At 44.0% G+C, this 72,089-nt stretch overlaps 1 protein-coding gene across 1 annotated transcript; it reads right to left on the reverse strand.

Moving 5' to 3' along the window:
- Window positions 1-11,868: 11,868 nt before the first annotated feature.
- On the reverse strand, window positions 11,869-50,925 carry LOC115136197 (PDZ and LIM domain protein 4-like). Its single transcript, XM_029671747.2, has 7 exons — window positions 50,644-50,925; window positions 37,404-37,555; window positions 25,062-25,149; window positions 18,862-19,124; window positions 18,380-18,555; window positions 14,071-14,224; window positions 11,869-13,354 (listed from the first exon to the last, which is right to left on the reverse strand). Exons 1-7 carry the CDS (start codon window positions 50,734-50,736, stop codon window positions 13,150-13,152), a joined length of 1,131 nt encoding a protein of 376 aa, XP_029527607.1. The 5' UTR covers window positions 50,737-50,925; the 3' UTR covers window positions 11,869-13,149.
- Between the last annotated feature and the right edge of the window lie 21,164 nt (window positions 50,926-72,089).

The following is a 72,089-nucleotide window of genomic DNA, read 5'->3' on the forward strand; positions in this document are numbered from 1 at the left end:
GGGCACTTCTAATGTAATTCTATAGCAGTCCCCATGAGTGACAGAACAATGAGCCAATCACAGCGCAACTAGAGAACATTACCGACCCCTACACTCCACATTTTCCGCTGGCTGGCCCACCACCACCACAGAAAGCACTGAGCTAGACTGAAACCCCTGCATTTTGGAGCTGCCTTACTCAAGAAAGCAAAAAAACAGACCATGAGGCTTTATTAACTCAATGATAATTATTATTATTTCTACATTGTTTGCAAACTGATATGTAACACGTATTAATGCCAAAATAACATGCAAAAGAGGCAACCCCAAAAAATAAATAAATATATACATGTACAGTACCAGTCAAAGGTTTGAACACACCTACTCATTCAAGGGTTTTTCTTTATTTGTACTATTTTCTACATTGTAGAATAATAATGAATACATCAAAACTAAGAAACAACACATATGGAATCATGTAGTAACTAAAAAAGTGTTAAATCAAAATATATTCTGGATTCTTCAAAATAGCCACAACGGAAACCCGAGAGGCAGCCCCCAAAGTTTTTTGGGGGAGGGCAGATGACGTGGGCGTTGGTGCTGAGGGGTGAGTCCGAGACCGAGGAGGACTTCTTGGACCGTTTGAGCGAGGAGTGGTTGGCAGTGGAGAGGGACGAAAGAGTTTGGAGGGGTTGGAGTCTGGAGCAAGACAGTCGCTTTGAGGAGCATGTGATTCTTCAGGCACCATGCTTTGCGGTTACACGTACTGTGTCTCTGGTAAGCATCCACAGCCCGATGCGCTCTGTGCCAGCTCCCCGCATTTGCCGTGCTAGTGTAATGGATGTGAAACGGCTAGCTAGTTAGCGGTGGTGTGCGCTAAATAGTGTTTCAATCGGTGACGTCACTTGCTCTGACCTTGAAGTAGTGTTTCCCCTTGCTCTGCAAGAGCCGCGGTCTCCGGTGCGTCTCTTCGGCCCAGGACATCCTGTGCCGGCTCTGCGCACTGTGTCTTCGGTGCGCCTTCACAACCCAGTGCGTCCTGTGCTAGCACCCCGCAGTTGCCGGGCTAGGGTAAGCATCCAGCCAGGACGAGTTCTGTGCCAGCTCTACGCACCCGGCCTCCAGTGATGATCCATGGCCCGAAGCCTCCAGTGACGATCCATGGCCCGGACCCTCCCCTATAGGTTCAGGTTTGCGTCCGAAGTCCGCACATTTGGGGGGGGGGGGGGGGGGTACTGTCACGCCCTGACCTTAGAGAGCCTTTTTTATTCTCTATTTGGTTAGGTCAGGGTGTGACTTGGGTGGGCAAATCTATGTTTCTATTTCCTTGTTGGCCTAGTATGGTTCCCAATCAGAGGCAGCTGTTTATCATTGTCTCTGATTGGGGATCATACTTAGGCAGTCCTTTTCCCACCTTCAGTTGTGGGATCTTGATTTTGTATTGCTACTGTGTAGCCTGCAGAACGGTATGTTCGTTTATATTTTGGTGTTTTTTGGTGTTCATCAAATAAAGTAAGATGTATGCTTACCACGCTGCACCTTGGTCTAATTCTTCTCTAAACGATCATAACAAATCTAAAATATATTTTGATTTGTTTAACACTTTTTTGGTTATGACATGATTCATAGTTGATGTCTTCGCTATTATTCTCCAATGTAGAAAATAATCCCCACAAAAAAATAACTTGAATGAGTAGGTGTCCAATCGTTTGACTGGTACTTTTCCTCTGCCCTACCTGCCCTGAATGACGGGTCGTCAATGAATGAATCCCCCAGAAACTGTTGATCTATAATCCCTGTTCTGCTGTTAATTTACTATGCATTGTATGATTGCAACATGGACACAAAACATTTCCATGTCTTCCAACCATGATACAGTATGTCAATATGTGAAAGCATTCTGTTCACTGTTTAGAGCCTTAGACCAGGCATCCCCTTAGAGCAGTTATGTGGTATATGGGTTTGGCTGCAGTAGCAGCTGCTCTGGACTGTGAGTTCTACCACTGTTTACAGAATTACAGCTCTCCTATCATGACTGCAGGAGCAGACCCCAGAGTCAGACCATATTGCTTGGTTGTCTGCCAGACAGGCCCAGACGATGCAGTCTCACTGTGGGGAGATTGATGGGAGAGACCGGCTTTTTTATGTACAACACGCACAATTTATTTTTAAATGTCCCCCCCACATCAAGACCCAAGGAAAACACCCCCCCCCCCCCCCCACCCCCTTGAAAATAGGATGAGTGATCCCTGCTGTGATCCCTGCTGCCAGAGATGTCTGACTCAGCACAGTTGAAGTGGGGGGCTTTTCATAATGTGGTCCATGAAAGAGAAGAGAAATGTATTCTGAATTCATCTAAATACTTGTGTGTAGAGCTGAGTAGCAGCTGTCTTTAGTGCAGATAGCACTGTGTGGTGACTAGATATTACTTTTTACATACTTGAAGATTCCCCCTTGGAGAGTCATCTCGACATGCAAATTGTAGCCTAGCTAACACAATGCTTGACCATCCAAATGGGGAAACATAGGCATGCCCTGATGTTGTTTTCATTTCATTGCACAGGACAAAATGACAGAGATGAATGAAATGTATGGATTTATGAACCATATCTTTAAAGGGGCAATCTGCCATTGCTACATACATTTTTGGACTTATAAATGAATGATACACCATTGATTCTTGAAGAATGTAACTTATAAATGCTGCGTGATCTTAGTTCAACTATAACACTCCATCAGAACCCAAAGCTTGTGTTACTTCAATGTTTGTAAACATTGTAAATGTAAACAAACACTGTATAGCCTCAAAACATGGTTCTGATGATAATGTTGAAATCATGGATGGTCAGTCCTTGCATCCACAACGCTGTCTATGAATTTGAGAGTGGTTACATTTCTCCAGGCCCATCCCTCAGCTTTTTTACCAAAACAGAGGCAGGGTTCCTACTTTGTTATTGTTTCAATAGAAGCATAGCGGAATGTCTTTACCACTGTAAGCAACAAGGCTACACAAACATCATTGGGAGAAGATGGGGTTGGAGGGGGGTGATGGTATAAGTAGCATATCATCATGTCTCTCAGCAATGCCCTTCCTGGGCAGGAAGTTGATTCGTAGCAGATATGAACATATGGCACCAGGATCATTGACGTACCACACACCACTACAGCGCCTACAAGGAGGAGGGGACTCTGGAGGCCCCAACCCAAAAAATAAATAACGTCTATTAGCTGTAAAACTGTAACAATTTCTCTCAGCACCATGGCAATATATCTAGAATAGCAGGAAATTAGTTTAATAATTCCAAATGATCTCAGCCTCATTTAAAAATGCTTAGAATTGCATGAGGTTAGTGATAAAACTGCACAATATTATCTCTGCCCCATGGCAATGTGTGTAGAATTGCAGGAAAATAGCTTTAAAACAGCAACATTTTCACTCAGTCTTCTGGCAAATGTGTAGAACTAGCTGTCCCCCCCCCCAAAAAAAAAACATGAGGGAAAAAAAGCCCTTGCTCTGACCTTGAGGGCGCCCCACGGAACTGTGGTACGCCAAATTATTAAAGAAGTAAAGGAAAAAAGATCTAGAGCTATTAGAACCGCCAGTGTATGGAACACCTGCAGTAACAGCTGGAGCTGGGCTAGGTGCTCCTCAAGGGTCTGTATTGGGTTGCATGCCAGGAGTGTGGAGCAGTAAGCACCTCAAGGACATCAATCAATAGAGACTGTCTGTGTTTGGATCCCAGCAGCATGTCTGGATCCCTGCCTCTATTCTCTGGTTCTAGTTCTACTCATCCAGCCACCTCGTTATTACCCCTCAGAGGATCATGGCATCCTCTCAACTGGAGTGCCATGATTTGTGCCATCTTCACAGTAACAACTCATTGTTTCAACACTCTTTCTCTCTCGCTCAATGTTCAAACTTTCAGCCTCCTAGGGCTGCAAGTCTCATTTTGCCATTAGCTGGTAATGAGTTAATGCTTTCTAACAACATAATATACAGACTTGGTTTAACTCATGCTGTCTTTAGGAAACCTTTAGGAAACCTGGCTATTATGTCATATTAACTCAGCTATAATTACACCACCCATGTCATTTCAGAGAGTAGCACACTGGATGAGAAGTATCGAGGGTTTTTGGTGTTCTGGATGTACGTCCAGGAGGTTCTTTTCTTTTCATCATCTTCATATTGTGGTCAGTATTTTAGTGGCTGACAAAAGGGGAAGAGAAAGCAAAACGCAAGTCATACAAGAACGAATAATGATGTGTGCAAAATCATATGGAAGCTGTATACATTCCACATAAAAAGACTATGATCATTCTTACCAGTAGTGTGCAGAAGAAAATATGTTTGGAAATCTCATGAATATACATTTTTAGCATGGTAAATTAGATTTACTCTTCAAGTACGCCTGATAAGTTGGAATTTGTCCAATTATTTGATGCTTGGAGAACAACGTCACCTGGGTCTAAATGACAAAGGCAGACATTTTCTTTGTCTTCCCTCTCTCTTCAAGATCAAAAGGCACTCCCTGCTGTATTTAGTCCAGACTTGACCCCCCCCACAGATGATTGAATCATGGCTATATAATATATGCCATTTAGGAGACGCTTTTATCCAAAGCAACTTACAGTCATGCGTGCATACATTTTACGTATGGGTGACCCCAGCTGGAATTGAACCCACAACCCTTGGAGTTGAAAGTGCTATGCTCTACCGACTGAGCCACACAAGACCATTTTATGAAGTTGAGGCCAAGTTGTTGAGGAAAAGGAAGCCTTGTCTCTTTCTCACAGTGGCAGAGGGGCACTCCCACGAGTGACCTGTTTGTCTCACTGCCCGCTGGTATGGCACTTTTCATGCGGTTGCTATGGACACTACTAAAACATGTTGCCAGCTGCTCTAAGAGAGAAAGGGAGAGGGAAAGAGAGAGAGGAGGGGTAGGGGCAGAGTGTATCAATGTGAAAGAAACAGAAAGAGGGAGGAGAAGCAAGGAAGGAGAGCGAGCAAGAGAGCAGCTCCTGTGAGCAGCTCCTATTGTTCCTTAGAGGGGATCTCCGGCGTTACAGCCTACTCCGGCCTGATGTTTGGGACAGCTGAGCTGGTCTTTCCTGTTTCCTGTCTGCATCAGTCACTTATCCTCAGACACTCGGCTGGAATTTAGGGAAAACATCCGATAACAATAATGACCAAAAAACACCAAAAGAAAGTCTGCCCTGATAGCTGTGTTTTTGTTTTTCAGAGGTTAGTAGAAGTATGTATGCTATACTTTAATGTGCATGTTCAACCAGGGAATCAGGTTGCAGTCACCGATAATGTACAACTTTGATATCAAATTATTACATTGCTCTAATTACAGTGAAATATATACATATATATATATATTTATTCATATATATATGTTTATATTTATATACATATACAAATATATACATATACAAATATATATATATATTAACACCCTTTTGGTTATTACATGATTCCATATGTGTTGTTTCATAGTTTTGATGTCTTCACTATATATATATATATATATATATATAGAGAGAGAGAGAGAGAGAGAGAGAGAGTAGAGAAGCAGTCAAAAGGTGACACATCTACTCATTGAAGGTATTTTCTTTATTTTTACTATTTTCTACATTGTAGAATAATAGTGAAGACATCAAAACTATGAAATAACACATGGAACCATGTAGTAACCAAAAAGGTGTTAAACCAAAATATGTTTTATATTTTAGATTATTCAAAGTAGCCACCCTTTGCCTTAATGACAGCTATGTGTGCCTTGAATTCTAAATAAATCACAGACAGTGTCACCAGCAAAGCATCCCCACACCATCACACCTCCTCCTCCTGCTTCACTGTGGGAACCACACATGCAGAGATCATCCGTTCACCTACTCTGGATCTCACAAAGACACAGCGTTTGGAACCAAATATCTCATCAGACCAAAGGACAGATTTCCACCGGTCTAATGTCCATTGCTCGTGTTTCTTGGCCCAAGCAAATCTCTTCTTTTTGGTGCTCTTTAGTAGTGGTTTCTTTTCAGCAATTCGACCATGAAGGCCTGATTCACACAGTCTCTTCTGAACAGTTGATGTTGAGACGTGTCTGTTACTTGAACTCTGTGAAGCATTTACTTGGGTTGCAATTTTTGAGGCTGGTAACTGTAATTACCTCTGCTGCAGAGGATAAGTTAACTCTGGGTCTTCCTTTCCTGTGGCTGTCCTCATGAGAGCCAGTTTCATCATAGCGCTTGATGGTTTTTGCGACTGCACTTGAAGAAACGTTCAAAGTTCTTGGAATGTTCCAGATTGACTGACCTTCATATCTTAAAGTAATGATGGACTGTCGTTTCTCTTTGCTTATTTGAGCTGTTCTTGCCATAATATGGACTTGGTCTTTTCCCAAATAGGACTGTCTTCTGTATACCACCCCCACCTTGTCACAACACAACTGATTGTCTCAAACGCATTAAGGAAAGAAATTCCACAAATTAACTTTTAACAAGACACACCTGTTAATTGAAATGCATTCCAGGTGACTACCTCATGAAGCTGGCTGCACTCTTTCCTCTGGTCATTTTTTTTTTATATCCCAATGCCCCAGGGCAGTGATTGGGGACACTGCCCTGTGTAGGGTGCTGTCTTTCGGATGGGACGTTAAACGGGTGTCCTAACTCTCTGGGGTCATTAAAGATCCCATGGCACTTATCGTAAGAGTAGGGGTGTTAACCCCGGTGTCCTGGCTAAAATCCCAATCTGGCCCTCAAACCATCACGATCACCTAATAATCCCCAGTTTACAATTGGCTCCCTCCTCTCCCCTGTAACTATTCCCCAGGTCGTTGCTGCAAATGAGAACGTGTTCTCAGTCAACTTACCTGGTAAAATAATGGATAAATTAAAACATTTTTAAAAATTCTACAATGTAGAAAATAGTAAAAATAAAGAAAAACCCTTGAATGAGTAGGTGTCCAAACGTTTGATTGATGCTGTATATGTGAATATTTTGGATATACTGTATGTTTGAGGGCTCTTGGATGATGTTTTACTTTATCTAAGCAGTCAAATCACAGATTGGAAATGGAGTGGAATTAATTATTAGAATGGGATTTTTGGGGCGAAAGGTACTCCAAAGGAGAGGTTGTGTCTGGTGTCATCCCATTTGACACATTTCCTCGTCTTTTAGCCATGTTTGGTGGGGCTGACATGTTTATCAAACCTAATGCCATCTGTTTGGTTTTCATATCCAGTTTTATGTACACAACTCTAAGAAGGTAGAGATTTAGTGTATTGCATGGGTCTATAACCACATATCTCAAAGATGGATCTCAGCCACTATCAGACCTTGGCTGCTCACACTGGATGTAAACAAACTCCTAAGGATAGATTCCCTCTGTGTCATATTAACTACAGGGCAATGGATGCTCAATGTGCCCTCAACAATACCAAAATACATGTGCATTCATGCTTTTTCCACTGATGGACAGCCTTTCTTTATATTCTTATTCAATAGTAATGTAGTTTCCTTTCCCAAGAGTTGGGGGGAGGTCAAGGTCACTCTTTATTCTCAATCTCATTCTCACGAGTCTAAGAGCACAGCTCCTCCCAACAAGAACTAGCTAAACATTTGGATGATCATTATGGCTTTCTTTCCCAGAATCCTCCCAAACAAAACTGCTTTCAACTTTCAGGGCACAAATCTCTGTAATACAGGGGGTTGAATAAACAAAACCAAACAAAACACACAAGATGGGGCATGATGCTCCTCTAGCCTTGCTATTCTTGCGTTCTCACATTTCACAATAATGCAATCTAAACTTAAGTCTTATTTGCAAATGGTGCAAGGATCAAACTTCTCAAGTATTGTCGTAGTGACAGGCATATCGGAATGGAATTGGTTTGCATCTCAGAAATGTCCTCTGATACTGAACATAGAAAGAGTTTCTCTATAACCTCTATCATTCAATACATTTTTCCATATATTCAATATTGTTTTCCATATTTCAAGTTCAGCTGCATCTTTCAAGCTGCAATGTTCCAAAGGTGGATAGGGAATAACTGACATGCCCATTTTTAGTACCCTAGTATGTAGAGTGCTTAACCCCAGGTTTTACAGGCACCCATCCAATAAGATACTACAAATCACAGCTGTCAGAAACAACAGGTTGGTACCGTATGGAAGGGGAGGACAGGAATGCACTGAAGAAAGGCGAGATGGAATGAGTGAGTGAACGATTGAGTGAGGCCTGGTTTTAGAAACTAATTGGAACCAAGCCCAAATGACAGTGGGCTCCATAAGTACAATGGGGTGACAGGCATCCTCCACATCAAGTGAATGAGCTGCATTCCTATCTGATCCTGTTGATGAATTACACCATGGGAACGTGCATGTGGAGGGAGAGGAACCACACAGCCAATGTTTTCCAGATACAGCACGTTTATCTTCCTCCGAGCTTTAAAAGTAAAGATGGATTTGTTTAGACCTTAGAAGTTAGAACTCTCAAGCTGAATGGATCTAAGGCCAATACGACCTGATTCAGTGACAATTAGATTTTATATATATATGCCTCACAGAAGCCCGGCGTTTGTCATGTTTTGGGGGGTTTGAAGCTCTCCCAAAAGACTCCTCACATCGTGTTTATTCTGATGGACAGATAACTAGCTGATGCCGAAGCAGGGACATTGGCCACATTACATAAGACAGACTGTTACGGAGACATGAAGTGTTTAGCTTCAGCATAGCTCAGTGTTTACAGCAGAACCAAAATTAGTTTAAATACTGGAGCTCACAAGTCTTTCCATGGAGTTTCCAAGTACTCTCTTTGCGTCTCTCTCTCGCTCGCTCTCCCTCTGTTATGTCGAGTAACTTCAGTATTACATATGGTATTTGTGCCTCTGGTATCTACTGTATTATCAAACTACACTCCATTTTAATGTACAGTGACCTGAATTATTGGCAACCTATATGAACAAAAAAGGATGTTACACTCAACATATGAATCTAACTTCTAACGTCAATAAATAAGTTTATTCAAAAACATGCATGTCAATTATTGGCACCCCTAGACATTCCTATGAATAAAATCTTATTGATGTTTATTCCGATTAAGATTAAAAAATACAAAGTTCATCTGAGTCTTTGGGAACTCTTAAGTGGTCATCCATGGCTTCCTGTTTCACTGAAGTATAAATATGAGGTGACACCAGGCTAAACTCAGTCATCCATCAACATAGGAGAGGCCAGAGAACACACGAAAGAAATGAGAAAAGGTTGTTGACCTTCACAAATCAGGTAATGGCTATAAAAAATGAGCTAGCTACACCCCTGAAAATACCCATCACTATTAGGGTAATAATTAAGAAATGTAAAACTGGAGCTCTGATGAACCTGCCTGAAAGAGGACGCAACGGTATTTTGCCTCCACGCCACCTCCATGACAAGTTATTTGGAAGGGTTGCCAGATGAAAGCCTCTGCTGTCACTAAAACAGACTTTAGCACCTGGAATTTGCTAATGTCACTGGAACTTTGATTGGAACCAGGTTATGGTCTGTTTTTGGAAACAAACACCAGAGGTGGGTTTGGAGTAGACAGAAAGATGGTCATGCAGAAAAGTACCTCATCCCCACTGTGAAGTATGGTGGTTTATCTTTGTTGTGGGGCTGTTTTACTTCCAATGGCCTTGGGAACCTTGTCAGGATACATGTCATCATGGACTCCCAAGTACCAGGAGATTTTAGGCCAAAATCTGTCTGCCTCTGCCAGGTGGCTAAAACTGGGTTGTCATTAAATCTTCCAGCAGCATACCACCCTGCATACCACTGCTGGCTTGCTTCTGAAGCTAAGCAGGGTTGGTCCTGGTCAATTCCTGGATGGGAGACCAGATGCTGCTGGAAGTGGTGTTGGAGGGCCAGTAGGAGGCACTCTTTCCTCTGGTCTAAAAAAATATCCCAATGCCCCAGGGCAGTGATTGGGGACACTGCCTTGTGTAGGGTGCCGTCTTTCGGCTGGGACGTTAAACGGGTGTCCTGACTCTCGGAGGTCATTAAAGATCCCATGGCACTTATCGTAAGAGTAGGGGTGTTAACTCTGGTGTCCTGGCTAAATTCCCAATCTGGCCCTCAAACCATCACGGTCACCTAATAATCCCCAGTTTACAATTGGCTCATTCATCCCCCTCTCCCCTGTAACTATTCCCCAGGTTGGTGCTGCAAATGAGAACGTGTTCTCAGTCAACTTACTTGGTAAAATAGCAGATAAATAAAATGATCCAAAGCATACCTCCAAATCCACACAAAGATGGTTCACTGACCATAGAATCAAGCCCCAGTCTCCTGACCTAAACCCCATTAAAAACCTGTGGAATGAGCTGAAGAGGATAGTCCACAAGCGTGGACCTGGGATTCTGGAGGTTCTGTATGGAGGAATGGACTCAAATCCCTTCCTATGTGTTCTCCCACTTCAAACATTCTAGGAGACGACCCAGAGTGGTTTTCTTGGCAAAGGGGTGTGTTCTCCCACTTCAAACATTCTTGGAGACGACCCAGAGTGGCCATCTTGGCAAAGGGAGGGTGCAAAGTACTACATGCAGGGGTGCCAATAAAATACCAATTATTTTTCTGTGAACAATTTTAACTTAAAGGTTGGAGTCATACAGTATGATATTGAGTGTGAGATCAAGCTGATAAACTGACATTTTTTCAGACTTTCTTTAATCATATTTACCTAGGATGCCAATAATTCACAAGGGCACTGTACATGCAAATATATTAATGAAGAGTAAAGCATTCTAACCTAATGGTGAGAGATTTCAGCTGCTGTGAAAGTATAAGGGGGAGCTAAGTCTGAAGTCTATCATGTTATCCATGCATGATGAAAGTATGAGAGACGAGCATCCTAGATGCAATGTTCCTTGCTGCTGCTGTTTGGTGAGTGACTTGTGATTAACAGCATAACATGCCACCAATGTGGAAAATATTACACACTGTCTTTTAAGGAGTGTTCAAAGCCTTGGAATCAAGTCACCAACTGTTGGCCATGTTGCTAAACCACATCACTGTGCTATTAACATACTTAATTAAAACCAACCAACTTCCCTCTTCCCTTCTCTGCCTCCTCGTGCATCTCTCTGTCTCACTCCCTCCCGCTCTCTGCACCCATTGTGGTTTTGAACGCGTTAATACGGCATGAAGACATATTTAATGGGGTATGAAGGACTCCCCCGCCTTACGTTACAGATTATAGTAAACCACTGAATCTCAGCCATACATCTGTATGGTAAACTTGACATTTGTTCTTAAACAACCCCCAAGCTTCTCATGTTCTATCAAGTGATCCAAAATGTCCTCAAACATTTTGTGGGAGGAAAATCAAACATTCACCATACAATAAATGATTACTTTAATGTTGTGTAGGTTTTTGATCCCACCATTTAGAACATTATTCAAAATGGCAGTTGTGTTAAAAGTCTAGCACTAAAGTGTGCTTGTGACAAATTAAAAACCATTGAGTACTTGTTCTCACAACCCATAAACACGTAAGAGACAATGTTATGAAAACATGAAACCTGTTTTGTGGCACTGGAATTTCAAACAAATACAGGGTCTCTAGGAAGTGGATGTCTCTGGATCAGTCAACTTCTGTGCATCCCAAATGGCACCAAAGCAGTGCACTATGTAGGGCATAGTGTGTAATTTGGGGGACAAGCCTCAATTCCAAGTTGGAGGTTAAAATACATGCTGTTGGGTAAAGTGCCTTGTCAGGGACAGAACTTCACAAATTGGAACCCTTGCTATTTTTATGCTGTGTTTCCACAGGCAAGTTCAACTACAATTCTCAAGTCCACATTATATACAGCCTGTAAAACAATACATAGCTGAATCATGAGTATGATTTGATTTATTTCTCACTTTATTATATCTTAAAAAACAAATAGAAGAAACCAGAGTGAAATGTGTCTACAAAACAATAAGTTAAACACGAGGGGATTCTGTGACTCCACACGGTAAGCATTTAAAAAGGACAGACATGTGAAGGCAGTGACTAGTTAAGTTTGTTAGACATGAAACAAATATGTACAATTAGAATTTAAAAACACCAAAATCATTTCACATAATTTACAAACTACTGTCCTAGTTGGCATTCCAGTAGCTAAACGTTAGGGTCATGATGGATATTGAATAACAAGCACTTTAAGAACGAGTTAAAATACAATTAAAACTTGTTTTTTTAAAGAATCAAATATTTTACAAATAGCACTTTTCATCCAACTACTGTTTGCTGTCCCTCAGGCTGCATGATTCTGTACAGGTCCACAATCCTCATCCTACAATTTCAGGGGAAGAGACTGTTGCAAGCATGAATACTTTTGTCATTTCCAAAAGCACATAAATGCCCTCCCTGGACATGTAGAAGTCTGATTAAGTCAGTGGACTTGGCTGTGATATATATCAAACAAGAAAACAATATACACTTTCAAATACCGGCTCTCAGCCAACAAGCACTGTCTGTTTCTACAAAATGTGCCAAAGAACCTAAATAGATGGATTATTCCCGCATGTTCCTAGATTCACGGGTTAGATCCTAGAGTCGTTGTTTTCCATGTCCTTGTCTTGGGACTCTACTCCCCACAGCTTTTTAAACACTGCAACAGTGGAGATACAAAAGGCTTTCTCTTGTGGCACTGGAATGTATTTCACCAGCTGTAATAAAGCTGGTGTTCTTTAACTGTAGTAACCGTGTGAGAAGCAGTAAAAGTTCAATTCCATTCTCAGTCAGGTGCTTGACCCTAATTCCATTAACTGCATTTTAGTCAGCAGGGTTAAAAATAGAAAACCACCCCCAGATGTGAGATGTCGTTCTGTTGAATATTGCTTATGTTTTAACAAGATCTAAAAGTGCTCTTGACAAAGAAAAGCCCTCCATTTTTTTTGTACTCAGCAGGAGTAAAAATGTAAGGTCTGTCAGAAAAAATGAATAGCATGCTGTACATTATGTGATAAAGAGCTAGAGAGAGACTAGAAACCTCTGGACACCACTCTCCCACTCTAACTGACATGATCTTTTCCATCAATAGCTTGGACATGTTGCGCATTGGATTGGAAAACCTTGCTGCCTTCTGGGAGCTGTGGATAAGACTGGGGGGGGGTGTGTTTAAAGCCTGACCAGCTTAGACCAGTTCAACCTTGGAATTGGGGTAGACTGCAACCACGTCATATCCCTCAGGAGGCTGGACACGGGCCATGGCGTGGGTCTCACAGTACAGGTTCTCCTCAATGAAGAAGTAGCCCCTCTGCTTGAGGTTCAGGCCGCAGTCATCACACATGAAGCACTCTGTGTGGTACAGTTTGTCTCTGGCCTTCACGATGGTGCCCCTATACAGACCATGTTATTAGTCAATCAATCAAATGCATTTCATAAAGCCCTTTTTACATCAGCAGTTGTCACAAAGTGCATACGTTAGTAAAATGTTAAAGATCATTTTTATAATTATTGAGAAGCAATTAAGAGCTATTTGAATATCATACATTTTCTTAAGTACATCCCTGTTTATTCAAGTTACAAGTATGCCATTCATGGATGTGAGCATTTGCATAACCAATAAGGACTAAATAGCTTCAAAAACAGCCATAACTTTGGTTGAATCTGAACGTCCCCTGTATCCAGCCCTTTATCCTACCCACTACTGCTATAAAAGTAGGTTCATTCTTTAGTGCCCTGCCTAAAACCCAGTGTAAACGCTCTATACAACAGATCCATTGTGCTAAGCCTCCACAACAGTCTTGTTCAAATGACATCACTGTTTATCCATGGTGCTTGAGCAGTGTGGGGATTACCAGCACATCTGTGTTACTGAGGAGGAGAGGGTGTGGTGCAGAGGTTGAATTATTAAAAAAGTGATATATGAACATCTTATAAGCTTGGACCCGTTGGAGCAGGACTAAACTGTGTCACAAATGGCACCCTGTCCCCTATGCAGTATCTGGTCAAAAGTAGCACACCATAGGCCTAGAGGGAAAAAGGTGCAATTTGGGGACGCACACCTAGTCTACCGTATCGTTGTCATCTTTTCGGTTTTATAATGACTCACACTATGCCGTTGCCACAGCGCGTGCACTGGGGGAGTTTCTGTAGGCCAGGCATGGGGCCCATGGGACCAGGAATGGGGCTGCCCAATTTAGGGACTGGGGATTGAACTGGGGACCTTAGGCTTCTCACTCCAGACCTGTCAGTGGGGGACACACCTGTGGACAAAGAAAACACCTCAGTTAAGACCAGCAGAGTTCCAGGTAATGCACGAGGCTACCGGGGCGAAGGTAATGCACGAGGCTACCGGGGCGAAGGTAATGTTCCATTTAATGTATGAGGTTACGGGGTGAAGGTAATGCATGGGGTTACAGGATGAAGGTAATGTATGAGGCTACAGGGTGAAGGTAATGTTCCAGGTCATGTACTGTATAAGGCTACGTGGTGAAGTTTCACCTAGGACCAGATCTAGGATCAGCTTCCCCTCCCCTGATCCTAACCTGGACTATTAGTTGGGGAAAATGACAAATTTACCCATGATCAGTCTAGGGGCAACTTCACCCTACACCAGTATGAGCTCAGAAAGCAGTGCTCAGCTCTGAGTGAAAAGATGACAAAGAATTAAGGGTGTTCACACTTGGCTCAGGGAGACACCAAGGTCAGCTCCCATCCACCACAGAGACATAACTCCTCAGCTATCACTTCACTCCCTTTGTGCGTTACCCTCAGAGGGCATGGCAGGGGTACAGTCACAGGGCCAGAGCAGCACTTACACTGCTAGCCTCTACTTCTTTCTTCCCCATCTCTTAATTTGCTCTCTCTATACCTCTCTACCTGTGCCCCCCTCCTCCACATACCAGGGATGCCAGGACCTGACACACAGCAGGAACACAACAATTAGGAGATGAAATAAGCAGTTGCCTGGCAGAGCAAACATTCCACATTAAGGAGCAGACCATCACACCAGAGTGCTACAATCACACTCCCCCTGAACCACGGAGTGATGAGGTGCCAACATGGCCCATTAACCCAGAATGCCCCTGGCATGGCCTACCCACCATACTGGTGAAGTACCTGGTACTTGACAAAGAAGTTTCCATCACTTCACTAATGCTCTGTGACCATTTGAGGTTTGAGTAATAACAGAGTCTATTTTTGCCATAATAATTGGTCTATTACGCATCTAGTCATCATTACACTCAAATTCTAGTCAGAAGTTCTCATGGGATGCTCACAAGTGAGAGGGAGGTTCAATCATAGGACTTGTACAGAGCCACTATGCAGCGCTAGCGTCATTTGACAGATACACTTCATGTCTCAGACAATCGTCTTATTATGCAGAGCTGCCCCCGTGATACTCCCATCCATAAACTCCATAGGAGAGGATGGAACATACAGATGGTAGGATCTTAATTTGATCACTCTTGTTACTGAGAATATTCATGCTAGTGTAATATTAACAGTATGGCACTTTACATAGGTTATTAGCTGGCCAAAAGTAGGCTAACCACTGATCAAGCAACATTATGGACTAAAAGTCCAAATCCTGTTGCAGCAGGATTATTTTGCTGTGACAATATAGGTCAAAATAAGATGCTATATCTGTAGGAATGACATCTACTAAGAAGTCTTTATAAATAAAGTTCATAGCCTGTGATCCCCCCCAACTTGTAGATCCGGTGTCTGGAGTTTCCACCTATTTATCTTAGTTATTAGAGCAGCTTTTTAGAACCAGATCATGGCTACCCGCAGTGGCTAATGGGAGTAACATTCCTAGATAAACAAACTAAATAAAACATTATGTAACCCAGTCTATATTTCTTATTTTGAACAAACTCAAAAGGGTTACACTCCTACACAGGGGATTGGCAGAGACTTCAGAGTTGACTTGTTTATTTTTCAACTACAGGCGGTACAGTGTGTGCCACATCTGCATCCTCAAAAGCAAAGTAAATAAATGATCACTTCCCGCCTATATCTGACTATTATGTGTCACTGTAAAGTAGTGGATTTTTCAGTGATTGCTATAGCCAGGGATTTCACTCTAATAATAAACCGAATCCATCATGCCATCGTCTCCACCAACAACCCTGTCTGACAACACAGATGGTAAGATCCGAGCCTGTTGGGCTCAAGCATAACAGACCAACTCGTTTGTTCTCCCTTGAAATCCCAGGGATGCCGACATTTTCAAAAGCGGAACGTTTTATTTTGAAAAGGATGAGGATGACAATATCACACGCAGTCAAACGCTCCTCTCGGTCTTAACATCAACGCTGAGCTGGAAAAGAGTATAAAATCCTTCAGAACAAAACAAGGATTTCCAGACCGAGAGCAACAAACACAGAGCTTCAAGGTGTCAGCATCTTACCAGAAGCTTAACCCAGTGTCAATTACGCCTTTTGTGGTCGTGAAAAACAAACAAACATTTAAAACCCTGCTGCAGTTGAATCATCCTGGTGCAATTTAATCAAATTCTGTTGAAACCATAGACTTCTCTTCCTTAAACTCCTGTAACACCTGCAAGTGATTAGCGACAAATTCAAAGAATAACAAGGCCTGCAGTTCATCCAAAACCTTCTCAGGGAGCTCCAACAGACAGGATGCCAGGTTCCTAGGGATTATCTGGTCTGTTTGGGTTCTCCTTGAGGAGCTAGAGCATGGCCATGATGGAAGAAGCTGATCCTAAAACATCACATGACTCCTAAGGACTTCAGAGAGCCTAGCCTACTTCTTGGAATGTGAATAGTTAAAAAAACACCAGGAAGTCATTTCTCAGGTTGTTATGCAATAAACTTCACACAGTCCTGTGTCTGGAAATAAATCACACACTACACTTCCAACGGAAACGATTTAGCTCAAATATACAAACATATCTAAATGTACATAAACAATCATGAGTATACAGAACATGCACAGAGTACCAGTCAAAAGTCTGGTTTCACCTACTCATTCAAGGGTTTTTCTTTATTTTTACTATTTTCTAGATTGTAGAATAGTGAAGACACTAATACTATGAAGTAACACATATTGAATCATGCAGTAACCAAAACAAAGTGTTAAAAAGCATTATTGTATATTTGAGTAGCCACCCTTTGCCTTGATGATAGCTTTGCACACTTGGTATTCGGTCAACCAGCTTCATGGGGTAGTCACCTGGAATGCATTTCAATTAACAGGTGTCTCTTGTTAAAAGTTACACTGTGGTCCATATTATGGCAAGAACAGCTCAAATAAGCAATGAGAAATGAAAGCCCACTTTAAGACATGAATGTCAGTCAATGCAGAAAATGTCAAGAACTTTGAAAGGGTTTTCAAGTGCAGTCTCAAAAAAACACCAAGCGCTATGATGAAACTGGCTCTCATGAGGACCGCCACAGGAAAGGAAGACCCAGCGCTACCTCTGCTTCAGAGGAAAAGTTCATTAGAGTTACCAGCCTCAGAAATTGCAGCCCAAATAAATGCTTCACAGAGTTCAAGTAACAGACATATCTCAACATCAACTGTTCAGAGGAGACTGAGAATCAGGCCTTCATGGTCGAATTTCTGCAAAGAAAACACTACTAAAAAGAAATATTTGCTTGGGCCAAGAAACACGAACAATGGACATTAGACCGGTGGAAATCGGTCCTTTGGTCTGATGAGTTATTTGGTTTCAAACACTGTCTTTGTGAGACGCAGAATAGGTGAACGGATGATCTCCGCATGTGTGGTTCCCACAGTGAAGCATGGAGGTGGTGGTGTGTTGGTGCTTTGCTGGTGACACTTAAGAATTCAAGGCACACTTAACCAGCATGGCTACCACAGCATTCTGCAGCGATACACCATCCCATCGGGTGTGCGCTTAGTCCCACTATCTGTTTTTCAACAGGACAATGACCCAAAACACACCTCCAGGCTGTGTAAAGGCTATTTGACCAAGAAGGAGAGTTATGGAGTGCTGCATCAGATGACCCGGCCTCCACAATCAGCCGACCTCAACACAATTGAGATGGGTTGTGATGAGTTGGACCGCAGAGTGAAGGAAAAGCAGCCAACAAATTCTCAGCATTTGTGGGAACTCCTTCAAGACTGTTGGAAAAGCATTCCAGGTAAAGCTGGTTGAGAGAATGCAAAGCTGTCACCAAGGCAAAGGGTGGCTACTTTGAAAAATCTCAAATTTAATTTAGTTTGACACTTTGGTTACTACATGATTCCATAGTTTTGATGTCGTCACTATTATTCTACAATGTAGAAAGTAGTACAGATAAAGAAGGCATTCGAGGGAGAGACCCATATACACACACATTTATAAATAAATAAACTATAGGGTGAATGACATGTACAAACCGCTAAATAAATGGACAGTCATATAGAGCCACAAATGAGGGTACCTCCATCCTCTGCCTCCAGTATGCCCTGTAGGTATTTGAAGGAGCCGGACTGTTTGGGTGCGGAGGCTGGCTCCTCTGGGTCCTGCAGCATCTTATACACGTCTGACTCTGTGGTGACTTCAAAACTAGGACCGTTCCCATTACGTCCCAGAGGAGAATGCGTCGGAGGCTCAGGACTGAAAGAGATAAAAAATTAAGTTGTTTTTAGTCTGAATTCAGTGTGATCAACAGCTTCTTGACTGAAAGGCCTCCACTAAATGTTGCATTGTCTTTAGATTTCATTCGTAAATGCAGTGACATTACTTATTTTTAGGGTAAAAAGAAAATGCAGTTTAACAAAGTAAAAATCCCAGAAGATACTGTAACATTAACAAGTTATACAACACTTCATACGTGGTCTTCACATTGACATGGTGAATATACCATGATCTCTTGAAACTACTGCAGAGGTTTTCCACTCCTCCATGGCCACCATGCCTCACCTGTGTGGGGAGCTCAGGCTCAGGCTGCCCATTTGTTTTGGCAAGACCCTGTCTCTGTCTCCATTGCTGCCATTGTTGTGTGCGTACAGGCCGGCTGGGTTGTTGTACTGCATGTTGTTGAGCTGCTTGGAGTTGCCGTTGTTGAGGTGCGGTGGCTCAGAGATGTAGGAGGGTTTTCGGCTGTATCCACTGCCGTTGTGACCGCTGCTGTAGCCACTGATGTATCCACCGGTGATTGGTCCAGTGCTGATTGGTCGGAAATTCTGGAGAAGGAAAGAGCAGAGGAGCCATTAAGAAAAGTATGGTTGTTTCCAATGCACTTCTATATCTGTCATAGTCTGTTTGTTCGTCACCTAACATTTATGGGAACATGAATTACATCATCTCCAAGGCATGAAGGTGACTGTTGGCACAGAGGTCAAAACATTTAGCAAGGACCTGCACAAACTATACAATGACGTAACCAAATACTTCAACGTTTACTTCTACAAACTACACTAATAATCTACAGTGTAGTGGGTGCTACATGTGTGTTCATCTCTCCAAGCTACAGATTGCAATCTTTTGTTGATGTTATCACTTTTCTAACGGTTGATTTTAGTGGCATGACTGTCAAACAAGAGACAGTGACTTAATGGCTGTTGTAGGGGGCACACAATCATAAATCATAAATCCTCTGTAAATATGTCAAATGCAGTGACTTGTTTAAATGGTTGTGCAAGACATAGTTGTCATCCCACACAGCCAGCCAAGGCCGTTGATTAACGCATGCGTGTGTGTTGAGTGGTGGGTGAATTCACTGGTTGGGCCCAGGAAACAGAGGTTCAGACTCTCCGGGCAGGCAGCAGGATCCCTGTCTGTCATCTCAGCAGATGTGGCCTGGTCCTTGTTCCCTGGCTGGCCCGAACCACCCACGCATAGGCCATTTCTAAATCCCCTCTGCCGAGCCCTAGACACCATACCCAACCCCAAGCTGTGTTTCAAACCCTGGGCTTGGGCCATATAGCCAGCCCTCTCCCCAGCCCAGACAAGTAGGTCCTAGAGGGGCTGACAAGGAGAGGACCACAAGACCATCAGAGCAGAGGGTGAGTGTAGCTGTATCTGAGCCAGCAGTCCAACCCCTCCCCCGTCCGCCACCACTGCCTGCCCCCCCCAACCCCTCCACCACCGCTCCCCAGCCCCTCACCCTCTCATTACAATGATAACCGTCAGTAATTGTACCAGGAAGCCTTTCATTTTCTGGTCTTGGCAACAAAGTACAAGAGGGGAAGAAAAATAAGAAGAGTGCATTGTATTACGAAGTGTTCCTGCAGTGACATGACAGTAAACTTGGCCTTTTAAGACTTCTTTAATCTGTGTGAACATGACGTGTGGATGGATTCCAGCGCCTCCCTCAGACAGTTACAATAGAAGCCACAGGGCCCTGAGCGAGCTCACCAAGAGGGAGAAGCCACAGGGCCCTGAGCGAGCTCACCAAGAGGGAGAAGCCACAGGGCCCTGAGCGAGCTCACCAAGCTCACCAAGAGGGAGAAGCCACAGGGCCCTGAGCGAGCTCACCAAGAGGGAGAAGCCACAGGGCCCTGAGCGAGCTCACCAAGAGGGAGAAGCCACAGGGCCCTGAGCGAGCTCACCAAGAGGGAGAAGCCACAGGGCCCTGAGCGAGCTCACCAAGAGGGAGAAGCTCACCAAGAGGGAGAAGCCAGCAGGGGGAGAAGCCACAGGCCCTGAGCTCACCAAGAGGGAGAAGCCACAGGGCCCTGAGCTCACCAAGAGGGAGAAGCCACAGGGCCCTGACCTCACCAAGAGGGAGAAGCCACAGGGCCTGAGCGAGCTCACCAAGAGGGAGAAGCCCCCCTGAGCGAGCTCACCAAGAGGGAGAAGCCACAGGGCCACAGGGCCCAGGGCCCTGAGCGAGCTCACCAAGAGGGAGAAGCCACAGGGCCCTGAGCGAGCTCACCAAGAGGGAGAAGCCACAGGGCCCTGAGCGAGCTCACCAAGAGGGAGAAGCCACAGGGCCCTGAGCCACAGGGCCCTGAGCGAGCTCACCAAGAGGGAGAAGCCACAGGGCCCTGAGCGAGCTCACCAAGAGGGAGAAGCCACAGGGCCCTGAGCGAGCTCACCAAGAGGGAGAAGCCACAGGGCCCTGAGCGAGCTCACCAAGAGGGAGAAGCTGAGCAGCTCACCAAGAGGGAGAAGCCACAGGGCCCTGAGCGAACTCACCAAGAGGGAGAAGCCACAGGGCCCTGAGCGAACTCACCAAGAGGGAGAAGCCACAGGGCCCTGAGCGAGCTCACCAAGAGGGAAAAGCGACAGGGCTGCTGAAATGCTTGGCAAACACTTTGGCTACACCAAACCCTCATGAGAGTGAGTGCAGATAACGTCAGTGATTATTTACTGTATTCAAGCATGTTAAATGAACAAACATGTTTGGATGTTGCCTGTTTAGTGGCAATTTTCACATTAACCGATGGAGCTCGGGAGACCAAGAGAGTAAAGTCTGCTTCAGATCCCTGGCACACATGTTTATGTCTGTTGAATGCCCGAGACCACTCTAGAGACCACTAGTTGGAAGACTAATATGCAGTTATATGGCCTCGTGTCTGCAGCAAAAAGATACGAGTGGATGGCAGATTTATAAAAAGGCAGCACATCTGGTACATCGCTTTTAAAAGTGCCAGGTTGGTAACATTTAGGACCTGTAAGTGCTTTTAAGTTGCTCTTAGGTATGGAAGTAACCATTACTTTCATTAAATAAATCACAGTAAGCAGACTGTCCCATTAAACTGATTTATCGTACCTATGCCGGTCTGTAATGGGGATTTTAAAACGGCACAAAATAGTTAATGGAGATCGTGCCAACTGGTGACACGCCTTCCACAGAGTGTGTGCTTTGTTAAATCATAACTAAAATCACCAGATAACATCACCTAGTAACCTTATCTTGTTATTTAAACCAACACAATCAAAACTAATGTTGCTATAGTACAACCAGGCACTCTTTCAGTCGCTCACATACAGTTCAGTTCCTACATGGGAAAAAGTGAAATCCCCTTCAATCCAGCTCAGAAACACTGGAGAGAAAAGCAGCAAGTATTTATGAGAAGCAGTTCTGTCTGCTCAGAAATTCTGTCAGTCATCAGATTTCACTGACCTGTTTTACAATAGTGAATAAGCATGGCTCTTGGTTCTGGGTGACTGGCTACTGAGCCTGTGTGACTAGGCAGGGGGGTTATGCCTTTCAGAATGGGGACTGTTTAGACAGAACCACAGGACTCCTGGGAGAGAAAAAAAACTGACTTAAAGCTACATGTATTATAGTAATAAGGACTCAGAAAGGAGGGGGACGAGATATTTACTGCTGTTACCCAAGTCGACACTGCAGAGTTTGGTCAGGGAGAGGTATAGAGACCAGGAAGGGGAGGAAGAGGACCCTTATTCAAATCATATTCCTGCTTAACAGTTTCCCCCTCATACTACACCTCCCCATGGTAATTATGCTTTTCACATAGCGCTCCGCATTGCTAACCAACCACAAGCGAGCTCTTTATTACCCCTGTTCCTATCCCAGAGGTAGCACAGGGACAGTGTCTCCAGAGCTGGCTGGCTGTAGGCAGCCTGTTAGACAAACAACGGGCTCTTTATTACCCCTGTTCCTATCCCAGAGGTAGCACAGGGACAGTGTCTCCAGAGCTGGCTGGCTGTAGGCAGCCTGTTAGACAAACAACGGGATCTTTATTACCCCTGTTCCTATCCCAGATGCAGCACAGGGACAGTGTCTCCAGAGCTGGCTGGCTGTAGGCAGCCTGTTAGACAAACAACGGGCTCTTTATTACCCCTGTTCCTATCCCAGAGGTAGCACAGGGACAGTGTCTCCAGAGCTGGCTGGCTGTAGGCAGCCTGTTAGACAAACAACGGGCTCTTTATTACCCCTGTTCCTATCCCAGAGGTAGCACAGGGACAGTGTCTCCAGAGCTGGCTGGCTGTAGGCAGCCTGTTAGACAAACAACGGGCTAGCTAGCGCGCCATTCTCTGATCTCCATGACCCCATCCGCTCCCCAGTGCGCTGACAGGGGGAGAGGGACTTCTTGGTCAACCCAAATACAGATTGACATCTCTGGGGATTACCAGCTGATTAGTTATTACTTCACCCATTACTGGAAACAACTAAATATGTGGGGTCACAAGTTTACGATCTGAAGGCCTGGATGAATGTGGTGCAGTGAATGTGAACTCTCAATGGCACTGTGTTGTATTTTGAGGAAAACTGTCATAATTGAACATGTTTGACAGAGGTAGAGTATGTATGGAACAGCGCACTAAACCCCTATAGAAAGATCCTATAAGTACATCACAATTAGACAGTATTGTCAGTTCTCAAATGCTAGGAGGGAGAATTCTCTCCCTCTTGCCAATGCAGCTTGAGAATGGAACCATCGTGATGCAAGTCCCATTGTTTCCACATTCTAAAGGTCCATAGTTTCCAAGCCCACTGCAAAAGCCACAATTGTGATTCCAATGAGTCTGAGGATAACAATGCAGAGCAATAGAGGCATGCGGTTGGCCACCTGTAGACCTACTTCATCACACTGTAGACCACAGGCATAAGTCCCCATTTATTCTAGCAATGCTGTCAAAATGAGTCATACTTTTTCTGATAATCTTACAAAACTCTTGTCTGTTGATGAGTAAGACGAGTTCATGGAAATACTACATTTTCCTCCTGTTTCCCCACAAATAGTTTTCGTTTCAAAGCTGTTCAGGCTCAGATCCAAAAATGCAGTCATTCAACTTTGAGAATATCCCATGTTCTCCTTGTTCAAGGAAACACCACCGTGTCACTTCCGGCTAGCTAGAATTCCCAGATGCTAGTTTGGAATTTCCAATGACTTCAGCTGCTGGTAGAGAGTTCACGTGTGGTGCCTAATATGTCTGGAAAACACAATCAGCATTGTTCAATGCCGGTAACCTCTTTCAAGGTATATTACACTAGCTTGGAGCAGGAAATAACCTGGGTCATTCATTTAGCCTAACTCAAGGGACCAACCATTTCCCTCCCCCTGAAGCAAATGAGCCAAAATGGTACTCACTTTGCTGTTTTTAGTTCAACTTTAACTCTATTAAAAGGAGACCAGAGTCTTTCAGTAGAGAGTGGATACAAGGTTTCCAAACCTCCCTCTAACTTTTCCAGGAGATAGAGAGTACAGCCTTCTCTGATTACAAACACAGAGGTACTGCTAGCATGCATGTCTGTTTATATACAAAGTTTGAGTTGATTGCTCCCCCTCGTTCAGGTCTGGTATTTCCTCGTATTAATCAAGACAGGACTTCAGCTCGTGTTGAGATGGTGAAATCCAAAAAGAGGTCCTAATCCCCAGGTCCCCTTCTCAGGAAAACTTAAGTCTCCTTGGATTGCCTCAAGGCTGAAATTGGGTGGTCCTTCACCTTGTTCATCACTAGGCAGATTTATATCTTATTGCTACCATGCTTGCAAAAATAGGATATCAACCATGTACCCCAAGACCATCTGAAATATTTAGAGTTGGGATCAGTGGCTTTGACTTAGTAATGGATGTCACACATTAAATCAATAAAATGTCAATATTTCTGAAGACAAATCCCCAAGAATAAAAGACTAAATGTAAACTCAGGTTCAGCTACATAGACAAAAACATCGCTGTCCCATTCACCTACAGCGATATTAATTAAAGAATTTACTTGCTATGTATTGAAGCTTTCTTTCATTAAAAAATGTCCACCAGCCTGCCTACTGATGTGGAAGTCAATACAGGCATCAGTCTGCTGTATATAGTTTCAACCTTCAATTGATGACCGATGCTTTTCATTTCAGGCCTTTGTGTGACCATTCAGCCCAGTCGACAGGGATTTCCCCACTGAAGCGACATGGGAAAACGACCAACATGACAACCAATGCCCACAATTAAAGAGGAATGGTCATTTCTCAGATTTCCCAGCCACAATACACGCATTGTCTGCTAGTTCTGCATCACTCTGGTCAGTGTCGGAAAACTCTGAAAAGTTCAACGGCAAGGGCTTGGCTTGCTTGAGTACGCATTTGGCAGATAATTGGGCCTCAATTTGTTTCAAAACAATTTCAATACTTTCCAACTGACAGAGGAACTCTAAATCAATGAGTTTATCAGTAGATTATCTGTATAATCTTATACAAGTGCAGCTCATACCTGTGGGGACTCAGACTCCAACGTAGCCATGAATGGACTGGTCTTGCCATCTTCAATAACAGTTGGAGACCAGAGTTTGTCTTCACACCTGAAAAACAATACCCAGGAAAGAGAGCTACGTTAGTCATTGTTTATCTATAAAAACACTCAGAGGCTTTTAAAGAGGTCATATCTGCGCCAATCAATGTGTTTACAGGTTATTTGCTCACAGCAGTCACTAAGAAGATGCTCTTAAAATAACATTTCTGGATATGATTGTTAGCGTGGAATAAAAAAGGGATGAAACTCAGGACACGTACACCATAACACAGTTAACAAAAAAAGATGACTTGAACATTCATATTAAATACCACTAACCACTGCTGAATATAAGTGGCATACGCCATGGGATGAGATTGTGCACTGCCCTCCAAAAAATAATTTCACAGTAGCAAGTGGCATGAGTCTTTGTTTGGCAGGCATAATACTGGCAGCTAAAGGTGACCACATTCCAGTACACTAATGATAGTCATCTCTACAGCAGATCAGCAAAACTATGCCATGAACTCAGTACATCTTGTTATTAGATTAGCGCAACATGTTAAGACAGTCATCCAGGTGGACAGAAACAATAGGATGGAAAGGCTTAAATAAGGATAGTCTGCTCTGTGTCCGGTGATATTGAATGAAGGACAATGGGGTTTATTGTACAAAGTGATTTTTTCCTATCATGGCTAGGCCCATTTATGTACTAAATACAGAATATGTTGGTATACTGTACGTTTGTCCTGTTTTAAAAATGCAATAGGCTGCTCTACATGCCCTGTGCTACACGTCCCAGACAGAATTGCATCAGACAGATTTAGAACTTCCCATAAAACCACATGGTAATAAAAAGGTGAAATCCAAATTGGCATCGCATTATACAGCATTTAACGGCACACTTGAGGGGGTAGTGAAAGACTTGAGGGAGTAGTGAAAGACTTGAGGGAGTAGTGAGTCATGCTTTTTAGAATTCCTGAACCATTTTCCAAACATGTCAGGGGTGCCATTGCTTGACTATTTGCTGTTATGTGGGCAGCTTCCAAAAGGCCAATGTCATGTCATCACACCAGCCCCAGCGAGGGAGCAGAGGGCAGTGTGCGTATGTAGAGGAACAAAGATGATTTTCCCTCCACTCAGTAAGTCAGACAGCTATTCATTCACACCTACGTACATAGACGCAGGCAGGCCTCTGGGGCAGGAGAAAACAATGATTCCTCGGAGTTCTCCACTGGTGTGAACTTCACAACTGGAGGATGAGGTCACTCGATTCAGCTGGCATGGCTGCGGCCACATGAGGCAATGCCTCAAAAATGAGCACAGAGGTGTTCGTATCAAGGCTGCTTTATGGGCAAGTGTTTGATGGATGAGCTGCAGACTGCGTGGGATGATCTGACCTTCCCACTACTTATATCAAGACTTTATATCCCAGGATGTTTCCTTGGATACATATGAACACTATTGAGCAAGTCAATTGGCGGCAAACGAATTGACATTTGCTTAAATACAAAAGAACCATAGAACATGGTAAAAAAAAGCCGTGAGGAGGACCAAAGACGTACGAGTGGAAACAGAGGCAGAGGCCGATGGAGAGGCAGACAATATGATACACACCAATAGGCCAGGCACAATGGAACATATTGTTTTCAGTGATCTAGTTTAGCGTGTGCTCCAATAGAGTCAGCGTTTGAGGGATTAGTGGAGAAACTGTCTGCAAGGGATCCGAGCTGTGCAGAGCGCCAACAGCCTTCTACGCTCTCCTCACTGGCTTCCAGTGCGAATAACCCAAAAGGGAGACATGTACTGTATAGGGAAGACCTTCAGAGCCTGATTCCATGGCTGAACTAACTGTATTGGGTCTGAGCCTTCTCCATCTCCCCTTGCTCATAAATGAGTGTACAGTTGAAGTCAGACGTTTACATACATTTAGGTTGGAGACATTAAAAAACGTTTTTTTCAACCACTCCACAAATTTCTTTTAAAAAACTATAGTTTTGGCAAGTCAGTTATGACATCTACTTTGTGCAGGCATGTCATTTTCCAACAATTGTTTACAGACAGATTATTAAACTGTATCACAATTCCAGTGGGTCAGAAGTTTACATACACTAAGTTGACTGTGCCTTTAAAAAGCTTGGAAAATTCACAAAATGTCATGGCTTTAGAAGCTTCTGATAGGCTAATTGACATCATTCGAGTCAATTGGAGGTGTACCTGTGGAAGTATTTCAAGGCCTACCTTCAAACTCAGTGCCTCTGCTTGACATGAGAAAATCAAAAGAAATCCACCAAGACCTCAGAAAAAAAATTGTAGACCTGCACAAGTCTGGTTTATCCCTGGGAGCAATTTCCAAATGCCTGAAGGTACCACGTTCATCTGTACAAACAATAGTATGCAAGTATAAACACCATGGGACCACGTAGCAGTCATACCGCTCAGGAAGGAGACACGTTCTGTCTCCTAGAGATTAACGTACTTTGGTGCAAAAAGTGCAAATCAATCCCAGAACAAGAGCAAAGGACCTTGTGAAGATGCTGGAGGAAACAGGTACAAAAGTATCTATATCCACAGTAAAAATGAGTCCTATATCTACAAGCAAGGAAGAAGCCACTGCTCCAAAACCAACATAAAAAAGCCAGACTATGGTTTGCAACCGCATTTCAAATCAAATCAAATTTTATTTGTCACATACACATGGTTAGCAGATGTTAATGCGAGTGTAGCAAAATGCTTGTGCTTCAAGTTCCAACAATGCAGTAATAACCAACAAGTAATCTAACTAACAATTCCAAAACTACCGTCTTATACACAGTGTAAGGGGATAAAGAATATGTACATAAGGATATATGAATGAGTGATGGTACAGAGCAGCATAGGCAAGATACAGTAGATGGTATCGAGTACAGTATATACATATGAGATGAGTATGTAAACAAAGTGGCATAGTTAAAGTGGCTAGTGATACATGTATTACATAAGGATGCAGTCGATGATAGAGTACAGTATATACGTATGCATATGAGATGAATAATGTAGGGTAAGTAACATTATATAAGGTAGCATTGTTTAAAGTGGCTAGTGATATATTTACATCATTTCCCATCAATTCCCATTATTAAAGTGGCTGGAGTTGAGTCAGTGTGTTGGCAGCAGCCACTCAATGTTAGTGGTAGCTGTTTAACAGTCTGATGGCCTTGAGATAGAAGCTGTTTTCAGTCTCTCGGTCCCAGCTTTGATGCACCTGTACTGACCTCGCCTTCTGGATGATAGCGGGGTGAACAGGCAGTGGCTCGGGTGGTTGATGTCCTTGATGATCTTTATGGCCTTCCTGTAACATCGGGTGGTGTAGGTGTCCTGGAGGGCAGGTAGTTTGCCCCCGGTGATGCGTTGTGCACACCTCACTACCCTCTGGAGCCTTACGGTTGAGGGCGGAGCAGTTGCCGTACCAGGCGGTGATACAGCCCGCCAGGATGCTCTCGATTGTGCATCTGTAGAAGTTTGAGTGCTTTTGGTGACAAGCCGAATTTCTTCAGCCTCCTGAGGTTGAAGAGGCGCTGCTGCGCCTTCTTCACGATGCTGTCTGTGTGAGTTGACCAATTCAGTTTGTCTGTGATGTGTATGCCGAGGAACTTAAAACTTGCTACCCTCTCCACTACTGTTCCATCGATGTGGATAGGGGGTGTTCCCTCTGCTGTTTCCTGAAGTCCACAATCATCTCCTTAGTTTTGTTGACGTTGAGTGTGAGGTTATTTTCCTGACACCACACTCAGAGGGCCCTCACCTCCCTGTAGGCAGTCTCGTCGTTGTTGGTAATCAAGCCTACCACTGTTGTGTCGTCCGCAAACTTGATGATTGAGTTGGAGGCGTGCATGGCCACGCAGTCGTGGGTGAACAGAGAGTACAGGAGAGGGCTCAGAACGCACCCTTGTGGGGCCCCAGTGTTGAGGATCAGCGGGTTGGAGATGTTGTTGCCTACCCTCACCACCTGGGGGCGGCCCGTCAGGAAGTCCAGTACCCAGTTGCACAGGGCGGGGTCGAGACCCAGGGTCTCGTGCTTGATGACGAGCTTGGAGGGTACTATGGTGTTGAATGCCAAGCTGTAGTCGATGAACAGCATTCTCACATAGGTATTCCTCTTGTCCAGATGGGTTAGGGCAGTGTGCAGTGTGGTTGAGATTGCATCGTCTGTGGACCTATTTGGGCGGTAAGCAAATTGGAGTGGGTCTAGGGTGTCAGGTAGGGTGGAAGTGATATGGTCCTTGACTAGTCTCTCAAAGGACTTCATGATGACGGAAGTGAGTGCTACGGGGCGGTAGTCGTTTAGCTCAGTTACCTTAGCTTTCTTGGGAACAGGAACAATGGTGGCCCTCTTGAAGCATGTGGGAACAGCAGACTGGTATAGGGATTGATTGAATATGTCCGTAAACACACCGGCCAGCTGGTCTGCGCATGCTCCGAGGGCGCGGCTGGTGATGCCGTCTGGGCCTGCAGCCTTGCGAGGGTTAACACGTTTAAATGTCTTACTCACCTGGGCTGCAGTGAAGGAGAGTCCGCATGTTTTCGTTGCAGGCCGTGTCAGTGGCACTGTATTGTCCTCAAAGCGGGCAAAAAAGTTATTTAGTCTGCCTGGGAGCAAGACATCCTGGTCCGTGACTGGGCTGGATTTCTCCTTGTAGTCCGTGATTGACTGTAGACCCTGCCACATGCCTCGTGTCTGAGCCGTTGAATTGAGATTCTACTTTGTCTCTGTACTGACGCTTAGCTTGTTTGATAGCCTTGCGGAGGGAATAGCTGCACTGTTTGTATTCGGTCATGTTACCAGTCACCTTGCCCTCATTAAAAGCAGTGGTTTGCGCTTTCAGTTTCACGCGAATGCTGCCATCAATCCACGGTTTCTGGTTAGGGAATGTTTTAATCGTTGCTATGGGAACGACATCTTCACCGCACGTTCTAATGAACTCGCACACCGAATCAGCGTATTCGTCAATATTGTTATCTGACGCAATACGAAACATATCCCAGTCCACGTGATGGAAGCAGTCTTGGAGTGTGGAGTCAGCTTGGTCGGACCAGCGTTGGACAGACCTCAGCGTGGGAGCCTCTTGTTTTAGTTTCTGTCTGTAGGCAGGGATCAACAAAATGGAGTCGTGGTCAGCTTTTCCGAAAGGAGGGCGGGGCAGGGCCTTATATGTGTCGCGGAAGTTAGAGTAACAATGATCCAAGGTTTTTCCACCCCTGGTTGCGCAATCGATATGCTGATAAAATTTAGGGAGTCTTGTTTTCAGATTAGCCTTGTTAAAATCTCCAGCTACAATGAATGCAGCCTCCGGATAAATGGATTCCAGTTTGCAAAGAGTCAAATAAAGTTTGTTCAGAGCCATCGATGTGTCTGCTTGGGGGGGGATATATACGGCTGTGATTATAATCGAAGAGAATTCTCTTGGTAGATAATGCGGTCTACATTTGATTGTGAGGGATTCTAAATCAGGTGAACAGAAGGATTTGAGTTCCTGTATGTTTCTTTCATCACACCATGTCTCGTTAGCCATAAGGCATACGCCCCCGCCCCTCTTCTTACCAGAAAGATGTTTGTTTCTGTCGGGGCGATGCGTGGAGAAACCCGCTGGCTGCACCGCCTCGGATAGAGTCTCTCCATTTGGGGACAAAGATAGTACTTTTTGGATACATTTTCTCTGGTCTGATGAAACAAATATAGAAATGTTTTGACATAAAGACCATTGTTATGTTTGGAGGAAAAAGGGAGAGGCTTGCAAAACGAAGAACACAATCCCAACCGTGAAGCACAGGGGTGGCAGCATCATGTTGTGGGGATGCTTTGCTGCAGGAGGGACAGGTGCACTTCACAAAATAGATGGCATCATGAGGCAGGAAAATTAAGTGGATATATTGAAGCAACATCTCAAGACATCAGTGTTAAAGCTTGGTCACAAATTGGTCTTCCAAATGGACAATGCCCCAAGCATACTTCCAAAGTTGTGGCAAAATGGCTTAAGGACAACAAAGTCAAGGTATTGGAGTGGCCATCACAAAGCCCTGACCTCAATCCTATAGACATTTTGTGGGCAGATCTGAAAAAACGTGTGCGAGCAAAGAGATCCCAACTTATTGTGGGAAGCTTGTGGAAGGCTACTCGAAACGTTTGACCCAAGTTTAAATTGTTTAAGGCAATGCTATCAAATACTAATTGAGTGTACGCAAACTTCTGACCCACTAGGAATGTGATGAAAGATATAAAATATGAAATAAATCACTACTATTATTTCACATTCTTATTATTTTACATTCTTAAAATAAAGTGGTGATCCTAACTGACCTAAATGTCTTCACTCACTGTATAGACTTTGTTTTGTTTATTCCCTGTGTAACTCGGTGTTGTTGTATGTGTCGAATTGCTATGCTTTTTCTTGGCCAGGTCGCAGTTGCAAATGAGAACTTGTTCTCAACTAGCCTACCTGGTTAAATAAAGGTGGAATGAAATAAAATAAAAAATGATATTTTTTGCCTTCCTGTGACTCCAGGTGCTGTAGGTGTCCTGGAGGGCATATAGTTTGCCCCCGGTGATGTATTGTGCAGACCACACCACCATCTGGAGAGCCCTGCGGTTGTGGGCAGTGCAGTTGCCATACCAGGCGGTGATACAGCTCGACATGATGCTCTCGATTGTGCAGCTGTAAAAAAGTTAGTGAGGGTTTTTGGTGACAAGCCACATTATTTGAGCCTCCTGAGGTTGAAGAGGTGATGTTGCACCTTCTTCACCACACTGTCTGTGTGCGTGGACTATCAGTTTGTCAGTGATATGTACACCAAGGAACCGCTGCCCAGTCGATGTGGATAGAGGGGTGCTCCCTTTGCTGTTTCCTGAAGTCCACGATCATCTCTTTTGTTTAGCTGACATTGGGGTTATTTTTCCTGACACCACACTCTGGGAGCCCTCACTACCACTGTTGTGTCATCTGCAAACTTGATGATCGAGTTGGAGGCCTGCATGGCCACGCTGTCGTGGGTGAACAGGGAGTACAGGAGAGGGCTGAGAACACACCCTTGTGGGGCCCTGTGTTGAGGATCAGCGTAGTGGAGATGTTTTCTACCTTCACCACCTGGGGGCGGCCCATCAAGATTCCTGATTTTGAAGACAAATCAAATGGCAGCAGCAGGGCTGGAGTCTCCCCTCCTGACCACCGGCTCACTTGATGCAGCATTTTCAACCGCAACATCAGTGCCCTGGGATAACTTTTCCCCTCTTTGGCTGTCCCCTCCCTCCTTATCAGGAGTACTGCGCGTCAAATCCCTGTACCATTCATAATTCCACAGCTTTGACTCACTGTCCAGGCAGTCAGACCAGGACAACTGTGGCAAAACTTCCACTCCCGCTTTGTTTTGCTCTCACCCTGTCTCTGTACCCCTCTCAGCCCCCCCCCACCCCACTGGTCTCATGACTTCATTAGTTGAGAGGTGAGATGCACCACAGCTGGACCGTGTCTTCATTGAGGCTCAAGATATACAGTGCAGCTAAGGGAGACATGACATGTTTCAATACGGCCCTGACCTGCCAGGTTTCTGTCCGCCCGAAGCGGACGCCACAGTGAACTTGGAGCAGGGCCTGTTTAGGGTTGGCCAGTCTCCCTGCGAGACACACCTTTAGATCAGGCTGCCAGAAATGCCAAACTAGCAGAGCCATTTTACCTCACAGCGCAGTGCTGAGGGAGCATATCAGGGGCTGGAAATGAAGCAAGGGGGTTGGATGGGTTCTCTACTGAAGCTGGGCCAGGGTTCACGATAGTGTGTTTAAACAACGCATCTTTCCTACAAACCAGCCAAAGACGTAACATGCGTTTCCCAAAACACTACGCAGAAAGAACGGTCGCTAAGTGAGTCTTAGAATGTGTCGATACTGATATTTTATTTAACTAGGCAAGTCAGTTAAGAAGAAATTCTTATTTACAATGACAGCCTACCAAAGGGCCTCTTGCAAGGACAGGGGCCTAGGATTTAAAAAGATATATATAATAAATACAATATAAATATAGGACAAAACACAGAGACAACACTACATTAAGCAATACCAAAGACAACATAGCAAGGCAGCAAAACATGACACTGCATGGTAGCAACACAACATAACAATATGTGATCTTTCGAAAAGCTTTCTCCATTCAAATCTGTCCTTCACAATAGTGACGGATCAGCTCCTAGAGAGATATTACCACCTACGGCTGCAAATATTGAGGTGGCTTATTTTAAATATAGATTTGGCACATCATTGCGCAAATGTTAGGCTACAGATCATGAAATATGTTGAGACGAATTAGACAGCCGACAATTAGCAAAATAACTCAATTTATTGAACATGAAATACATTTCAATCATATTGAGATGTACCTAAAGGTTACCCTTTATATTTGAATGCAGTCATCTTGGTTTTCATTTGTATCTTTTTCTACGTTGCTTGTTTGTCTCAATTGCAAAGACATTAGCAACTGTGTGGTCAACTTTGTTCTGGAGTCAGACAGACGGCTACACCATGCGATGCGATTCTATGTTTAATTGAGATGTGACTTTATACACAGGAGGGCAACAAAAAAAACTATACATCAAATCCTCTCCTGCGAGTGGTGAGGCAGGTGTTCGATTACGAGCGTTTTCAATTGAAACGTTAACGGTGGTTTTGGAAACAGCGCAGCGATTTAACGATGCGCCTATGAAGGTCCCAACAATGAACTTAGCCTTAAGTTGCTGTTGGGAAACCGGGCCCTGGCGTGTCTTCCTCCACCTTTCTCTTTCCTTCCAACTGCTGTGTGACTAATGTCTTTTCCAAAAACAGCTGCTCTTCCAAGCCCAGTTATGAACTGCATAGATTTCTTTGACTTGCTTTCATGAGGCTCTCTGGTTAGCTACTAAGGGCTTCTTCTAGGAAGGCTCTTTAAAAACAGGTTATGAAAAAAAATTGTCATGAAAGTAATGAATTCAGAGGTATAACTTAGACTTTCTTGTACTTAAATGCTTCAAGCTTCACTGCAACCAATGTCATTTTGGTTCACAAGCAGAGATGCATGCTGATATATTTATCCAATGGCAGCACCAGAAAATTACAGGCCTCTCCAGCCTCACAGTGAGTCCTTTATAGCAGAGTCTTTTAATGAGGGCTTGGTCTGTTGTTCTCAAAAATATTATTTTCTGGGTCAACTTGTCCTCCGCCTCTTCTGGTCATTCCAAACAAAAATACATCTACAAGTTCAACACTTCTGTCTCCCCAGGAAACATAACCCAAGTCATAGACATTCTCTCTGCTACCACATGGCAAGCAGTACCAGAGCACCAAGTATGGGACCAAAAAGGCTGTTTAACTTCTAACCCCAAGCGATAAGACTGCTAAACAATTAACCAAATGGCTACCCAAATTATTTGCATTGAGCCCTTTATTTTTATTTTTTTACTGACTATGCACACTGACTGGACTATAACCACACAAGCAATCGTCACATACGCTGCTGCTACTCTGTTCATTGTCCATCTTGATTGCCTAGTCACGTTTACCCCTACCTACATGTAGTGCTTTCAAAAAGTACACACACAATGTCAAAGTGGAATTGTGTTTTTCTATATTTTTACTAATTAAAAGCTGAAATGTCTGGAGTCAATAAGTATTCATAAGAGCGTCTGCTAAATGACTTAAATGTAAATGTAAATGTATTCAACCCCTTCGTTATGGCAAGCATAAATAAGTTCAGCAGTAAGAATATGTTTAAGTCCTAAGTTACATGGACTGTGCAGAAATAGTATTTTAAATGATTTTTGAATTACTACCTCATCTCTGTACCCCACACATACAGATAATTGTAAGGTACCACAGTAAAGTACAAAAGACTGGGGACAGTCACTACTGGTAGATGGGTAAAAAAATGATTGAATATCCCTTTGAGGGTGAACATTAATAACACCTTCCTAACACCCTCAGTTGCCAGAGTGGAAGGAAACCACTCAGGGATTTCACAATGAGGCCAATGGTGACTGAGAACAGTTCAAGTTTAATGGCTGTGAGATAACTAGAGATGGCTCAACATTGTAGTTACTCCACAATACTAACCTAATTGACAGAGTGAAAAGGAAGCCTGTACAGAATAAGCAGTATAAATAATTTCAGGCATTGTACATATTACCTCAACTACCTCGTACCCCTGCACATTAACTCAGTACCGGTACTCCTTGTATATAGTGTCATTGTTGCTATTTTACAATGATAATATTTCCTTTTTATTTATCAACATTCTTACTTTTTAACTCTGCATTGTTGGGAAAAGGCCAATACAGTAAAAAGCATTTCACGGTAAAGTCAACAGTGGTTGTAGTCAGCACATATGACAAATACTTTTGATTTTGACATGCAACACAACATTCCTGTTGTCAAGAAATCAATAAAGTATTATTATTATTATTATTATCCATATTAAGCCCTCCAAAATCTCCCCTCCCTTGTGCTTACTGTAAGTGTGAAAGGAATGTACCTTCTGAGGTTTCAAATGCAGGTCAAATATGTAACACACATTACATAAAGTGAGGGACTTGAAGTGCCCTATATCCTCTGGGTTTAAGAGAGAAATCCAATGCTAAACTACACTATACATGCAGTCAATGTAATCGAATTTCCAGTCATACACAAGCACAAATCTGCCCTGTAAAGTAACATTCTTATACCCACGTGGATTTTCCCCGCCTCCCCATTCCACCAGCTCCATACCTAGCACTGAATGCTAGCAGCTCATTTCAGCTGGGGCTGGAGAAAAGGGTGCATAGGTATCGGTGCAACACATCATCCAGAGTCAGCAGCTCAGGCCAACAGAAATTACTCAATGGTGTAGTGAAAAAGGTCACATGCCAGTAGATACCGGGGCGTCGTGCTGCTGTGTTCACCATACCGTCATGTGACCTGCCTTTTGGATGTTCTCATTAAGTCGTGGAGAATAGAAAAGATGGATGAATGTGAAACAGCATTCACTTATTTGGTTCTGCAGGAGAGGTTGGATGGCATTTCATCTCTAACCTCCAGTTATCGTTTCCCTAATCATTTGCTCATGCTCCTGACTGATTGAAAAGAGCATGCATTTGATGGAGTAGAGGCTAACAAAATAAAGTTAATATTTTTGATTGATATTGCTTTTGATGAAATATGTCAGAGCCAAGATTCATTTAAAAGCATTAAAGTACATTTATGTGAACTCGACATAGGAAAGCTCACCTTGTGTCTTTCTACAGCAATGGGCCGTTCAGTTCACACTCGAGATCGCACTGAACTCAACCTTGAGTATCCTTAAATAAATTTACAACTCCTATGTGGATATAGCACTTAATGCTCAGTCTGACAAATGGACTGTTTCTCAGAGGCCGGAGCATTTCGGGGAAAGCACATTTCTAGATACACACAAACGGAAAGTGGAAAGTTTCTTCTGACAGGATAAAACATTGAGCTCAAACAACTCCATGACTCCTGCTCATCTGATGGATCAGGTTACCCATGGATGTGGAATTTAGGCTGATTCTCCTTTCCATTTCATGTGCAAAGTCTGTCCAGGCTGAAGTGTATTACAATTATGTGCCTACTCTTCACTTTACTACTCAGGACATGTTCAACCTGGATCTGTTGTTATCCCAAACCGCAGTAGCCAGCTACTCTTCTCATCTGGGAATTTCAAACACTCCATTGGGAAGATGGAAAAAGTAAAAAAATAAATCTTCCACTGCTTTGTCCCCATTTCTGAGTTCTCTGTTCCAAATGGCTGTTTAGCCTGACCATTCTCTTTGGATTAGAGAATTAGAGAACTATATTGCATTACAACATGTAGCTCCTGTTCTCCCCAACACCAAATAACTTGTCGCAAATGTTGCTGAACTAAGAATGATGCATTGGTGTAAGCAGTGGAAAGAGCCGTTTCACCCATCATGGGCTGAACAAACAAAATCAATCCAACGGTCCATTTCAGAGGCCATGCTGTGCCACAATGTGTATGCCTAATGAATGTGATGCAAGAGTGCTCTGTGAGGGTAGAGAATTGATCACTGACTGGCTTCCTTGTGACTGAAAAGAACAGTACATGGCTGCGTGGGACAATTCAAGCTAATGCATTGCGTCATTCATTCCAATCAGACCTCTTGTCAATGCTGGCTGGTTTCCTCTCTAAAAACAACTTTAGGAGACAATCATTTGGGAGGTCAGTATAGCGTCTGAAGGGTGCGCCCCCAAATAGCACCCTATCCCCTATATTTTGACCAGAGCTATGTAGGTGGTAGGGTGCCATGTAGACTTACCTGCTGACGGCAAGTGTGAGCTCCCCCATGCAGGCCTTGATCCTGTTCTGGGCCTCCATGTGGGTCATGGTCTCTGTGCTGTCGCCATTGATGGCCAGGATGGTGTCCCCAGGACACAGGTCCCCCTGTGCTGCCTTACTGTCCGGTGTTACCTAACCACCAAACAAAGATATATTATTTTGTGTATTAGGGTGGAAGTGCCACACCCAGCCAAAATGCAATAATACTGACAGTCTAGTCAGGTTGTCATGCTACCCACCCTAGGCCTATATGTTTACATATCCTAACGCAAGCGGCAGTGAGTGACACAGCAAAATGAGCAGGCAGCCACTTAAATCGTTATTGTTAAGACTTGGTAGTTTGAACTCTGGAATCAACTTGTTGTCAAATTGTGAAATGAGTATCAAGGCAATGATAGCCACCATTATTATATGACAAGCAGGTTCTAAAACAATGCAATTCAACAGTGGAAGACAAAATGTGCCTCACTACCTAAATAAAATAAAATCATATCACTCAAATCTACAGGATGTCAACAGTAGTCCACCCAAATCCCTGTATGATGTACTACTAGGACTCATAAGGCTCTGGTCAAAAGTGGTGCACTATATAGGGAATAGTTTATTTTAAAGACGCACCCAGCCAATGAGTGCTGTCCATTTGAACAACGGCCCTCTAACGAGACCTGTCTAACACTGAAATACAGTGCAGGTTCCTCTCTATGGTCCTCACTCAAGATATATTAAGCTCCTGTGGACATTTGTCTGGACCCCAGAGGGAGGAGGTTTCACCGCCTTCCTCCGAGTACATTTCCCCTTCAGACACTAATTACCCCCCTCCATCGCCCATCTTTTTCCATGCCTCCATTACCGGACATCTCGATTTGGCAGACAGAGGTCAAATGAAACCAAGCATCACAACAGTCCATCCCCCCATATAACTAGACCAGCCATAGGAGGGTGCAGTTTTTGTTTGCACCAAAAGAAAAGTAGTGAAAGAAAACCATACAGATGAAAAACAGTGTGTAGGTGAGGTTGGAAGAACAAAAGGGCTGATATGAAAACCACACCACAAATAAAATCATTTTCAATTACAATTGTACATGATATACTCAGTATACAAGCGGGGTGGCCATCAATACCCTTTCTCTATGACACATGGATGAGTGTTTTACCTCCTGTGACATGAACTTTGTTGGACCGAACCCTAACCAATCCAATCCATACTTCAAGCAGAGTGAAGATGTTTGTTAAATGTCAGACGTGTCAGTATTCTGTAATCAATTTCTTTATGTGCTTGCACAGCTCTCACTTCATAAAAGAGCAATCGCAACTTGATCTCAATATGGCATATTACTCTGAATGCTGTCTGCAAGTTACAATAGGATAGATTATCATTGGGACCAATGGTTGGAACACAATTGTGTTAAAATAATATTATGACACAGCCCATTATAAATAAAATGGCAGCCGGCAGTTTAATAATCTAAGAACAATGTTAATGTTCTTGGGAAACCCTGATCTATAGCACTTCACAATATCTATGGAGAAAAAGTGATTCCACAGCAGGAGAGCAGGCCAGCACACTGAGCAGTGCTTTGAGAGGAAATGCATATAAATTCATGGCCCATGAAAAACTAATAGCAGAGACAAGAGTTTCAGTGTGGAATGCCTAATTTACAGCCTCTGACTCCCCTCTCGGTCACAGGCTGTCCCAGTTCCGGTTAAACTTAAGGGTCACTGCCATGGGGTCTGACTGCGCCTGAGAAAACAGAGGTGTATTGTGAATGATGTGGCTGTGTCACGGTGCAGGAGGTTGTGTTGTTATTGTAGAGGGACAAAGACCAGGGTCAGGGCATGAATGGCCATCCATAGGAGACTCACTCATGCTCTCACACCAAGCCTCCACAACAGGCCTTTAATTATCCAGAACACACGCTCTGATGCATTTACACAAACTCCCAACGATACACACTATACTGACGCTATTAGTAAAACCAGCAGTCCCTGTTTAAATGTATGGAGGGTGTTTGGTGAAAGGTTCAGACTCCAGATGCCTTCTTAGGCATATTTTATGAAAATCGATTGCATGTATATTCAGTGCATTCCTTGAGCAATCTAAAAACATTGAGTCACTCTAGAATGTGGTCCCTTCACACAATGAGACACAGTTAATAAGTAACACATTCAGTCAGATAACAGTTATCATATTACATTTTAATGTCACAAAGGCCATGGGACCTGCCAAAGACTGAGCTCGTCCCCCAACGTACAGTAAGTGTTTGCTTGGAAACAGCAGGATCAACAGTGCTTGGTGAGGTGTGAAATAAGGCAGGGTCAAAGTATTGTTTAGTGTCATCATTGTGTGCCACAGTACAGCAGTATTCAACTGAACAGTTTTGCCCTGTGGGCCTGACTGACAACTAGGTAAGGTAACAGAAAGGCTCACATGGTGAAACACAGGAATGATGTTGGCAACCAGACAAACAACTGTTTGCTTGTTGATGGAGACGCTTACGGAAAAGCATTACTTGCTACTTACATTATTCCCAATGCCGTTTGATTGTCGCACTCTTACAAAGGAGTTGAAACGAGCCAATGCCATAAACAATGGAACAGCTTATGAGTAAATACACTGGCTCTCTAATGAGATGGCAAAGCCAGGGAGAGAGCTCCTGAACTTCAATACCGCCAAGGGGGGGATGTCGTCGCCTACTATGCTGCGTACATGACCATGGCGTCAGTCATTGAGTAATGCTCTGATTCCAATCGGTGTAGCTAAATGTCTGTTCATTACAAATGAGTCCACTCCTTGCAGTGCAGTCCATTGACCAATATCCATTATTTTATTTGTGACTCTTTACTGAGTATGTGCTAGAATTGTATAACTGAATTTTGTCATTTGTACGACGGTAATTGAAACCATGTTGAATGCCTCAAGTGCTGGAAATGGCTGCAGGAAAATATTGGCAGACAAAAAGTAAGTAAATCTAATTTGGCTGTAAGCCACATGGCTCTTAAGTATGCAGCACAGAGACAGGATGCTTAGGGGCACAGAGACAATAGCGGGGTTGGAATACTCATACTAACCATACTATTTGTGACGTGAATTGAGTATATAGTACACTTATTGGTCATAGGCATATAGTTAGTATGTCAAAAGTTTCCGGATGTCGTACTAAATTCGCCAAAATATGAAGTAAACACACAGAGGACACTATTTCCGTACTTTAGGGCCCATAAGGCAATTCTTTAGGAAATAGGCGTTGCTTTACATTGCTTTCAGATTTGAAGAAAATATGCAGCTGAAGTACAATGAGAGCAGATACAAATTCATTGCTTTAATTATGACAAATAAGAAAATGTTGAGCAATGTAATAAAGTAATGACTTCTCAAATAAGTCACCTTGCAAGATATGTTGGCTGACAATTTCTTAGCTACGATGTCCTTACGAACTGCATATCATTACAGCAGTATGATTACAGCAGTATGTACCGGTATGTTTGTCGCTAGCTACCTAACATTAGTTGCCTAACGTTACTTATACAAAAAAACATGCAAGTATATTAACTATAGGCTAACTACTAGAGGTCGACCGATTATGATTTTTCAACGCCGATACAGATTGGAGGACCAAAAAAAAGCCGATAGATTAAATTGGCCGATATTTGAAATAATTACAACAATACTGAATGAACAACAAACTTATTTTAACTTAATATAATGGATTTTATTTATGCATTTACTCTCAAATAATGAAACATGCTCAATTTGGTTTAATAATGCAAAAAAAACAGTTGGAGAAGAAAGTAAAAGTGCACCATGTAAAAAAGCTAACGTTTATGTTCCTTGCTCAGAACATATGAAAGCTGGTGCTCCAATATTCCCAGTTCTTCAATATTCCCAGTAAAGAAGTAGCAATTATAGGAAATATGACGCGTCGACCATTTCTCTCTATACCATTTGCATTTCATATACCTTTGACTATTGGATGTTCTAATAGGCACTTTAGTATTGCCAGCCTAATCTCAGGAGTTGATAGGCTAGAAGTCATAAACAGCGCTGTGATCAAGCATTGCTAAGAGCTGCTGGCAAACGCAGTAAAGTTTGAATGAATGCTTGCGAGCCTGCTGCCTACCACCACTCAGACTGCTCTAACAATTCAGACTTAATTATAATACAATAAACACAGAAATTCAAGCCTTGTCATTAATATGGTCAAATATGGAAACTATCGTTTTGAAAACAAAACGTTTATTCTTTCAGTGAAATACAGAACTGTTCCATATTTTATCAAACGGGTGGCAGTCTTCTCTAAATATTGCTGTTACATTGCACAACCTTCAATGTTATGTCATAATTATGTACAATTCTGTCAAATTAGTTCGCAACGAGCCAGGCGGGACAAACCGTTGCATATACCCTGACTCTGCGTGCAATGAAACGCAAGAGAACTGACAATTTCCCTAGTTAATATTGCATGCTAACATGCATTTCTTTTAACGAAATATGCAGTTTTTTTATATACACTTATGTATTAAAAAAATATATATATATTTCACCTTTATTTAACCAGGTAGCTAGTTGAGAACAAATTCTCATTTGCAACTGCGACCTGGCCAAGATAAAGCGTAGCAATGACACATACAACAACACAGAGTTACACATGGAATAAACAAAACATACAGTCAATAATACAGTAGAACAAAAGAAAACAAAAAGTCTATATACAGTGAGTACAAATTAGGTAAGTTAAGGAAATAAATAGGCCATGGTGGCGAAGTAATTACAATATAGCAATTAAAACACTGGAATGGTAGATCGGCAGAAGATGAATGTGCAGGTAGAGATACTGGGGTGCAAAGGAGCAAAATAAATAAATATATAGCAGTATGGGGATGAGGTAGGTAGATAGATGGGCTGTTTACAGATAGGCTAAGTACAGGTGCAGTGATCTGTAAACTGCTCTGACAGCTGGTGCTTAAAGCTAGTGAGGGAGATGTGAGTATCCAGCTTCAGAGATATTTGCAATTCGTTCCAGTCATGGGTAGCAGATAAGGAAGGAAAGACAACCAAAGGAGGAATTGGCTTTGGGGGTGACCAGTGAGATATACCTGCTGGAGCGCGTGCTACAAGTGGGTGCTGCTATGGTGACCAGTGAGCTGAGATAAGGCGGGCTTTACCTAGCAGAGACTTGTAGATAACCTGTAGCCAGTGGGTTTGGCGATGAGTATGAAGCGAGGGCCAACCAACGAGAGCGTACAGGTCGCAATGGTGGGTAGTGTATGGGGCTTTGGTGACAAAACGGATGGCACTGTGATAGACTGCATCCAGTTTGTTGAGTAGAGTGTTGGAGGCTATTTTATAGATGACATCACCGAAGTCGAGGATCGATAGGATGATCAGTTTTACGAGGGTATGTTTGGCAGCATGAGTGAAGGATGCTTTGTTATATAGGAAGCCAATTCTAGATTTAATTTTGGATTGGAGATGCTTAGTGTGAGTCTGGAAGGAGAGTTTCCAGTCTAACCAGACACCCAGGTATTTGTAGTTGTCCACGTATTCTAAGTCAGAGCCGTCCAGAGTAGTGATGCTGGACGGGGCAGCGATCGATTGAAAAGCATGCATTTAGTTTTACTTGCGTTTAAGAGCAATTGGAGGCCACGGAAGGAGAGTTGTATGGCATTAAAGCTCGTCTGGAGGTTAGTTAACAGTGTCCAAGGAGGGGCCAGAAGTATACAGAATGGTGTCGTCTGCGTAGAGGTGGATCAGAGAATCACCAGCAGCAAGAGCAACATCATTGATGTATACAGAAAAGAGAGCCGGCCCGAGAATTGAACCCTGTGGCACACCCATAGAGACTGTCAGAGGTCCAGACAACAGGCCCTCTGATTTGACACACTGAACTCTATCAGAGAAGTCGTTGGTAAACCAGGCGAGGCAATCATTTGAGAAACCAAGGCTGTCGAGTCTGCCAATAAGAATGTTGTGATTGACAGAGTCGAAAGCCTTGGCCACGTCGATGAATACGGCTGCACAGTAATATCTCTTATCGATGGCGGTTATGATGTCGTTTAGAACCTTGAGCGTGGCTGAGGTGCACCCAATCTTTGGGAATCTCTGACGATACGAAAGAGAGGTTGAACAGGCTAGTAATTGGGGTTGCAACAATTTCGGCAGATAATGTTAGAAAGAGGGTCCAGATTGTCTAGCCAGGCTGATTTGTAGGGGTCCAGATTTTGCAGCTCTTTCAGAACATTGGCTATCTGGATTTGGGTAAAGGAGAAATGGTGGGGGCTTTGGCGGGTTGCTGTGGAGGGTGCCGGGCAGTTGACCGGGGTAGGGGTAGCCATGTGGAAAGCATGGCCAGCCGTAGAGAAATGCTTATTGAAATTCTCAATTATAGTGGATTTATCGGTGGTGACAATGTTTCCTAGCCTTAGAGCAGTGGGCAGCTGGGAGGAGGTGCTCTAATTCTCCATGGACTTTACAGTGTCCCAGAACTTTTTTGAGTTCGTACTACAGGATGGAAATTTCTGTTTGAAAAAGCTTGCCGTAGCTTTTCGAACTGCCTGTGTATATTTGTTCCTAACTTCCCTGAAAAGTTGCATATCACGGGGGCTATCCGATGCTAATGCAGAACGCCACAGGATGTTTTTGTGCTGGTCAAGGGCAGACAGGTCTGGAGTGAACCAAGGACTATATCTATTCCTAGTTCTACATTTTTTGAGAGGGTCATGCTTATTTAAGGAAGGTACTTCTAAAGAATAGCCAGGCATCATCTACTGATGGGATGAGGTCAATGTCATTCCAGGATACCCCGGCCAGGTCGATTAGAAAGGCCTGCTCGCAGAAGTGTTTCAGGTAGCGTTTGACAGTGATGAGGGGCGGTCGTTTGGTCGCAGACCCATTACGGATGCAGGCAATGAGGCAGTGATCGCTGAGATCTTGATTGAAAACAGCAGAGGAGTATTTGGAGGGCGAATTAGTTAGGATGACATCTAGGAGGGTGCCCGTGTTTACTGATTTGGAGTTGTACCAGGTAGGTTCATTGATAATTTGTGTGCGATTGAGGGCATCAAGCTTAGTTTGTAGGATGGCCGGGGTGTTAAGCATGTCCCAGTTTAGGTCACCTAGTAGCACGAGCTATTGATTTTAAGAAAGCCAAAAAATGTTTATGGTTAGGTACTTTCGTGCAACGATTGTGCTTTTTTCGCCAATGCGCCTTTGTTAAATCATTACCCATTTGGCGAAGTAGGCTGTGATTCGATGATAAATCAACAGACACTGCATTGATTATATGCAGCACAGGACAAGCTAGTTAACCTACTAATATCAAACTATGTGTAGTTAACTAGTGATTAGGGGCGGCAGGGTAGCCTAGTGGTTAGAGCGTTGGACTAGTAACCGAAAGGTTGCAAGTTCAAACCCCCGAGCTGACAAGGTACAAATCTGTCGTTCTGGCAGTTAACCCACTGTTCCTAGGCCGTCATTGAAAATAAGAATTTGTTCTTAACTGACCTGCCTAGTAAAATAAAGGTCAAATAAAATTTAGAAAAATTATGTGAAGATTGATTGTTTTTTTTATAAGATAAGTTTAATGCTAGCTAGCAACTTACATTGGCTCCTTGCTGCACTCTCGTAACAGGTGGTCAGCTTGCCACGCAGTTTCCTCGTGGAACGCAATGTAATCGGCAATGCCGATTACTGATTGTTATGACAACTTTACATCGGCCATGCCGATTAAATCGGTCGACCTCTAACTACCCAACATTTATTGACTTGATTATTCCCGTCATTCTTAGCGTAGCTAAATGGTAAAGTCGTTTTGCGTTCTCAATGGACATTCGGTTGCTTTTGTAAATTCACTCCAGGTATCTACTCCGATTTCAGAGCACTCTCAGAGCACAGAATAATGAAATAATGAGTGCGCAACACCCATTGAATATGGCCAGTGTCAGTAAACGTAAGCAAAAAAGCATAATTAAATGGTTGCCAGCAGCACAGTCACCAACGCTCTGGATAACCAGCTCTGCTAGGGTGAGTAAAATAGTCAGTAGTCTCATTTGTGTCTGGAAGAAGCTAGCAAGCCAGCCAACATTCACTTGGGTGCTTGGCTGATGTTAAAAGGTCAGAACACTCAAAATCAACCCTACTCCTCGGCCCGAGCGTCCAAGGTGCGCTCCAAGAGCAAAAAGCTCAATTTACAAAACGGACAATCTGACAACGCTCTGAATTTGAGCATACTCTGGCACTCGACTGAATTGAACACACCCAAACTAGTCATTTGTTATAGCTAGCTAGCGGTTGCATAGCAACAAAGTCAACTTCCAGTAGACAGGCAAAGAGCTAGTACACTCAACTGAAAGTATACTGTTAGTTTACAGTATACTAAAATGACACTGTATACTACATACTTAATGAATATATACTATATGTTTGTATGGGCATTCAAACACAGCTAATGTGTTCAGCACCATGGTGTTAGGGAAAACAATCATAAAACAGCAAGTGAACAAGAAAGGCCTATGAATCAAATTTAGGAAGAACCAGGAGAAGGAAAAATAATGATTTACTGCCTGGTAGATACATCCTTATCTCTTAAAATAACTTAGAACTTCAGAGGAAATGAAAATTAAACAGAGTTCAAATGTCGGTGAAGTAAACCTCGCCTTACATTTGAAAGGAGGAAACTTAGACATTACGATTCAAGTACAGGAGACTCCAGCTTTATCTACTCAGAGACAATACATCTCTGATAAAGAGTAAAAGTTCGTTGTCACAGTCAGTAGAGAAAATACACAAGACAATGGTTTGTAAAGGCTTGATATGTATAGACCTTATGAACTGGATCTGACCTTGGCATCAGTGTGTAGGTCCACAACAACTGTATAGCCTACCTAGCGAATAAAAGTTTCCAAGAATGTTGTGGGGAAGTTAGGTAAAATAACCCAAATACCCCAAATATAACCTTTAGGGAAAGTGCTGTATTAACTGGGAATCATCCATTCTCAGAAAAGGAAACTTGTGAATAATCCTTAATAAAACACACATTTTTGTATTAAATGTACATTACATGGAGCAGTGAACTACTGTCTCAGAGGAAAACTGCTTGTGAATTGGCACCATTAGCTGGCCAGTTGAATTGACATTGATTTAACAATGTCTTCTCCCACAACTGCCATTTTCTACACATCCCTTCAAAGTGTTTTGGCAATTACGTCAGTGACCTGGCTGGGTACACTGGCTGGCAATTTAGATGCACGAGTCCTATGGACTTCACATTCATCAACTCCGGCCCAATTCCCCAACCTCAGAAAATTAGCACCTTTAGCTACAAACCAGCTGCTGCTATCATGACTGTGTACTGGGACCCAGAACTTTCACTGTCTCAGAATGCAGGTGTTCTAGATCATGAACTCAGATATGCGCAGGGGAATCTTCCCTCTGTGTAAAATAGAGTGCCGCTGAGCACTTGGATGGAAAAACACTGAAATATCTCGCCGGTTAGGCATGTCTTCTCTGCTTTTTCCTAAATGGTTACGATGAGCTTGAACCATGTGGGGGTTGGGTTGTCCAAATGTCCCCATGTGGATTCCTCATTGTAACCTTTCTACATCAGTACTGCATATGGTGTAGTATGTACACTCATGGTGCAGTATAGCAGGAATGCAGTGAATGTGATTAATAGCAAGCCGGGAATACTATATCAGCAGAATTGAACAATAGATCTACCGTAGCATATAACTAACCCCCTGGTTCAGTAATTCTCAAGCCTGGTCCTGGGGACCCAAAGGGGTGCCAATGTTTTTCCATAGCACTACACACCTGATTCAAATCATCAAAGCCTGATGAGTTGGTGTGAATCAAATGAGTAGTGCTAGGGCAAAAACAAAAATATAATGCTTCAGAACAGTCGCCCTGGATAAGCCCAGCTGGATTCCTTTCCCACCATTATGAGTTTTTTAAAGTTGGAGTTGACTACATACGACACTTTGACTTGGTGTTATGGACTGGGTCTGATGCTCTTTTAAGCCCCATTGGATCTCACTCTACCCTGTGATTAACATCACATATGGCACCCCATTTCCCATATAGTGCACTAGTTTCTACCATTTGGGATGCACGACCAGTGACATCAGCCAAAATCTGACAAAGCTTGAATCATAGCCTTGTTATAGTGCCAACAATTTGGGTATGGTATCGATCTCACCGGCCTAAGGAAGATTTGAGAAAGTCTAATAATGTCTTTGTACAATGAAAACCACAGTCATGATATCAGATGATCAGTCCTTACACTGCACAAAGTAAAGGTACTGTAAACTTAAAGCTCTTCAGGCCTTTAAAAAAACAACTAGGCCAAGTGATTATGTCAATGGCCTGGAACATGAAAGAGGGTACCTTCAGCTGACCTGGAGTCAGTCTTCTCTCATGAATCAAAAAATGACATCCTTGGTTGAAGTGGTAGTTAAAGGGTCTGGAATCTTACAGCTGAGACAACAGCTGGAATCCCTCAGCAGCGCCACAATCTCTGATGAAAAACAAATGTCAACACCTGGCCCACTCCAGGAGCCCACCACAGTTTACCCTTGACTGAGACCAACCATTGGCTACTGCCAAATCCACTGCTGGCCCCGACTCATTCAGAACCTTAGAAATCGACCCTTTACCCACATTTTGGTTAATAGTATATCATGTTGGCCAATTGACACTCTGCCCCACATAATGTGGCAACATTGTAGCAAGTTTGTTTGGGTTTTCTTGGCAGACAGAATGATAGCGGCCTCGTCATTGTATCAGTCTCATTATGGCGTCAGAGCGCACAGGCGGCATCATTGAGGCCATCTCAATTTTGAAGTAGTCAATTTTCTTCTACTACGACTGATAGGAGTTGGTAAACAAAGTAAAAAGGATGCATACTGCCACCTGGAGTGCATTGTTTGAACAGGTATAAAGCCAAGCTTCGCATTTTACTGCCACCTGCAGTTAAGAAATGTTTACTCACAAATACAATTAATTTGCTGATTCCTCCTGACAACCTAGATAGTAATAATAGTAATAACAATTCCATCAAAATGGTTGAAGTCCTCAACAGGAGAGAACGACTGTACCGGAAGTTCAAGGCCAACCACGGTACTGCAGGCATTGTTTTCAGAAAACAGGTCAAATGGTCAATCTTCGTGTAAATAACAAATTTAAATTTAAAAAAGGCACAGAAGTTGAGAATAATTTAGTTGCTCATTTTTTAAATATATTTATTTATTTAACTAGGCAAGTCAGTTAAGAACAAATTATTTACAATGACAGCCTAGGAACAGTGGGTTAACTGCCTTGTTCAGGGTCAGATGACCTTCTGAACTCTTGGATTCGATCTAGTAATCTTTCGGTTACTGGCCCAATGCTCTAACCACTAGGCTACCTGCCATCCCAAACTGCTAATGGCAGTCTGCAGTACCCCGGTCGGCCTTCAACTGGAGTTAATGAGGGGGCAGCACTGAGCTAGTCTGCAACATCACATCCAGGTGTAGCTCAAAATGAGCATTTTATGGCTCCATGAGATGCGCTCTTAACCCACTTCATATGGCTTCAATGCTCAAGAGTCTTCACATAGGAATGAATGGTGTCACATGAGCAATGGCTTTGTCCATTCATATACAGTCATTGGACACTGCCTATGCTAAAATAAGCTTTTGGTCCTTATAGTCTATCGTTGGGTGTATTCAAGCAGTAAGCCTAACGATGCCGACAGTAGACCAAAGTATGCAAGTGAAATCGGGGGAACAGTATCTGTGACAGCCGAAAGTTGGACACTGTAGGGGTTCAACATGGAATCAACATAGCCAGCCTGCTCTCAGCTGTAACGTAATAAATGTATATCTGGAACACTCAAATTAATATAGGTTAGGCATGGTTACATAAGACAGGTTACTTAAGGCAAAAATGTGAAACGTCTAGCAACCCAAAAATTGCGTGTTTAGATTCAATCGCTGACTTTTTTAGCATTTTAACAAATACTTACTACTTTTTCGCTACTTTACATGTTAGATAACCCTTCTACGAACATTGGCCATCTAGATAACTTTAGCAACAACAAATTGGAATTCTTTCAATTTGCAACATATCATAGAAATGATCATTTGTAACATATACGTACGTACTGGATGAACATCCATAATTAATACATACTGTAATGACCCTGGGTTTATAAGCACGGAAATCGACTACCACACGAGCATGCTTTTGCGGCACATTTGATAGCGCACCGGACCTCGGGCTCGAAGGTCCGAGACCTGCTCTCTGCTGTTTCATTACCATATGAAACGTAATTGGACTGTCCCCAGTTTACATTTGCTATGTTACGTCTACTCCAGAGTCCAGGTTGACATAGCGGCTTCTATTTCTAAAAGTTTTTGTATCAATGTCGAAATAAACTTTCCTATACCCCCATATCAAACACGCAAACTGGAAACATAACGTGTGTAAAATTAATTGGTTAGAGAAGTCTATCGCTTCCCCTGTAGTTTTCGAACAAAGTTGGTTCCTGTTTCGGCATGTATTTGGCCACTGTTCGCGTGGGTCATACAAAAATAACCTAATGATTGGTTGACAAACAGCAGCCGCGATGACAATAAAAGTGATCCCCACGAACGCGCCCATTCTCTATGTCGGCAGAGCAGATTACCAACAACCGTCGCATTTCACAATGACCGCATGCATGGTAACACGCTACACTTCATTCATCAGTTGGCTACTTTACCATGCGAGAAGACCTTAACAGTTAAATTGTATACTACATGGAAAGTGAACACCTAATAGATACAGAATGTGTGGGTGTTTGGAGTAATAAACAGCAGCCCTACAACTGCACAATGTGGTGAGTGCCACACTTGAATAAACTTCGACGCACGAGCGGGAGGATAGTTTTCACCGTCTGACTTGTAACTATAGGAAGCGGGACTGCGAGCCTCCGACAATATGCTGACAACACAATCACGTAAACACCGGGATGTGAATATGGTCAAATGAAAATCTGTGGTTTTAGAAGGATTGAGACGGACAGTCGATCGGTGAAATGTGTCAGCCTCATTTGTGGATCAATTTTGGCATTATTCTTTTTCGAAATTCAACATCAATTCACAACAAGGGGCGGTGACAAATAACACAAAAATCATTAGACGCAACGCAGCAATCAAATTTTGACATTAAAATAAATGAATGGGAACACATTTAGGCTACATACCCTCGAAATAGTTAACGGAGTACTAAAGTCCCTTCCACCGACCAGTCGAAACCCCCAAGGTGAGGGTCCCTTCAGTGTCACGGTCTGGGGCATAGTTGATTTAGAAAAATTATATCCGTAGGAACTATGCGATAAACTGTGCAAAACAACTAGGTTCACCACCTATGAGCTGCTAGGCAACACTGTCTCTGTCGCAAAAACTTTCTTCTCCACTTGATTCAACTTTAAATAATGAAACCGCCTCTGACGTGTGATTGGGAGTTGTTGTGTGAAGCCGCCTGACTGCCCGCCTCGCACAGAGTTTAATATGAATGGGAGGGTGCAACGAAACGCGGTTCCATGGAAACGGTCCACTCTTTATTGGTTTAGATTGACAGACCATCTAGATTAGAAGAACATATTGTAGTTTTTTAACTAAAGAAAAAAGTACAAGATTGGGATAGATGGGACATTAGAGTTCAGTTCCCAGTGTCCAGTTAGTAGGCGCATGTGTATAGTGTTTTTTTTGTTTTTTACACCTGCATATACACAGGTATGATCTGATTGGTTAAAAGACCAATTACTGAAGAAAAATAAATCAGAATTGGGCTGCCTGTGTAAATGCAGTTTGAGCCTGCTTGGTGTCACACTTTTGCTCAAACTAACACACTTTACTCGAACAATCAACTAATCGGGATCTTCAGTTTAGAATGCAATTAGTTTAGTCAGTCGTGTTTGCTATGGATGGGGGAAAAGTGTGACTCCTCTGGCCAGGGAGGCCCTACGTGAGATTTGGTTAGGGCGCTCCACCTCGAGGGAAAACATTTTATTGGCCCCAATCTTGACAGCGAAGAAAACATTTACGTTTTAAAGTTAATTTCCTGCAATTCTGCACATTTTACAATGGGGCAGAGAGAGAAAAAGCAAAAAAAGTTTTAAAGCAAAATTCCTACAATTCTACATATTTTTCCATGATTTATGCCATGTTAATATGATATCTGAGTGAGAATGACAAACAAAATCAATGGGGGGACCGTGCCTGGAGGTCAGGGCCCCTGGGCAATTCTACATATTTTTCCATGACTTATGCCATGTTAATATGATATCTTAGTGAGAATGACAAACAAAATCAACGGGGGGACCGTGCCTGGAGGTCAGGGCCCCTGGGTAATTCTACATATTTTTCCATGACTTATGCCATGTTAATATGATATCTGAGTGAGAATGACAAACAAAATCAATGGGGGGACTGTGCCTGGAGGTCAGGGCCCCTGGGCACATGCCCTGCGTGCCTATTTTCGATAGCTGGCTAGACTAACTACCAATCTAAAAATGTACATGGCTAATTGCCGGCTAATTGAGTGACTGACATAGCAAGAGAAAAACTGCTGATGCACAATGACATTTCAAAATTGCACCTGGTGTGTTTTACTGCACTTACTCTCAATAGCAATTTGAGAGCCCTACTGAGGTCCTACAAAAAGCGTCCGAGAACCCTAAGCGACGGCTTATGCCTGAAGCCGGCCCTGACTCCGGCCCCAAGGACTGGAGTTGCCCATCCCTGACTTAGACCAGGGCCTCCCAAACTCGGTCCTGGGACCCCGCTGGGTGCAGATGGGAGACCGAGTTTGGGAAACCCTGACTTAGACTATGGAGACCAAATCCATTGAGGACTTTAACCTATGCCAGAGAAAGCAACTGAACAATAGATACAACTGAAAAGTTATCATGTCAACAGCTGATACTGATTGAAAACATTACAATGTGGATGCATTCAAAAACAGGAAATGTCAATTAATTGTCTATTCACTGATTTACCCAGTCAATTATACAGTGACTCACTGAGTATGATTTCTGTCTGTGAATCTATGACCTCATAGACATTCCAGCAAGGCTAGGCTAGCCCTGTGTCTGTACAAAACAGACATGGGAATTGAAGAAGTGTCTGAGGGTATGCTGGTGAACACTATTGAGTCAGAGTGAGTCTGGGGTACATACCTACCTGTGTCAGAGTAACAACAGTGTGTATGTGTGTCAATGAGAGCATATCAAACCAGTGATATTCTATGTGCCCTACATACTAAGGAGCCATAGTACACCTATAGGAGACACTGGCGTTAATCAGCTGTCTTTCAAGTATAAGCTGTACAGCTCTGTCACAATGCCAGTGTCTGGAGAATGACTTCATCTGTGTCAGTGCAAGTGTTGGATAAACTGTTGATCATCAACCCTTCTATTTGAAAACAATATATGTTTTTGATGCCTATTCTCCCTATAAAACAGTGGAAATGTCTCTGATCAACACCACCAGTTTAAGGCCTTGTGTATGGCCTGCAGATGTACAAATGGTAACATTTTCAGTAAAACAAAAAAAAGTACATTTGTGGCTCACAGCTTGTTTCAGAGATTTATGTCGCCAGTGTTGAAGATGCCTCGTCATACAGTATGAGACAGTGTGACACAGTGGAAACAATGATGGCACTGCAACTCCACTATCTAAAGAGAGAAATTAAGTGTAATTCATGTGGTTAGAAAAATGCTGAGTGGAACAACACCTTTCCCCCTCAGGAGACAGAAAAAATTTGGCATGGGTCCCCAGATCCTCAAAATGTTATACAGCTGCACCATTCCGACTGGTTGCATCACCACCTGGTATGGCATCTGACCGTAAGGCATCACAGAGGGTAGTGCGTCCGGCCCAGTACATCACTGGGGCCAAGCTTCCTGCCATCCACAACCTATATACTAGGCGTTGTCAGAGGAAGGCCCAAACAATTGTCAAAGACTCCAGTCACCCAAGTCATAGATTGTTCTCTCTGCTACCGCACGGCAAGCGGTACCGGAGCGCCAAGTCTAGGACCAAAAAGCCCCTTAACAGCTTCTACCACCAAGCCATAAGACTGCTGAACAATTAATCGATCAAAGGGCCACCCAGACTATTCACCCCCCTCCCCATTTGTTTTTACCCTACTGCTACTCACTTTTTATTATCTATGCATAGTCACTTTACCCCTACGTACATGTACAAATTACCTCGACTGACCTGTACCCCTGCACATTGACTCGGTACCGGTACCCCCTGTATATAGCCTAGTTATTGTTATTTTATTGTGTTGCTTTTTATTAATTTTTTTACTTAGTTTATTTAGTAAATATTTTCTTAACTCTATTTCTTGAACTGCATTGTTGGTTAAGGGCTTGTAAAGTAAGCATTTCACGGTAAGGTCTTGATTAGAAGCAGATGTAATCGTTAGATAACCACAGGGCCAAAGTATCTCTAGTTAGCCTAAGTTTATAGTGTATACAACATACTCATCAGCCAGGACTCACCAGTACAGTGAGTTGTGTTAATGGTCATGATGAATAGGAACTATTTGTAGCCCTTCCCTGCTCACTGAGGGTAGAGTCAATTTACATTGCTATCCATCACTATATATGTAATCAAACAGCTGTGTTTTTCACTCACCCATACAGACACCAGGTGTTCCAGTTGAATGTTTAATGTAGTGCTTGGTTAAGGTTGCTGGAACAATAAACAGGTGTGAATGGATTTGAACATGGCTCATTCATTTGCCATTTAATCAAATGAGAATAAGAGCAAGGTCATGTGTCAATGTGTTTGTAAGTACCCTTCACAGGAGGATCAGGCAACAGTATATACAAAACAGAGGCACAAACACAAACAGACACTCTTTCTGTCTCTCTCCCTAGCGCTCTCACTCACACACACAAACATGTGCACCCACACACATACAGGCATGCGCACACACACAAACAACTTATACCCATTTCAGACAGAAGATGTGGTATATTGCCTGTAAAACATTTAAGGCTATGTTTATATGATCCCCTTTCAAACAGCCCCTTAAATAACACCTGGCAGGTCCCTTTCATGCATATCAGTGGGTAACTGACACATCGGACTTGGTGTTGCTAAACCATTGGGGCAGTTTGCATTTCAAATTAGGGAGGTGTTAAACAATGGAAGTCTTAATGAATTTTCATGCAAAAAAGCAGATAATCATTGATACAGACCCGGTACCTGTATTTTGGTTACAGGGTCTGTGAAAATGCAGGAATCAGGCCTCCTGAGTGGTGCAGTTGTTTAGGGTGGCAGGTAGCCTAGTGGTTAGAGTGTTGGACTAGTAACTGAAAGGTTGCAAGATCAAATTCCTGAGCTGAGAAGGTAAAAATCTGTTGTTCTGCTCCTGAACAAGGCAGTTAACCCACTGTTCCTAGGCTGTCATTGAAAATAAGAATTTGTTCTTAACTGATTTGCCTAGTTAAATAAAATGTCCAGGCTCTGTTGCAGCTGGCTGTGATGGGGTTGCTCAAAATTGGCCCATTGTTGTCTGAGGGAGGGTTTGGCTGTCCCATTGTGCATTAGTGACTCCTGTGGTGGGCTGGGTGCAGTGCATGCTAACATGGTAGCACAGTGTTTTCTTCCGACACATTGGTGCGGCTGGCTTCCGGGCTAAGTGGGCATTGTGTTTTGGAGGATGCACGGCTCTCGATCTTTGCCTCTCCCTAGTCCGTACGGGGGTTGCAGCGATGAGACAAGACCGATACCATGGAAAAAATGTTTTAAAAAAAATGTATAAATACAAATAAAAAAACAATGTAAATTTCAGGAATCGTGGCTTTTTATTATCCATGTTTTTTACCCCTATCCCTTTCAGATATATATTTTTTAAACTCGTTAAAAGATGCAGGCATAGGGCCTCCTGGGTGGTGCAGTGGCACAGCGCCAGCTGTGCCACCAGAGACCCTGGGTTCGCGACCAGGCACTGTCGTAACCGGGAGGTCCGTGGGGCGACGCACAATTGGCCTAGCGTCGTCTGGGTTAGGGAGGGTTTGGCCGGTAGGAAATGTCTCATCGCGCACCAGCAACTCCTGTGGCGTGCCGGGCACAGTGCATGCTAACCAAGGGTGTTCCCTCCGACACATTGGTGAGGCTGGCTTCCGGGTTGGATGGCGCTGTGTTAAGAAGCAGTGTGGCTTGGTTGGGTTGTGTATCAGAGGACGCATGACTTTTAACCTTCGTCTCTCCCGAGCCCGTACGGGAGTTATAGCGATGAGACAAGATAGTAGCTACTAAAACAATTGGATACCACGAAATTGGGGAGAAAAAGCGGGAAAAAAAGGTTGCAGGCATGATACATTAGTGGGATCTTTGTCTGTGTATGAAAAGGGTATTACTGTATCTGTGCATGGATGCTTATAGAATGGCCTAATAAAAAGTTTATTTGAACCCTGTGCTCTGATGACCTCTGTCTTGGCATCAGCTTCATCTCTACAGGGGTCACACAAACTTTAATGACACCAACCCTCTCATTAACTCCCAATGAGCGCCAGAATGCTTGCGGATGCTTCCAATAAACCATGACCTAAACCCCTGTGAGTGATGGGAGGGAGGACCGGATAGACACTCTGCTATACTAGACTTGGCTAACAGGGTCTGGTTAACACACCCCACCGCAATACTGGATGCTGAGCTCAGCCTTCTCGCTGCTTTGTTCTTCCCACAAACCATACAGCTGAGTGCAACTGATGCCAGCTCTCTCTCTCTCTGTCTCTTTCTCTCTCTCTCTCTCCTTCAATCTCTCACTCTCTCTCATCAACAGCGGCCATCTTGGATGCATGGTCCAAACAGATTGTGTAGCAGCTGGTGGACAAAAAGCAAATTACTTAACAAACGCCACAGTTGTTCACCCACTGGATTGGGCCTTTTATAATGTCCACTGACATCTCAGATAGAGCGGAGAGGAAAAGGAGGGGGCATGAGATCAACTTGATCAGATTTGGTATCCTATTATTACTGTATGATAACAGAGGAAAGGAGCAATAATCAGGTCAATTTTACAGCACAGGAGGTTGGTGGCAGCTTAAAATGGGAGAGAGGGCTCTCGTTAATGACTGGAGCGGAATAGGTGGAACCGTAATCAAATCCATCAAACACATGGTTTGGAGGTGTTTGATGCCATTACATTTGCTCTGTTGTGTGTTTTACAGGTAGATCAAACAGTAGTTTTCTTTACATACATACAGTATGTATACATACATACGTATGCTAATTTAGCTTCCATTACGTGTACACAAATCTTGTTAGATGAGGCTTTGAGTGACTTTGACATTACAGAAACATCAAATACCTGATTCACTGAACCAAACTGAAAATGAGGAGTAAGTATATTGCTGTAAATTAGAGCAATTAGCAGACAGCAGGATTAAGAACAGTATATTCTGCTGTAAATTACAGCAGTTAGCAGACAGCGGGGTTAAGTACAATATATTGCTGTAAATGACAGAAATTAGCAGACAGTGGGATTAAATACAGTAAACTTTCTAAATCTCATAAAACGCATTAACAATCTGTGGTTAAAAATGAATAAGCCTAAAATATATCTGGTGAGACCTAAAGCAGCAAACAAATGACATGAATACTCTTCAGTTCAGATTTATGTTTTTGTACTCTCCAGTGTGACAGTGCGGTGGATATTAATTATCTGAAAGCTCTAAGGAAGGACAGTAAGCAGACAATTAATCTCAAACAAGTCCTTTCAAACTGCCAGACACAAAATGGACTCTCAAACGCCCAACAGCATTGTCATTGACAAGCCGCGGTACAGGAACAGGTGTACTGGAACACTACATATTAAAAATGACACAGGCTAAAAACCAATGGTGTAACATGCGTTGTTTGAAGGAGACCAAGGCGCAGCATAATTTGTGGTCATCATATTTATTTAAATGAGAACCAGCAACAAAATAACAAAGTGAAACCAAAACGAACGTACCGTTCCGTAGGCTACAAGGGCTGTACAAAAACAAGATTCCACAACATAGGTGGGAAAAAGGCTACCTAAGTATGATTCCCAATCAGAGACAAAGATAGACAGCTGCCTCTGATTGGGAACCACACTCGGCCAAACACAAAGAGACCCCGCTCCACCTCTGGCTCCCCCTACTTTGGTGGCGCCCCTGGTGCAGGGACTCTCGTCGCCGACCCCAGACTGGGGACCCTCACCGCAGGCCCCGGGCTGGGAATCCTCATTGCAGGCCCTGGACTGGGATCCTCGTTGCAGGCCTCGGACTGGGGACCGTCGCTGGAGGCTCCGGACTGGAGGCCGTCCCTGGAGGCTCCGGACAGCGGATCAACGCTGGAGGCTTCGTGCCATGGATCCTCACTGCAGGCTCCGTGCCATGGATCATCACTGGAGGCTTCGTGCCTTGGATCATCACTGGAGGCTCCGTGCCATGGATCATCACTGGAGGCTTCGTGCCTTGGATCATCACTGGAGGCTTCGTGCCTTGGATCATCACTGGAGGCTCCGTGCCATGGATCATCACTGGAGGCTTCGTGCCTTGGATCATCACTGGAGGCTTCGTGCCTTGGATCATCACTGGAGGCTCCGTGCCATGGATCATCACTGGAGGCTTCGTGCCTTGGATCATCACTGGAGGCTTCGGGCCATGGATCATCACTGGAGGCTTCCTACGTGGAGCCGGAACAGGTCTCACCGGACTGAGGAAACGTACTGGAAGCCTGGTGCGTGGAGCTGCCACAGGGCTTACCAGGCTGGGGAGACATACTGGAGGCCTGGTACGTGGAATCGGAACAGGTCTCACCGGACTGGGGAGATGCACTGGAAGCCTGGTGCGTGGAGCAGGCACCGGATACACTGGGCCGTGGAGGCGCACTGGAGGTCTCAAGCGTAGAGCCAGCACAACCCTTCCTGGCTGGATGGTTACTTTCGGCCGACAAATGCGTGGCGCTCACACAGGATGCACTGGGCTGTGCAGACGCACCAGAGACACAGTGTGCAGAGCCGGCGCAGGATATCCTGGGCCGAAGAGACGCACTGGAGGCCAGGAGCGCTGAGCCGGCACCATCCATCCTGGCTGGATATCCACTCTAGCCCGTCCAATGCGGGGAGCTGGAATATAGCGCACCGGGCTGTGACTGCACACTGGAGACATGGTGCGCATCACCGCATAGCACGGCGGCCGACCGGTCACACGCTCCCCACTGTAAGCACAGGGAGTTGGCTCAGGTCTAAACCCTGACTCCGCCAATCTCCCCGTGTGCCTCCCCCCAATTTTTGGGGGGAGCTGCCTCTCGGGCTTCCGTGCCGTGACCCCTTGTATAGTTGCCGTTCCTCTAATTCCTCGTATCCTCGCCGTTCCACTCTAGCTGCTTCTATCTCCTCCCTTGGACGGTGATACTCTCCAGCCTGCACCCAGGAACCCTTGCCTTCCAGTATCTCCTCCCATGTCCACTCCTCCAGAAAACGCTGCTTGGTCTTTTTGTGGTGGGATCTTCTGTAACGTGCGTTATTTGAAGGAGACCAAGGCGCAGCATAATTTGTGGTCATCGTATTTATTTAAATGAGAACCAGCAACAAAATAACAAAGTGAAACCAAAATGAACGTACTGTTCCATAGGCTACAAGAGCTGTACAAAAACAAGATCCCACAACATACAGTAGGTGGGAAAAAAGCTACCTAAGTATGATTCCCAATCAGAGACAACGATAGACAGCTCCCTCTGATTGGGAACCACACTGCCAAACACAAAGATATACAAAACATAGAATGCCCACCCCACATCACACCCTGGCCTCACCCTATGGTTACACAGAGTTATGACTAAGAAAATAGCCATGAGCAGTGTAGAGGTGTGTGTGTGTGTGGGGGGGGGGCATCTGTTGCTCTTCAGCATCTTCCACTCCCATTTAAGTCCCCCCAACAATCCACACAGTAGTAGCTGACAAACCAGAGTTAGAGAGGACAGTTGTCATAGTCGAGTCAGCCAGCCTCACACTACATCTTAGCTAGCCTCACGCTACATCTTACCCAGTCTGAAGTGAAGTTCCCACCCACACACAGCAGGACAGAACAGCAGGGTGTGTTAGACATGTCAGGTCCTGAATTTGAGACAGGCAATTACACAATAAACTTAACCGGAAGGCGAGGCAGGATCACAGTCTTTCATTCAGAGTGACAGCTCTTCCTCTACTGTATGTGAGGAGAGCAGGACAGTGTCCGCACACAGGAGTCATGTTACCTCCCAGGCCCAGATATAACAGAGACAGCTAGTATGGAACGCAGTTTGGGTCTTTGCGTGTTTAAAAAAGATACATGTCAAATAACACCATTTGACACGTTAAATAAGCGTCAAATAACTCAGTTCTATTATAGAATGATTTTGTGTATTCTTAATTTGTACGTGCAAGCCAAGCGCCACCACTACTATCAGTAGCACTGTCAAAGCTGTACAATAATGCATTGGTAATAAGGCATTATTTGTTGGACAGCAACTTCTGGGGTAGCTAGCTGGCTTTAGCTTGGTACCTAGCTAGCACCAATACAACCAGCCTGAAAACAATTACCAGTAGAAACTGCAGTCATTTTCATTATTCTTAGCAATGATTTAAGAATCCTTGTGAGTAAGTATTAGCTAGGTGGTCACTTGTTGTTCGCATATTGAAACTGAACTTCAGTTCATGAAAATAAATATCTAGCCAGCTACTTAACCCTGTTGCCCAAAGCTAACGCTATAAGCAGCCAGCTAGCTTCATGAGACTCGACCGGACCGGGTTATGTCTTGTGAAGCTAGCCACAATAAGGATTAGTGATGGGTTGTTTCGAACGAGTCGGCTCTAAGAGCCGGCTCTTGTAGGTGAACGTTGGAAGCCAGCTCGCATATCAGAAGAGCCGAATCTATTTATACAAATATTTTTTAAATTAAGATATGAATAGTCAAAAGATATAAATGAATAGAATGAACAAATTCAAAGAATGAAAAAATAAATAAAATAATATAGGCCTAAATGCTCTAGCGCACATGCATTCATTCTGACTGTCTGCTCAGACTAACAGCCTCACCTGTTGTTCCTGTCAATCAGACACGCAGTGTCAACCAATGAACCAAAGATGCGTGAGGGAGGGCCGAGCCAACTCACTCACAGTCACTCACTTAGCAGCCGAGGAGAGAGAGGAAGGACAGCTGTGAAAACAACAGCTGGAAAATGAGTTGGAAGCATAGTAACATTTGGATGCATTTTAATAATGTAGACAATGTTAGAGCACAGTGTAGAATTTGCCAAAACAAAATCAAATTTAAAGCCGGTTCTACGCACAACCTTCACCGGCATATGTGAACTGTGCACCCAACTTTGAAGCTAGCTGTAGCGGAGCTTCGAGAAACTAGCGGGCGTGATTGTGATAGTGGTGGAGCCAGCACCTCCACACCTGGAGATGTATCCACTCAGTCAAGTAGGTGTACTCCCCGACCCATGGCAGCGCAGTCTTCTATGGACCAGTTTATGCCAAAGTCTATGTCTGTAGAAAAACAAGGTCAAATTGATATTGAATTGGCTAAAATGATTGCCACCGATTTCCAGCCATTTTCGATCATGGAGGACAGCGGTTTTAGAAATTATAGCAATAGTCTAAATCCAACATACACAATTCCAAGCAAAACCCTTTTAAAATCACTTATTCCACAACTGTACGAGAGCACACAGGCTTCAGTGCGGGAAAGTGTCCAAAAAGCTACTGCAGTTTGCCTTACAACTGACTGCTGGGCATCAAGGGTAACCACTTCTTACAAGTCGGTTACATGTCACTTCATTGAAGATTTTTCGATGTCTAGCTGTCTTCTGGACTGCTTAAAGTTCAGCGACAGACATACCTCAGAGAACTTACCCGGTACCCATGGAGCTGGGAGGTGCTGTGAGTAGGGAGACTGGAGGAGGTTTCAGCTCGTGCACCATCTGTGGCCGCAGAGGTCACACTGCCGGTCGGTGCCAGGTTGGTTCCTCTGGGGATCGAGGCAGCAGGCAGGGCACTCTGGTGTCATCCCAGGTGAGCCGGCACCCTTCTCACCCAGAGCCCTCTGTTGCACACATGTTTTTGTATGTTTCTTTCCCTGAGTTTTCCCCGCATTCCCAGAATAAGGCGCTCGTAAATTCAGGCGCGGCTGTGAATTTTATAGACAGATTGTTCACCCTTAGTTTACATTTACATTGACATTTAAGTCATTTAGCAGACGCTCTTATCCAGAGCGACTTACAAATTGGTGCATTCACCTTATGACATCCAGTGGAGCAGCCACTTTACAATAGTGCATCTAAATCTTTTAAGGGGGGATGAGAAGGATTACTTTATCCTATCCTAGGTATTCCTTAAAGAGGTGGGGTTTCAGGTGTCTCCGGAAGGTGGTGATTGACTCCGCTGTCCTGGCGTCGTGAGGGAGTTTGTTCCACCATTGGGTGGCCAGAGCAGCGAACAGTTTTGACTGGGCTGAGCGGGAACTGTACTTCCTCAGTGGTAGGGAGGCGAGCAGGCCAGAGGTGGATGAACGCAGTGCCCTTGTTTGGGTGTAGGGCCTGATCAGAGCCTGGAGGTACTGAGGTGCCGTTCCCCTCACAGCTCCATAGGCAAGCACCATGGTCTTGTAGAGGATGCGAGCTTCAACTGGAAGCCAGTGGAGAGAGCGGAGGAGCGGGGTGACGTGAGAGAACTTGGGAAGGTTGAACACCAGACGGGCTGCGGCGTTCTGGATGAGTTGTAGGGGTTTAATGGCACAGGCAGGGAGCCCAGCCAACAGCGAGTTGCAGTAATCCAGACAGGAGATGACAAGTGCCTGGATTAGGACCTGCGCCGCTTCCTGTGTGAGGCAGGGTCGTACTCTGCGGATGTTGTAGAGCATGAACCTACAGGAACGGGCCACCGCCTTGATGTTAGTTGAGAACGACAGGGTGTTGTCCAGGATCACGCCAAGGTTCTTAGCGCTCTGGGAGGAGGACACAGTGGAGTTGTCAACCGTGATGGCGAGATCATGGAACGGGCAGTCCTTCCCGGGAGGAAGAGCAGCTCCGTCTTGCCGAGGTTCAGCTTGAGGTGGTGATCCATCATCCACACTGATATGTCTGCCAGACATGCAGAGATGCGATTCGCCACCTGGTCATCAGAAGGGGAAAGGAGAAGATTAATTGTGTGTCGTCTGCATAGCAATGATAGGAGAGACCATGTGAGGTTATGACAGAGCCAAGTGACTTGGTATATAGCGAGAATAGGAGAGGGCCTAGAACAGAGCCCTGGGGACACCAGTGGTGAGAGCACGTGGTGAGGAGACGGATTCTCGCCACGCCACCTGGTAGGAGCGACCTGTCAGGTAGGACGCAATCCAAGCGTGGGCCGCGCCGGAGATGCCCAACTCGGAGAGGGTGGAGAGGAGGATCTGATGGTTCACAGTATCGAAGGCAGCCGATAGGTCTAGAAGGATGAGAGCAGAGGAGAGAGAGTTAGCTTTAGCAGTGCGGAGCGCCTCCGTGATACAGAGAAGAGCAGTCTCAGTTGAATGACTAGTCTTGAAACCTGACTGATTTGGATCAAGAAGGTCATTCTGAGAGAGATAGCGGGAGAGCTGGCCAAGGACGGCACGTTCAAGGGTTTTGGAGAGAAAAGAAAGAAGGGATACTGGTCTGTAGTTGTTGACATCGGAGGGATCGAGTGTAGGTTTTTTCAGAAGGGGTGCAACTCTCGCTCTCTTGAAGACGGAAGGGACGTAGCCAGCGGTCAGGGATGAGTTGATGAGCGAGGTGAGGTAAGGGAGAAGGTCTCCGGAAATGGTCTGGAGAAGAGAGGAGGGGATAGGGTCAAGCGGGCAGGTTGTTGGGCGGCCGGCCGTCACAAGACGCGAGATTTCATCTGGAGAGAGAGGGAGAAAGAGGTCAGAGCACAGGGTAGGGCAGTGTGAGCAGAACCAGCGGTGTCGTTTGACTTAGCAAACGAGGATCGGATGTCGTCGACCTTCTTTTCAAAATGGTTGACGAAGTCATCTGCAGAGAGGGAGGAGGGGGGGGAGGGGGAGGGGGATTCAGGAGGGAGGAGAAGCTGGCAAAGAGCTTCCTAGGGTTAGAGGCAGATGCTTGGAATTTAGAGTGGTAGAAAGTGGCTTTAGCAGCAGCGACAGAAGAGGAAAATGTAGAGAGGAGGGAGTGAAAGGATGCCAGGTCCGCAGGGAGGCGAATTTTCCTCCATTTCCGCTCGGCTGCCCGGAGCCCTGTTCTGTGAGCTCGCAATGAGTCGTCGAGCCACGGAGCGGGAGGGGAGGACCGAGCCGGCCTGGAGGATAGGGTACATAGAGAGTCAAAGGATGCAGAAAGGGAGGAGAGGAGGGTTGAGGAGGCAGAATCAGGAGATAGGTTGGAGAAGGTTTGAGCAGAGGGAAGAGATGATAGGATGGAAGAGGAGAGAGTAGCGGGGGAGAGAGAGCGAAGGTTGGGACGGCGCGATACCATCCGAGTAGGGGCAGTGTGGGAAGTGTTGGATGAGAGCGAGAGGGAAAAGAATACAAGGTAGTGGTCGGAAACTTGGAGGGGAGTTGCAATGAGGTTAGTGGAAGAACAGCATCTAGTAAAGATGAGGTCGAGCGTATTGCCTGCCTTGTGAGTAGGGGGGGAAGGTGAGAGGGAGAGGTCAAAAGAGGAGAGGAGTGGAAAGAAGGAGGCAGAGAGGAATGAGTCAAAGGTAGACATGGGGAGGTTAAAGTCGCCCAGAACTGTGAGAGGTGAGCCGTCCTCAGGAAAGGAGCTTATCAAGGCATCAAGCTCATTGATGAACTCTCCGAGGGAACCTGGAGGGCGATAAATGATAAGGATGTTAAGCTTGAAAGGGCTGGTAACTGTGACAGCATGGAATTCAAAGGAGGCGATAGACAGATGGGTAAGGGGAGAAAGAGAGAATGACCACTTGGGAGAGATGAGGATCCCGGTGCCACCACCCCGCTGACCAGAAGCTCTCGGGGTGTGCGAGAACACGTGGGCGGACGAAGAGAGAGCAGTAGGAGTAGCAGTGTTATCTGTGGTGATCCATGTTTCCGTCAGTGCCAAGAAGTCGAGGGACTGGAGGGAGGCATAGGCTGAGATGAACTCTGCCTTGTTGGCCGCAGATCGGCAGTTCCAGAGGCTACCGGAGACCTGGAACTCCACGTGGGTCGTGCGCGCTGGGACCACCAGATTAGGGTGGCCGCGGCCACGCGGTGTGGAGCGTTTGTATGGTCTGTGCAGAGAGGAGAGAACAGGGATAGACAGACGTTAAAAGAACGACAGTAGCTGGCTAGGTAACCTAGAAAATCGCTCTAGACTACACAATTATCTACACAATTATCTTTGATACAGAGACGGCTATGTAGCTAGCTATGTAGACGGTGGGCGTTAGCTAGCTGGCTAGCTGCTGGGCAGATACGTTAGGACGACGAAATACGATAATTACGCAATTATCTTTGATACAAAGACGGCTATGTAGCTAGCTAAGAAGAAATTGCTAAGATTAGACAAATCAAACCGTTGTACTTTAATGAAATGTAATGAAATGTAATGAAAAGTTATACTACCTGCAGACCGAAGTGCAGACCGAAGTGCGGATGCGACTGCTCGCTCCAACCCGGAAGTCCAAAAAAAAAGGGATCCCCATTGTTCCCGTGGCTGTGCCCTTCCCCGTTCACGCCTTAGACAGTCGACCATTAGGGTCAGCGTTGATTAGGGAGGCCACCGCTCCTCTGGGTATGGTGACGCAGGGGGTTCACAAGGAGAGAATTAGTCTCTTCCTCATTGACTCTCCTGCGTTTACCGTGGTGCTAAGACTACCCTGGTTAGCTTGTCATGACCCCACTGTTTCTTGGCATGGGAGGGCTCTCACGGGGTGGTCCGGGGTTAGGGGTTTCCGTTGGTGCTACTACGGTGGAAAGTCCAGACCAGGTCTCTACCGTGCGCATTCCCCCTGAATATGGCGATTTGGCTCTCGCCTACTCAATTATCACCCCATCGACGGGGCAATTGTGCGATAAATCTCCTGGTAGACGCTGCACTTCCCAGGAGTCACGTGTATCCCCTCTCACAGGCGGAGACAGCGGCTATGGAAACATATGTCTCCGAATCCCTGCGCCAGGGGTACATTCGGTCCTCCACTTCACCCGCCTCCTCAAGTTTATTTTTTGTGCCGAGCATGTGTCCCTGGTGCGCAGGGGGTGGAGATGGAGAGTGACCGCATTTCAGCCGTCTGTAATTGGCTGACTCCCACCACGGTAAAAGAAGTGCAGCGGTTCCTAGGGTTTGCCAATTACTACCGGAGGTTTATCCAGGGTTTTGGTCAGGTAGCAGCTCCCATTACCTCACTGCTGAAGGGGGGCCCAGTATATTTGCAGTGGTCGGCTGAGGCGGACAGGGCTTTTAGTCACCTGTGGGCTCGTTTTACCTCAGCTCCCGTGCTGGCCCATCCGGATCAATTTTTGGCGCTCATAGTGGAGGTGGACGCGTCCGAGGCTGGGATAGGAGCCGTGCTCTCTCAGCACTCAGAAGCTCCACCCCTGTGCCTTCTTCTCTAAGAAGCTCAACCCGGTGGAGCGAAACTATGACGTGGGGGACCGGGAGCTGTTGGCTGTCGTCAAGGCTCTGAAGGCATGGAGGCTTGAGGGGGCTAAACACCCTTTTCTCATCTGGACTGACCACTGCAATCACTTGGCACTCGGTGTCACCGGTCTTCTAGCCATCATCGATCCAGTTTTCAATTTCCATGTGTTTTGTCTTGTTTTTCCTCACACCTGGTTTCAATTCCCTCAATCATTTGTTGTGTATTTAACCCTCTGTTCCCCCCATGTCTTTGTGTGGGATTGTTTATTGTAAGTGCTTGTGCACGTGTTGATTGGTGTGCGACGGGTTTTTGTATCCAAATATCTTGTTATTTTTATGCCGTTCGTTTTTGCTATTAAACTGCTCCGGCTATTACCAAGTTCTGCTCTCCTACGACTGACTACCTTGCCACCGGTTATGCACCCCTTACATACATAATAGTGTTATTATATGTGTATCTTTTTTGACACGCAAAGACCCGGTAGAGACAAAGTAGTGACTTTCCACTGCAGGCCTGTATAGCAGTGCATGAACATATGGCTTTATGGTACAGTAGCTGTAGTTTGCACATTGTGTGAGATCATACCTCTGAGGGGAAGTCAGCAAAAGCCTGGTCTACACCACTGGATGAAATACTGCCAGACTTCAACAGCTGCCCCCTTTTAAATCCTTAAGAGTCTAAAAACGCACCCGTGCAGCAATCAAAGTAACATAATAAAGAAATCCCTATCAAAATCCATTAGTTTAAATGAGAGATATTTGGGTTTTTGCATGGGCTGTCTCAATCCACCGCATCCACCTATGTTTATGCCTACAAACTAATATGACCATTCTATGTTTTCCTCTACGACCATCAAAAGTGTCACAGGACTCGTCTGAAGGTAACTGGTACTGGTTTAAAAATTAATGAAAGCATGGAGGTAGTTTTGTACCAACAAAAAGAAGGGTGTTGAATATGTGTCCAAAAAACTTAAATATTTCCAGAGCTTTCTTATCTCCCAGATGTAGGACAGACACTTCAAAACCGTATTTCTTTTGATTTAGATTTATTTTTTGTCCACTGTGAGCAACTATAGCCTTTCACTCAGCTTGTCTACTGTTTGTTGGTTCCTTTCTGCCCTGTATTTGGGTATGGGTGGTAGAACTACTCAACAATTACATCCAAAATGGCACTCTATTCCCTATGTAGTGCACTACTTTTGAACAGGACCCATAGGGGTCTGGTTAAAAGTAGCACACTATATACAGAATAGGGTGCCATTTAAGACACCTAAAGGTATCTTTGACTGATGGAGGGGAATGCAGCTGTGATCCACAGGGAACCACAGTTAACAAGGTTTGTTTTTCTCCCAGATGTATTTTTAAAACCCTCTGTGAAATCCCTGGCCTACTGTCAGACGCAAAGCATTTGCAAGGGTTTGAAAGAAGAAGAGTTTGAAAAAAGAGCCATCTGTCTGTTTATTCTAGTGTCCCTCTCTATCCTCAGAGGGCAGGCTCCAGCCGAGGAGCAAAAGTCAACACTAGCTCTCTCCAGGAAGAGGCATTCCTCCTCCCCAAACCCTAGCCTTTGGTCTAGCCGTCCTCAAGAATGCCAAACAGCACTTGTGAGAAAGGCATACAGGGTCTGCCAAATGGTACACACCTACAGGAAATGACTGGTGTCTGGCTTTTATTTCCCAATCCATTGTTTGGGAGGCCGTATGGCCTGTACCTGCCTTACCAACAAACTGTGTGTCAGAGGAATTAACTGTGCTGACATGATGTTACAGTAGTTACCTAATTCCTACTAGGCACACCGTGTCATTTAACGTGGAAATGTGGGTAATATTTAGTTGAAATGTTGATCAATGAGATTTCAACCTTTATTCACCCACTCAAAAAGACAGCCAGAAGTGTGTTGAATTCCCAATGTGTTATCACTATGCTTTCAACCATTTAAAAGAACAACAAAGTTAAAATAGGAATAAAATGTCAAATATTTTGTAATGCATTATCACTGTGCTTAATATAATAATCAAATGACCTGGATTGCAGATGAGATTACATAAAAAGTTAATAGTTCAAGCGATCAATGCTGTTCAAGATTCTGTGCAGATTATTATAGCAATTGCGAAGATCTCCACAGACCTGTGACTTTTGCATGCTATCTTGAAAATGCAGGCTTTCTATGAGTACATAAGACATTTATAGTTACACTAGGCTAACCTCAAAATGTGACCATGGATGTGTTACTCATTTCAAGGTTGAATAAATACTGTTACATTAGTTTGTAAAATAGCCTTAACTTTAGACTACTTACTGTATTACAAAAGTATTATTGAATTTAGTCTAGTTGACAACACAATCAAACATCAACATTTGAGAGAGATGTATATTTTGTGCCACTGACTTAGTCTGGCTTTAATTCCAGTTGGTCTACAAATTAATAATTTATATGTTGGATTCACGTCTCCTCAGCCAAAAATCCAAGTTAAAAATAGGACTAAATCTAATTTAAACAAACTTTAAATGCACTTTAAATAAAGTTTGATTTGATTTAATCCTATTATTTAACTTAGATTGTGGTTTGGATTGAGATGTGAATACAAAATATTAATGATTACTGTAAATTGAAGATTACATTTGAAATCAACCAAAGCTTCAAACTCCAGGACTGTATGTATTGTCTATTTTTTGGTCAACACTGGGTTTAATTGAAACAATAGCTGTTGATGACTTGGCAAACCAAAGTTTGGCTACCTGCAGTCTAGTGGTTAGAGTGTTGGGCCGGTCACCAAATGGTTGCTAGGTCAAATCCCAGAGCTGACAAGGTGAAAGTCTGTCATTTTGCCCCTGATCAAGGCAGTTAACCCACTGTTCCTAGACTGTCGTTGTAAATAAGAATTTGTTCTTAACTGACTTGCCTAGTTAAAACATTTTTAAAAAAATGCTATGTAGTCCTAAATAATCTCATCGATGTGATATAGTATGGTCACATTTCCTTTGTTCTGCTAAACCTAACCTTTGCATTGACTTCACTATCAACAGTAAATATTATTAAGAGATCGCTTAAGAGATAAATGTCACGATAGCACATTAGTGTAGTAGTCAGTGACAGATATCAAAGCTAAGTAGGGCTGGGCATTGTTAGAACCCTGCATGGGAAACCAAATTCATAGCTGTAGATAGAACTCTCCAGTAGGAGGTGCTGCCCAGCCTATAGTTTTTTTCTTCTGACAGTGGATATAATGTTAGAGATCTGATGTTATTTCAAAGGTACAAATTCAACATATTTTATACAAGATTTGTTAATGTTGAAAATTCATTACAATGACATAATCCTGTGGTTGAAATTTCACCCTCAAAACTAACGTTTTGACTTTTTTCAAAGCCACTATTTTCCACGTAGATTCCACGTCACAATACTTTGACAAATTACATTGATTCAACCAGTTTGTGCACAGTGGGTTGTGTTCTGTAGGCTACCACAAGAAGGTACATATCTAAATAGAGAAAAGTGGATGACAGAGAAACAAAGCAGAGACACTGATTGGTGTTTATTGTGGTTTTGGCAATCGATCCCCATCATTCAGACATCTATCCCCCACATGTTGTCCACTATGAGCAACTAGCCTTTCACTGATGCTCTCCAGACCCTAAGGGTTTGTTTGCTTGCTGGCGCTCAGCTTGTCTACTGTTTGTTGGTTCCTTTCTGCCCTGTTTTGGGGTATGGATGGTAGAACTACTCAGAGACTTTGTCCCAAATGGCACTCTATTCCTTATGTAGTGCACTACTTTTGAACAGGACCCATGTGGGTCTGGTTAAAAGTAGCACACTATATACAGAATAGGCTGGCATTTAGGCCACCTAAAGGTATCTTTGACTGATGGAGGGGAATTTAGCTGTGATCCACAGGGAAACACAGTTTGTTTTTCTCCCAGATATATTTTGAAAACCATCTGTGAAATCCCTGGCCTACTGTCAGACAGAAAGCATTTGCAAAGTTTGAAAGAAGAGGCTGAAAAAATAGCCATCTGTTTATCCTAGTGTCCCTCTCTATCCTTCAATAACAGAGGTCAGGCTCCAGCCGGGGAGCAATGGTCAACACTAGCTCAACACTAGCTCTCCCCAGAAAGAGGCATTCATCCTACCTATTCCCAAGCATTTGGTCTTGCTCTCCCCAGGAAGAGGCATTCCTCCTACCTATGCCCAAGTCTTTGTTCTAGCTCTCCCAGGAAGGACCTAATAGGGTCTGGTCGAAAGTAGCACACTGTGTAGGGAATAGTGTGCCATTTGGGACAGACTAAAGGTACACTACACGACCAAAAGTATCTGGATACCCATTCAAATGAGTGGATTTGACTATTTCAGCCACACCCGTTGCTGACAGGTGTATAGAATTGAGCCCACAGCCATGCAATCTCCATAGACAAACATTGGTAGTAGAATGGCCCGTAGCGACGAGCTCAGGGACTTTCAATGTGTTACCGTCATAGGATTCCAACTTTTCCGGTGGCATTCAGTTTTACCAAATTTTTACCAGCATGTCACATGTGCAACCAGGGGAAAAATAATCCTAGACCACCTTTACTCCACACACAGAGGTGCATTCAAAGCTCTCCCCCGCCCTCCATTTGGCAAATCTGACCACAATTCTATCCTCCTGATTCCTGCTTACCAGCAAAAACTAAAGCAGGAAGTACCAGTGACTCGCTCAATACGGAAGTGGTCAGATGACGTGGATGCTACACTACAGGACAGTTTTGCTAGCACAGACTGGAATATGTTCCCGGGAATCATCCAATAGCATTGAGGAATACACCACCTCAGTCATCGGCTTCATCAATAAGTGCATCGATGATGTCATCCCCACAGTGACCGTACGTACATATCCCAACCAGAAGCCATGGATTACAGGCAACATCCGCGTCGAGCTAAAGGCTAGAGCTGCCGCTTTCAAGGAGTAGGAGATTAATCCGGTCGCTTATAAGAAATCCCGCTATGCCCTCAGACGAACCATCAAACAAGCAAAGCATCAATACAGGATTAACCTCTTCAACCTATGGGGGCGCTATGTCATTATTGGATAAAAAAACGTGCCTGTTTTAAGCGCAATATTTTGTCACGAAAAGATGCTCGACTATGCATATAATTGGCAGCTTTGGAAAGAAAACACTCTGACGTTTCCAAAACTGCAAAGATATTATCTGTGAGTGCCCCAGAACTGATGCTACAGGCGAAACCAAGATGAAACTTCAAACAGGAAATGAGCAGGATTTTTGACGCTCTGTTTTTCATTGTCTCCTTATATGGCTGCGAAAGCGCCACGAATTAGCCTGCCCTTTCTATCGTTTCTCCAAGTTGTCTGCAGCATTGTGACGTATTTGTAGGCATATCATTGGAAGATTGGCCATAAGAGACTACATTTACCAGGGGTCCGCCTGGTGTCCTTTGTTGAAATTGTTGCGTAATCTCCAAGCTGCTCGCATTCATCCATGTGATTGAGACAGAGAGGAGACTTCCAGAAATGATACATCATGAAGAGATATGTGAAAAACACCTTGAGGATTGATTCTAAACAACGTTTACCATGTTTCAGTCGATATTATGGAGTTAATGTGGAAGAAAGTTTGGCGTTTGGATGAATGAATTTTCGTTTTTTTTGGTAGCCAAACATGACGCAGAAAACGGACCGATTTCTCCTGCACAAATAATCTTTCAGGAAAAACTGAACATTTGCTATCTAACTGAGTCTCCTCATTGAAAACATCCGAAGTTCTTCAAAGGTAGATGATTTTATTTGAATGGTTTTCAGTTTTTTGTGAAAATGTTGCCTGCTGAATGCTAACGCTAAATGCTAACGCTAGCTATCAATACTGTTACACAAATGCTTGTTCTGCTATGGTTGAGAAGCATATTTTTGAAAATCTGAGATGACAGTGTTGTTAACAAAAGGCTAAGCTTGAGAGCTAGCATATTGATTTCATTTCATTTGCGATTTTCATGAATAGTTAACGTTGTGTTATGCTAATGAGCTTGCTGATAGATTTACACAATCCTGGATACAT

This window comes from Oncorhynchus nerka, linkage group LG10 (assembly GCF_034236695.1).
Source record: "Oncorhynchus nerka isolate Pitt River linkage group LG10, Oner_Uvic_2.0, whole genome shotgun sequence".
Classification (NCBI taxonomy): domain Eukaryota; kingdom Metazoa; phylum Chordata; class Actinopteri; order Salmoniformes; family Salmonidae; genus Oncorhynchus; species Oncorhynchus nerka.

Excerpts from the sequence above, each read along its gene's own strand:
- LOC115136197 (XM_029671747.2), bottom strand. The coding sequence starts at position 50,736 with ATGCCCCAGACCGTGACACTGAAGGGACCCTCACCTTGGGGGTTTCGA. Across the intron at positions 19,125-25,061 it reads TGGAGTCTGAGTCCCCACAG|AATTTCCGACCAATCAGCAC; the intron begins GTATGAGCTGCA and ends TTCCTTCTCCAG. Across the intron at positions 14,225-18,379 it reads ACTGGAGGCAGAGGATGGAG|GTGTGTCCCCCACTGACAGG; the intron begins GTACCCTCATTT and ends CTTTGTCCACAG.